At 46.6% G+C, this 72,089-nt stretch overlaps 1 protein-coding gene across 1 annotated transcript; it reads left to right on the plus strand.

The window, feature by feature from the left end:
• Positions 1-11,742: 11,742 nt before the first annotated feature.
• On the plus strand, positions 11,743-14,454 carry LOC120930340 (protein kinase C delta type-like). Its single transcript, XM_040341540.1, has 3 exons — positions 11,743-11,942; positions 13,083-13,214; positions 14,290-14,454. The coding sequence occupies exons 1-3, from the start codon at positions 11,760-11,762 to the stop codon at positions 14,452-14,454; spliced, it is 480 nt and encodes a 159-aa protein (XP_040197474.1). The 5' UTR covers positions 11,743-11,759.
• The last annotated feature ends 57,635 nt before the right edge of the window (positions 14,455-72,089 follow it).

Consider the following 72,089-nt stretch of genomic DNA (forward strand, 5'->3'; position numbering starts at 1 on the left):
CTGAGGTAGGTAGGGCCTTCCAGGGCTGCGTCCACCACTTCAGTGGTACCAGTAAGGAGTAAAGGATCTGTCGCTAGCCACAGGAGAAGAGTCAGCTGTCTGCGGACAGCACGGCCGTGCAGCACAGGAAGATATGGAAGTTATGTACTATAACTTGTATAGTAATTTCTATAATTCATTCAATTATTGTTATAATTTGTTTATTTATATATATATATATATATATGTATTTATTTATTCAATTATATATAAAGTATAGTTTAATAGTTTATATTTTAAAATTTGTTTATTATATATATTTATATATTTATTTATTTATTCAATCAAATAGATTGTATAAATTATTTATTTATAGGCATCTATGTTCATTGATTTATTTATATTTATTTAATAAGTCAATAATTTATTCATTCGTATAATTATTTAAATTTATTATTTATTTACATGTATTAATATATTCATTATATGTAGAATAGACTACAGGGGAATAAATTCCCAGAACAAGAACTGATGTTAATGTAACTGAAGGTGAAGGAGTGACAGAAGCAGGGGAGGGGAGGAATTCCCCACCAGATAGGTGTGAGTGACAGAAGTTAGATGAGGGGAGATATTCCCCACCACAAGGGGAGCTAGACGTGAGGCTTGGGGCCGTAGTCTCGCGAGACTACGGCCTAACGTGATTCGCATAGATCAGTGAGATCTACACAGAGTTCCAACCATACAGCCGCCCGCACCCTGGCGTGGCGGCGATGGGGAGAGACGGTCTAGCACACGGAGGATGGGGTCCCCAGGACAGGTCCGCAGCAATGGCGCCGTCGATTCGCGACAATAGCGTGATTGGTGCAGGGAGATCCTCACCGCCACGCCCCCCTCAGAGATGAGACGCTCTGAGGAGAAGGAGAAGAAGGGAGGTAGGAAAAAAGGCGCCGAGATGTTAAAATGGCGCCGTCCTACCTCCAGTCAGAAAACGAGCAGTGTGCAGAGCGCACCGGGGGGGGAACAAAAGAAGCAAAGCAGCGGTATTTTGTAAAATAAACAAATAAAGAAGCCCAATGACTGTAAGATGTACACATCAGAGGAAACCGCGTTCTCTACAAAACGGGTGGCACAGATAGCAAAGTGGGAAAAGCATACAGCAAAAACTAAACGTTTATCATTTTTAGAAATATCAGTTGTGCTTCATAAGACAGAAGGTTGATAGAACAACACACATATGAAGGTCTGAGGGGATCAGAGGGTATATACAGATACAGGTGGAAGTTGAAGGGAATAGCGGAGGAGGGAAAAACCTCCGTAGCTGTAATAAAAGCCGGGGTGGGAGGGGGGGGGATCCCCAGCACCCTGTGGAAAGACGATGTGACATTAGGATCTACACAAATTAAAAAGGCTGCTGATAACCAAATAACAAGCAAGCCTACATAAAAATTATAAACATAGAGTAATGTACTTATCTGAGTTCTGGCTATGAGCAGAAAGAAAGAGGGAAAAGGTTACCTCAGACAGTCCCTTATATAGGCTACGGTCTGGGAGGGGCTACACTGGCCCAGGGACTGCTGGGAAGGGTAGTTCTTTGAATTTTTTAAGTTACAATAAATGTTTACTGTATTTCTGCTATGGGCATTATTAAAGAAAGATAATGCATAAGATATGAGCCTCCTGTCTGATGTATAATTCTGATTGGTCACTCCGAGTTATGATACTTATGAATCAGCCTCCTGTAGTGAATAAGGCTGACAGAGTCTCTCTGTGTGTACAGAACACATATGGCAGTTGGTCATATTTCAGCAAATGGAAAAACCAGCAGGGCAGAAAAAAGATAGATAATTAAGCATAGAACATGAGGATTGTATAATAATGATATTACAGCTAGAGTGCATGGAAAAGATTATGTATTAACTGTCTCTCTCTTACAGGTGGTGCTGGCGACACACCGTGACAGCGGAAGACTTGTAGCTGTGAAAATAGTCCACAAGTCGTATCCAACTGGCAATGAACCAGCCGAGATCCTCAATGAGCGCATAGCCCTGGAGAAGGCTGGGGGCAGTCTTTTCTGCGACCATGCTTATGCCACATTCCAGACGGAGGTAAGTCTAATTTTGGAAAAGCTAAAAATGTTGAATTATCAAATGAACAGCATATATAAAATGTTACAGGAGCACAAGTATTGCTTGAATCCAGGATGAGATGACATTAATCAGCTGTAGGAGAAGACACCAGAAACGTTACCAAATAATGTACATTGCTTATAAAAGTTTAGTATACAGTATGTGTCATTTCTCCATGGAACACAACAGTGGCCCAGATTCAAGAAGCACTTGCGCCCGCGCAACCATAGGTTACGCAGCGCAAGTGCTTACTTGCTCCGGTGTAACGAGTGCTCCTGATTCAGGAACCTTGTTACACCGACTGCAGGCTAAAATCTGCGCGGCATAAGGCTCTTATGCCTCGCAGATTTTAGGCTGCATTCTTGCGGGGGCCGCTAGGGGGCGCTCTCATTGTGTATCAGCGTGTAGTATGCAAATTGCATACTAACACTGATTCACAAGCTTGCGCGGGCCCTGCGCAAGCCAGGTACGGAGTTTCCGTACGGCTACTTTTAGCGCAAGGCTGCCCCTTCTAATAGTAGGGGCAGCCAATGCTAAAGTATAGCCGGCCTTCCCACGCCGTGAAATTTGAATTTCACGGCATTTGCGTAAGTGAAACGTGAATGGCGCTGGACGCCATTCACGTTCACTTAGAAGCAAATGACGTCCTTGCGACGTCATTTGCCGCAATGCACGTCGGGAAAGTTTCCCGACGGAGCATGCGCTGTACACTCGGCGCGGGAGCGCGCCTAATTTAAATGATTCCCGCCCCCGGCGGGATCATTTAACTTGCGCGCGCTTACGCCGGGCAAATTTTGCCGGCGCGCCCTCGCAATTCACGGAGCTACTGCTCCGTGAATCGAGGGCAGCGCAAAATATTTGCGGGGGCGCAGGGCAAAATCGTTGCCCTGCTCCCCCGCAAATATCGCGCAATTCTACTTGAATCTGGGCCAGTATTTACAGCAACTGCTTGAAAGTGAGATGCTATAGCGAATTATACAATGGTGTCATTTACAGCTGTACATGGCATAGATAGATAGATAGATAGATAGATAGATAGATAGATAGATAGATAGATACAGTAGGTGAACCCGATTTTGTGTCAATCTCGCTCTCTTTCTCGGCGAGATTGAGCACCTACGAGCCCCATCGCGGGAGCCAGCGCCGAGCTGGCTTGCCGCGATGGAGACAGAGACGTCATAGAAGCGACGGGAGATCCGACTTGGATTCCCGCCAATTCTACACGTGTGCGGCGTTTGTTATGAATCCTGAGGGGGAAGTCCCCGCCGGATTTTAAATAAAAATCCGGCATGGGTTCCCCCCTCAGGAGCATACCGGGCCCTTAGGTCTGTTATGGGTTGTAAGGAGAGCCCCCCTACGCCGAAAAAAAACGACGTAGGGGGTCCCCCTACAATCCATACCAGACCCGTATCCAAAGCACGCTACCCGGCCAGCCAGGAAGGGAGTGGGGACGAGCGAGCGCCCCCCCCTCCTGAGCCGTACCAGGCTGCATGCCCTCAACATGGGGGGGTTGGGTGCTCTGGGGCAGGGGGGCGCACTGCGGCCCCCCCACCTCAGAGCACCCTGTCCCCATGTTGATGAGGACAGGGCCCCTTCCCGACAACCCTGGCCGTTGGTTGTCGGGGTATGCGGGCGGGAGGCTTATCGGAATCTGGGAGCCCCCTTTAATAAGGGGGCCCCCAGATACCGGCCCCCCACCCTAAGTGAATGAGTATGGGGTACATCGTACCCCTACCCATTCACCTGCAAGAAAAGTGGTAAAAACACAAATAAACCACACAGGGTATTAAAATATTTTATTAGTCTGCTCCGGAGGCCCCCCCTGTCTTCTTTATTAGCTCTTTTACCAGGGGGAGCTTCTTCTTTGACGTCTTCGGGTTGGTGGGGGCCGCCGTCTGGTTCTCTTCCACCGCCGGGGGGGGGTCGCTTTTAAAAAAGCCCCCACCCCCCGGCGGGTTTCCTCCGGCGTCTTCGGCGGGGGGGCTTCTTCTTCCGCTATCCCGACGGGTCTTCTCCGCTATCCGGGGGGTCTCCTTCTATGTTCGCCGCTCTCCGCTGTTGACTCGGCGCACCCCGGTTCTTCGTCTCGCTGTCCGGTCTCTTCTTCCGTGCTGTACGTCTTCTTCGCCTTCCGTGCTGTGAGTTCTTCTTCCGCGCTGTGACGTCATGTTCTTCACTTCTCTTCTTCTCCCGATGTTGACACGTCGCCTTTCCTCGCTGCAATGACGGGTGCGCGGCTTGCATCGGACCTATATAGGCCTCACAGTCCCATCATGCTCTGTACCTACCCATGTGATACCTACCCACGTGGGTAGGTATCACATGGGTAGGTACAGAGCATGATGGGACTGTGAGGCCTATATAGGTCCGATGCAAGGCGCGCATCCGTCATTTCAGCGAGAAGGACCGGCGTGTCAACATCGGGAGAAGAAGAGAAGTGAAGAACATGACGTCACAGCGTGGAAGAAGAACTCACAGCACGGAAGGCGAAGAAGACGTACAGCACGGAAGAAGAGACCGGACAGCGAGACGAAGAACCGGGGTGCGCCGAGTCAACAGCGGAGAGCGGCGAACATAGGAGACCCCCCGGATAGCGGAGAAGACCCGTCGGGATAGCGGAAGAAGAAGCCCCCCCGCCGAAGACGCCGGAGGAAACCCGCCGGGGGGGTGGGGGCTTTTTTAAAAGCGACCCCCCCCGGCGGTGGAAGAGAACCAGACGGCGGCCCCCACCAACCCGAAGACGTCAAAGAAGAAGCTCCCCCTGGTAAAAGAGCTAATAAAGAAGACAGGGGGGGCCTCCGGAGCAGACTAATAAAATATTTTAATACCCTGTGTTTTTTATTTGTGTTTTTACCACTTTTCTTGCAGGTGAATGGGTAGGGGTACGATGTACCCCATACTCATTCACTTAGGGTGGGGGGCCGGTATCTGGGGGCCCCCTTATTAAAGGGGGCTCCCAGATTCCGATAAGCCTCCCGCCCGCATACCCCGACAACCAACGGCCAGGGTTGTCGGGAAGGGGCCCTGTCCTCATCAACATGGGGACAGGGTGCTCTGAGGTGGGGGGGCCGCAGTGCGCCCCCCTGCCCCAGAGCACCCAACCCCCCCATGTTGAGGGCATGCAGCCTGGTACGGCTCAGGAGGGGGGGGGGGGCGCTCGCTCGTCCCCACTCCCTTCCTGGCTGGCCGGGTAGCGTGCTTTGGATACGGGTCTGGTATGGATTGTAGGGGGACCCCCTACGTCGTTTTTTTTCGGCGTAGGGGGGCTCTCCTTACAATCCATAACAGACCTAAGGGCCCGGTATGCTCCTGAGGGGGGAACCCATGCCGGATTTGTATTTAAAATCCGGCGGGGACTTCCCCCTCAGGATTCATAACAAACGCCGCACACGTGTAGAATTGGCGGGAATCCAAGTCGGATCTCCCGTCGCTTCTATGACGCGCTTGCTGGGATGTGCTGTCACTATTCCAGTGAGTGCGAGGTGTCGGCGAGATCTCGGCACCATGTCGCCGAGAATCAGCGCGATGCTGTCGTGCTAAAAACACAATATCACAAACACCTACTGTAGATAGATACAGTAGATAGATAGTTTGTTTTGGTAGAAAGTTGTAACACGTTGCTTTCATTTGGACCTTTTAACTGAAATTCATTCACTGACCTGTCTGTATTCTTTCCCCAGAATCACTTATTCTATGTTTTGAACTACATGAGAGGAGGAGATCTGATTAACATGTTGGAGACCATGGGCATGTTGGACTACTCGATCCCATTTGAGCTCCCCATGCTCAAACTCCTGGCAGCGGAGCTTGTTTGTGGTCTGCAGCACCTGCATTCCAGAGGCATCGTTCACAGGTAAATAGAACATTCTTCAATCATTTTACAATTCACCCACCCCCTAACCCCCCAAATGAATGAATGGTTCAGCTGCTGTAGATCCATCTATTCATGAGTTACTATAATTCTTCTCCTTCCTCTGTTGTAAGCGGAAGGGAAGCGATTAACAATGTGGTCATCACAGCGATCACAAGGTACTAAGCTGTTCAGATCAGCTCTGCGCCTTGGGCCGGATTCAGATAGAGATACGACGGCGTATCTCCTGATACGCCGTCGTATCTCTGAGTTCCGTCGGTCGGATCTATGCGACTGATTCATAGAATCAGTTACGCATAAATCTCCCTAAGATCCGCCAGGTGTAAGTGACTTACACCGTTGGATCTTAGGCTGCAATCTCCCGCTGGCCGCTAGGTGGCGTTTTGTTTTTTACACGCGACGAATATGCAAATGAGGATTTCCGCCGATTCAGAAATGAACGCCCGCCCGTCGCTTTTTTTTTACGTCGCTTGCGTTCGGCTTTTTCCGGCGTATAGTTACCCCTGCTATGTGAGGGGTATCCTATGTTAAGTATGGCCGTCGTTCCCGCGCAGTTTTGAATTTTTACGTCGTTTGCGTAAGTCGATTCAGAATACGGCCGGACGCAAGTTACGCTCACGCCGAAACCAATGACGTCCTAGCGACGTCATTTGGAGCAATGCACGCTGGGAAAAATCGTGGACGGCGCATGCGCTGTTGGATCGGCGAGGGGACGCGCCTGATTTAAATTGTAGACGCCCCCTAGCCGCGGAATTTGAATTCCGCCGGGGGATTTACGATACGCCGCCGCAAGTTTTGAGGCAAGTGCTTTCTGAGTTAAGCACTTGCCTCAAAAACTTGCGCCGGCGGATCGTAAATCAGATAGGTTAAGCGGATCTAAAGATCCGCTAACCTATCTGAATCTGGCCCACTGTGTCTGTGTACTGAGCTGTACAAGCATGGCTCGGTGCACCGTGGTTAGAGGGCACAACAGCTGCCCAAAGGTGTTGTATATAAACAGCCCAGTAGTGGTCTGTACGGTGGAAGGTAAGTGGTTAATGACAGCACAGCTCATTTAGTGCAATCAGTTCATGAAAGATATGTCTGTATCCTGAATCGTATCAAGCTGTGCATTGTTGATCCCTCTGTGGATCAGTTATGTTGTTGTATATGGGGGATAATTGTCTGAACTGCAGGCCTAACACTTTTTCTTCTCCACAGGGACATCAAGATTGATAATATTCTTATAGACAGAAACGGTCATGTGAAGATTGCGGATTACGGCAACGCAGTAACCAACGTGTATGGATTCAACATGGTGACAGAATACCTTGGATTTATGCTACATGGGGCTCCAGAAGTAAGTAAATGAACATTTATATGCTTTTATAATATGCACACAGCAATTATCTATCATAATAGTCCTGAAGAAACCTGTATAAATATGGCAATAAAAAAACAGTCTCAGCTGAGGGTCCCATTTGGCACTAAAGAAAGCCACGACTCCCAGCAGCAGTGCTAGTTCCAAAGCAAATAAGTCCCTAGTGTGGCCTTCCCTGGTCTACCTTTTGGAGGTAGAATAATCACAGCTCTCAGGACTAAGATTCATTTTCAGCTGGGACAAGTTTAATCCACAGGGATAGGTTCTCTTTAATGGACCAACAACTGGGAGACATAAAAGAAAGTAAATAACTGCTTTAACTGGACTGTAGAAATCTCCTATTTGATTGTGTTCTGCAATTGAAAGTTTAGCTCAGGAATCACATAGTTGCCAACATTTGAAAAAAAAATTCCAGGGACACTTTGCAGCACAGCTATTAATTAATTACCACCAGAGCTTTTTTTCTCAGAAAATAGGTGCAGGAACTCAACCACGACCCCGTTCAGATTGCACAAACAGTAGAAGGGTGTTAAAGGGGCATTAAACACCAGGATTGCATTACATACAGAGTGCAGAGCTCAGGGGGTTACACACAGAGTGCAGAGCTGTCACTTGTAAACACAGAAACCAGACTTCTGTGTTTACAAGTGATTGTGGTGAGCAGGCGCCAAAGGGTCTGAGCCAAAGGTGGTGGAACTGAGTTCCCCCAAGTTCCCCCTGAAAAAAAGCCCTGATTACCACACTCACTTCCCCGAAGCTCCACCCACTCCGCAGTATGTACAGGAGAGGAGGAGTGCAGAGGGTATGATGGGGGCAGTATGTACAGGAGAGGAGGAGGAGTGCAGAGGGTATGATGGGGGCAGTATGTACAGGAGAGGAGGAGGAGTGCAGAGGGTATGATGGGGGCAGTGTGTACAGGAGAGGAGGAGGAGTGCAGAGGGTATGATGGGGGCAGTGTGTACAGGAGAGGAGGAGGAGTGCAGAGGGTATGATGGGGGCAGTATGTACAGGAGAGGAGGAGGAGTGCAGAGGGTATGATGGGGGCAGTACCTACAGGAGAGGAGGAGGAGTGCAGAGGGTATGATGGGGGCAGTATGTACAGGAGAGGAGGAGGAGTGCAGAGGGTATGCTGGGGCAGTATGTACAGGAGAGGAGGAGGAGTGCAGAGGGTATGCTGGGGCAGTATGTACAAGAGAGGAGGAGGAGTGCAGAGGGTATGATGGGGGCAATATGTACAAGAGAGGAGGAGGAGTGCAGAGGGTATGATGGGGGCAGTATGTACAGGAGAGGAGGAGGAGTGCAGAGGGTATGATGGGGGCAGTATGTACAGGAGAGGAGGAGGAGTGCAGAGGGTATGATGGGGGCAGTATGTACAGGAGAGGAGGAGGAGTGCAGAGGGTATGATGGGGGCAGTATGTACAGGAGAGGAGGAGGAGTGCAGAGGGTATGATGGGGGCAGTATGTACAGGAGAGGAGGAGGAGTGCAGAGGGTATGCTGGGGCAGTATGTACAGGAGAGGAGGAGTGCAGAGGGTATGATGGGGCAGTATGTACAGGAGAGGAGGAGGAGGAGTGCAGAGGGTATGCTGGGGCAGTATGTACAGGAGAGGAGGAGGAGTGCAGAGGGTATGCTGGGGCAGTATGTACAGGAGAGGAGGAGTGCAGAGGGTATGATGGGGCAGTATGTACAGGAGAGGAGGAGGAGTGCAGAGGGTATGCTGGGGCAGTATGTACAGGAGAGGAGGAGGAGTGCAGAGGGTATGCTGGGGCAGTATGTACAGGAGAGGAGGAGGAGTGCAGAGGGTATGCTGGGGCAGTATGTACAGGAGAGGAGGAGGAGGAGTGCAGAGGGTATGCTGGGGCAGTATGTACAGGAGAGGAGGAGGAGTGCAGAGGGTATGCTGGGGCAGTATGTACAGGAGAGGAGGAGGAGGAGTGCAGAGGGTATGCTGGGGCAGTATGTACAGGAGAGGAGGAGGAGTGCAGAGGGTATGTTGGGGCAGTATGTACAGGAGAGGAGGAGTGCAGAGGGTATGATGGGCACAGTTAGTACAGGAGAGGAGGTTGGAGGGTATGGCGGTGGCAGTATGGGGAGGGATTTCTTGTTGTGTCTATGGCAGGGATCCTCAAACTACGACCCTCCAGCTGTTATAGAACTGCACATCCCATGAAGCATTGTAACACACTGACATTCACAGACATGACTAGGCATGATGGGAATTGTAGTTCTTGAACAACTGGAGGGCCGTAGTTTGAAGACCCATGGTCTATGGGGTAATCAGGAAGTGATTTTGGGAAGATAAGGGAAGGAAAGTGACCATGGAAGGATGTCCCTCAGCTGGGGGGGGGGGGTAGGAAGCAGCTTGGAGTGATGTCTGTATGATGTGATCTGGGGGTGATGCAACCTGGGGGCAGTATGTACAGGAGAGGGGGACTGAGAAGTGGTCAGATAGCGATAATGGTCAGATATAATTAAAAAAAAACTCATCCACTAAAAACATTTAAAACAATGAATCCTACAACAGTACTAGATGTAAGTACAGATCTATGTAATCCAGTTTATAGCACTCTGTATCCAATCCAATTGCTCAGACTAGATAATGTGGAGTCATTTATAGCCATTCATGTAACTTGTGTATATATATATATATATATATATATATATATATATATATATATATATATATATATGTGGTGAGTTCACACTTCTGATTGTACATGTATACAGGTTCTGAGTCTGTACAATGAGAAGTGTGAACTCACCACATACACACACAGGTTACATGAATGGCTATAAATGACCCCACATTATCTAGTCTGAGCAATTGGATTGGATGATGTTTGCACAGACTGTTCATGCTTAGAAGTGATTTGTCAAAATGTGTTTGGGCTGCAGACCTCACCCTGCCCCCCTCCCCCACACTCAAACTCACTATCTTCCCCGATTCTTCTCCTAAGAAAAAATCTCCTTGAAAGTGTGTACTACTACTATCCACCCTAGGAAACTTCTCCCAGAAAAGTTCAGCTCACTCACCTCCTCCCTTCCTCTGGCCAGCCGACAGGAGCTACAGTGAGCTCCGCCTCCCAGGTCTCACAGCACACCGCGCTGCTGATTGGAGGGGGAGGCTGAGATAACAAGAACCCCGCACAGCACGAGACTGGGAGGAGGGGAGGGGACAGAAAGGAGCTTTGCATCCCAAACACACACCGCAGGCTCAGGTCCCTGCTGAGACCCAGAAGCCCCACCTGCCTTCCCCAATAGCCGGGACAAGTCCCGGCAGGCTAAATTAGCCGGGACTAGGTCCTATTTGACGGGACTGTCCCTTTAAAAACGGGACAGTTGGCAAGTATGGAATCATCCAGCCCTGAGGGTCCTGTCCAGTTACCACCCAGTCCTGGGTGACCCATCTCTTTGTTTAGGATTATTTGAAATTCATATATTATGTATCCCTGATATCATTATTCTTAATATAAATCTGTCAGGATAAAAATCACTCTCGTCAGTTTGGCAAGGGTCATAGAATTGTACTTATAGCTCTGTGTGTACAGACAGTGTGTAATTAGGGTGACCACGTGTCCCGGATTGCCCGGGACAGTCCCGCATTCTGCAGGTCTGTCCCGGGCATCTTCACTCTGGGACAATACAGTGTCCCGGAATGAAACTGACATAGGTCCAAGCATAAACCCCTAAGAGCTTAAGATGTGACACCCCCCCCAACTAATGACGAACTACAGGTCCCAGCATGAACCCCTCAGAGCTGAAGATGTGACCCCCACCCTCAAATAGTGAAAAACTACAGGTCCCAGCATAGATCTGTGAAATCTATGGGATCACACTCTAGATCTCACGGGTTCATGCTGAGATCTAAGGTCACACCCTTAGATCACACCCTTAGATCTCAGGGATTCATGCTGGGACAGGTAGTGCTTTACTTTGGGGGGTGTGACCCCCTGTGAAATCTATGGGATCACACCCTTAGATCTCAGGGGTTCATGCTGGGTGTTGTAGGCTTTCAAATTTGGAGGGGGTCACATCTTTAGATATTATGTGACCCCCAAAAGTGAAGGACTACAGGTCCCACCATGAACCCCTCAGAGCTGAAGATGTAACCGCCCCCCCAACCAGTGAAGAACTACAGGTCCCAGGATGAACCAGTGAAATCTATGGGTCCACAAAAAAAGGTATAAAAAAATATATTTTTTTAGGAAGGGGGGTGTCCCTGAATGGCAGTTTGGAAATGTGGTCACCCTATGTGTAATGCCTCGTTCATGTCGGCTCCACATAGAGGTTGGATGATTCTAAATGACCTAAATTATACATTTAATTTAAAATTTCTGGGTGGAGCCTTTTTCTAAATGATGCTGCTGCTTTCCAGTCTGATTTATCACTCTAATCCTTCTCTCTCTCCCCGATTTTCCCACAGATGATGTTCGAACTTCCGTATGATGGAGCCGTGGATTACTTTGCATTGGGGGTCTTCCTATTTAGGCTAATCTTTCCTTTACCCCTCTATAATGGCCGTTACGGTAATCCAAAAAACATAATGTATGAAGTGCCATGCTACCCAGACGACGCTGACCCCGACCTCAAGGACCTTCTGGAAAAGGTACGTAGTGACAGTCCAAGTGGGACAGGTAAAGTAGATATATAGGCTCAGCCAAGGAGCCAGTGTGCTTTATAAATAGGATTGGAACTTCACTTGCTTTGGGACTGAAAAAAAGTGAAGCCCCATTCATTCTAATGATTGTAAAAAATAAAGGCCCGGATTCACGTCGAGCCGCGTAAAATTGTGCGGGCGTAACGTATCTGATTTACGTTACCCCTCCGCAACTTACACGGGCAAGTGCTGTATTCTCAAAGCACTTGCTCCGTAAGTTGCGGCGGCGTAGCGTAAATCGCCCGGCGTAAGCCCGCCTAATTCAAATCAGATCAGATCAGGGGGGCGTGTTTTATGCAAAACTACTGTGACCCGACGTGATTGACGTTTTTGCGGAACGGCGCATGCGCCGTCCGTGGAATTTCCCAGTGTGCATTGCTCCAAAGTACGCTGCAAGGACGTCATTGGTTTCGACGTGAACGTAAATGACGTCCAGCCCCATTCACGGACGACTTACGCAATCAACGTAACTTTTTCAAATTTCGATGGGGAACGACGGCCATACTTAACATTGGCTGCGCCTCATATAGCAGGGGCAACTTTACGCCGGGAAAAGCCTAACGTAAACGTCGTAACTTTACTGCGTCGGCCGCGCGTACGTACGGGAATTCGCGTATCTAGCTAATTTGCATACTCGACGCGGAATTCGACGGAAGCGCCACCTATCGGTCAAAAAAAATAATGCAGTTTAGATCCGACGGCTTAAGAGACTTACGCCTGTCGGATCTAATGGATATCTATGCGTAACTGATTCTAAGAATCAGTCGCATAGATACGACGGCGCAACGCAGAGATATGACGGCGTATCTGGAGATACACCGTCATATCTCGGTTGTGAATCTGGGCCATTGTGTCATGTGACAGCACTCATATCCTATGATTACGCATTATTTGCAGCATTATGCAGAGAAAATACTGCAGACTCCACATGGCGGTCAGCATTGTATTAATAGGATGTACATTACCTGCGCCGTGTGGAGTATTTCCTGCGATGTGCGGAGAGTGAAGGCCACAGGACTGTATAAATAGACTTCTTAGCAATGTTATGCCATAGCTGTCATCTCATGTTTTTCTATTTTCCCCCCACAGCTCCTGTGTAAAGATCCATGCAGGCGCAATGATTTCATTGCCGACATACAAGATCATCCATTTTTCAACGGAATAAACTGGAAGGAACTGGAAGCGGGGGAGGCACCCCCTCCTTTTTCCGTACAAAGGAAGGTAAGTAAAACAATCTGAGCAGTGTGTTTATGTGCGGTCCACCAACCTGTCATTGTACACAGATGTGACCAATCATGACACTTTTAGTGGGGGGTGTTTATAGAGGAAACAATATACTGTGTAGTGCAAGTGCAGTTGCTCTAGATCTGAGGGAAAGCTCTGCTGATTTCTATCATCCAATCATGTGCAAGCAAAAAATTCGTTTTTTTTTCCTCGCAAGCGATTGGGTATTCTTTGTTAAGTGAAGCTTTACCTCATTTACTAAGCTCTGAAGCAAGTGCACTTGCCGTACACAGAATACTTGCGTTACTAAATCAACCCCAATTTGTAAAGCTGTGAATGTAAGGCCCCGTACACACGACCAAACATGTATGCTGAAACTGGTCCGCGGGTTTCAGCATACATGTTCGGTCGTGTGTAGGCGCGAGCGGGCCGAATTCCAGCAAACATTTGCCCGCCGGGCCTTTTCCTAGCAAACAAATATTTCTGGACGTGTTTTAAAACCGTCCGCTGGAATCCTGCCCGCTCGGACATGTACGGTCGTCAGTACAGACCTACCGTACATGTCCGAGCGCCCGCCGTCCCTCGCATGCGTCGAATGACTTCGACGCATGCGTGGAAGCCTTTAAATGGCAGGCCCGCCCACGTCGCCGCATCATCGCCGCCGCGACGACGCGGACACGCCCCGCGTAGTGTTTACGCGCGGACTTCTGTACGATGGTTAGTACAACCATCGTACAGAAGCCCTCTGGCAGGCATGTCCAGTGAAAACGGTCCGACGGACCGCTTTCATCGTACATGTTTGCTCGTGTGTACCGGGCCTTAAGCTAGCAACTGGCAGATCTCTGTCTGACTCTCAATCTGAAGACTCAGGAGAAGTGAATAAAGTGAGATTAGGGGAGAAATATAAACTATTCAGAAGTGAGTTTGCACAATTCTAATAGTGAAAATCCTCATCTTTACTTATGCACAGTGCTGACTGCTATTTGACATCTCACAGAGGTCATAGGGGCATGTCTTCTAATAAAAATTAGTAGTGGATCTCATGGCTTTCTTTTTCTTTTCTTTTTTTTAGGGATTCAGAAACTTAACAAGAGAGACGATAAAACCGGAAGACCTGATGAACAACATAGATAAATGGGGAATACCTATAAAACCCATTTCAGCTGAGAAACAGAAGATGTTTGATGGCTTTTCCTTTGTCAGTGATGAATGGAAAGCCATGCAGAAGCTGAAGTGAAGCCAAACACACCAGGTTGTTGGGATCTGGGTAGAGGAGAGGGGGTTGTGCTAGGAGGAGGGATTAGGGGGGTTCTGCTAGGAGGGCTATTTTAGGGGGGGCGGTGCAAGGAGATAGGATTAGGGAGGGTTTGTGCTATGGAGGCGATTTGGAAAGATTTGTGCTAGGTGGGGGGCCTAGCGCTCTTTCTAAATCATCTATAACCACGTGCCAGAATGGGAATTTGAGTAAAGGCGGGTGGGTTGTGCTGGTAGGAGGTATTGAGGGGTTGTGCTAGGAGTTTTTTTTTTTGGGGGGTGTGTGAAAGAAGGAGCGATAGGGTGAGCTGTGCTAGGAGATTAGGGAGGGTTTGTGCTATGGAGGCGATTTGGAAAGGTTTGTGCTAGGTGGGGGGCCTAGCGCCCTTTGTAAATCATCTATAACCATGTGCCAGACTGGGAATTTTATTAGAGGTAGGTGGGTTGTGCTAGGAGGAGGTATTAGGGGGGTTGTGCTAGGAGGGTTATATTAAGCAGCCAAAACGAGTACTGCCTAGTTATTCGTTGTCAGCGGTTGGAAGATCTGATATCTATATTCAGTCTGGGAGGAGGCGGTTTATGACGAAAGCACTCAAGTGAAAAAGTGGGATGTTTTAAGGGGGACATTTGTGCTATAAGGGGGATTTGGGGGGTGAGTTACAACCTGTTTTTTAGGGCTTCTCCACACCAGTGCGGTAACAGGTGTGAAATTGCACATTTTTCTGTACCGTACAAAAATGTACTGCCTTTTGCAGACACACATGGGTGCCATTATTAAGTTTGTACAATCACTGAAGAAAAAACAGCAAGTGAGATAAAGCCAGAAAAACAAAAATGGAAACAGGATAGGGAAAAGGGGAGAGGGAAGGGAAAGAGAAGGAAAGAAAAGAAGACAGTGGGGGAGGAGAAAGCTGCTGGAGACAAGGTAGGGTAGCTTAGTGTAGTTAGTGTAGTTCCTGCCCTAGAAGAGTCTACCTTGCCGTGGTGGGCAGGCTTGGAATCTCTTGGTCAAAAGTGTGTCAGCGAATGGGTGAGAGGATCACTAGAGCTTCACTTCTGGCCAATTGATTTTACCAAAGGACTCTTGGTTTAATCAGCGTATATATAGTTGGAATAGGAAAAAATGTGTATAGGTCCATAATTATACTTTCATTAACACAATAAAAATTTGGTATATTTACATTTGAATTGCTTCCTCTTTTATTTAATCCTTTTATGACCGGGGGTCAATACCACTTGGATGCACAGGCCACATTTCCAAGGCTGGAAGGGGCTCTATGGCTACTTCTTCCACTTCTGGTGTGTGTAGGGATGTGTAATAGGTGTTTATGTATTAACATGTGTCCTAATCATGTATATATGTATGTACTCACAGGATATATGATTAAATCCTGTTATGAAACATTCCCCTTAACTAGGAAAAGATATCAAATTCTCAGGGAATTTTATATTAATTTTTAATAAATGTTATATTCCTTCACATTCCCCTCACAAAATATATAGGAAATTCTCTCCTATTATCCAGAGGATCTGCTCTATTCAGAAGTGTTTTTCTGCCAAAGACACCAGGTTGTTGAGATCTGGGTAGAGGTGGGTGGGTTGTGCTAGGGGGGTTATTTTAGGGGGGGGGGGGGTGAAAGAAGGAGCGATAGGGTGAGCTGTGCTAGGAGATAGGATAAGGGAGGGTTTGCGCTAGGGAGGAGATTTCGAAAGATTTTTGCCAGGAGGGGGACCTAGCGCTCTTTCCAAACCATCTACAACCATGTGCTAGAAGGGGAATTTGTGAAGAGGTGGGTGGGTGGTGCTAGGAGGAGCTATAGGGGGGGTTGTGCTAGGAAGGTTATTTGGGGGGGGGGGTGCTAGGAGGAGGGACAGGGTGGGCTGTGCTAAGAGATGGGATTTGGGAGGGTTTGTGCTAGGAAGGTGATTTGGGAGGGTTTGTGAGTGAGTCAGAACTTGTATAGTGCTGCAAATGCAAACTAAATCGCCTCAAGGCGCTTTGCATCCAGAGTCGTCCTGATCCTTTCAGAAGAAGTGGGTCTTAAGTTTTTTCCTGAAGACGCAACGGTTTTCTTCCATGCGGATGATCGTTGGTAGCGTGTTCCACAGCTGTGGCCCTTGAACTACAAACCTTTATTATCCTTTAGATTGGTAGCGGGTCTTGGGAATGCAGAGCAGGTTTTGATTTGTCGACCGAAGGGCGCGACCAGGGTTGTAGTTTTATTTTCTCGCATAGGTATTGCAGGACTTTTCCTTGTGTGCATTTGTGAGTGAAGCAGAGGGTCTTGAATGTGACCCGATCCTTTACGGTTAGTCAATGAAGAGACATTAGGGACGGGGTGATAGATTCCCATGTTTTTTTTCCCATTATCAGTCTGGCTGCTGTATTCTGGACGACTTGTAGACGCGAAATCTGGTATTTTGGTAGTCCGAGGTAGAGGGAGTTTGCGTAATCGAGTCGAGAATTAATGATTGTTCCAACTACTACTGCTGTGTCCTCTTCCGGGATGAAGGGGATGAGTCTACGTAGCAGGCGGAGAAGATGGTGGGATCCGCTGACTACTGATCCTATTTGTGCGTCCATGGTCATGCCGAATCAAAGATTACTCCGAGGCTTTTGACTTTAGCGCTTGGGGCGATGGTTTGTCCAAGGATGGTGGGTGGTGTGCCTGTTGTCCTAGAGTTTTTATTTCAGTTTGCGTGGAGAAAGAGAAATTCTGTTTTGGATCCATTAAGTTTGAGGGAACTCTCCGCCATCCAATTGTCGATCAGTAAGAGACAATTTTCTAGTGCGCGGTATTGGTCTTTTTTTCCGGTGATGTGAAGGTAGAGTTGGGTGTCATCAGCGTAGGAGTGATAGAGCAGGTCCTGTTTGCTGATGATATTGAGGAGTTGGCGGAGGTAGATGTTGAAGAGCATGGGCGACAAGGGTGATCCTTGAGGGACTCCGCATGTAATTGTACGTGCTAGGATTGGGGACCTTGTGCTTTTTCCAAACAATCTACAGTCATGTGTTAGAAAGAGGGGATTGGGATTGAAGGGTGTGTGCCAAGAGAGGGGATTGGAGGGTTGTTCTATTAGGGATTTGGGAGGGTTTGTGCTAGTACTCTTTCCCAACCATCTACAACCATGTGACAGCATGAGGAGAGGAGAGAGCCGGTAACTGGCTAGTGTGAAAGGAGACATCTGCACCGATGATCAACAGTGCTGACCCCAACAGTGCTGTCTCATTAGGGAAGGGGAAAAATTACCTGTTTGCAAAATGTTATAGCAGAAACTAATAAAAAACATTAAAGATTTTGAAAAGATAGTCTTTTTGTTTGTTTGTATAGCAAATTCCACCAAAAGAAAGCTCCATTTGTGTAATTTTTTTTTATAAAAATATCATATGGGTACAGTGCTGCATGACCGCGCAATTGTCATTCAAAGTGCGACAGCACTGAAAGCTGAAATTGGCCTGGGCAGGAAGGGGTAAAAGTGACCACCTCGCAGACCCACTGGTCGGAGAGCAGGGAGGTCCACCGAGCCATGAACCTGCAAAGCCGTCCCCCCACCCATGAGTCGGGCGTGGGCAAAACTTCATGCAGTGGCGGGTTTGGATGCCGTTTTGTTCGGCTTACGCACCCAGGGACGTTTCTGTCCCCCAGCTGAGCCTTTGTCAGCCTGGTAGGGTCTACCCGTGGGCCCTGACTGACGAAAATACCGCTTCTGCGTGGGAAAGGAAATACCTGCCTTATGGCATGGCTCCTTCCCCTTGGTGGACTGAGGGAGGAGAGTGCTCTTACCTCCAGTGACATCCTTAATAATGTCGTCCAGCGAGGTACCAAAAAGTCTCCCACCTTTGAAGGGTAAATCTGCCAAGGCTTTTTTCAGCAGACCAGCATTTCAGTGAAATCACAAAATGGCCGCCAGACGCCTCAGGGATAAAAGGGCGCGACCACAAGAAAATGACCGGCCGCAATAACCACCTGCACCATAGCGCGGCCACGACAAAATGGCCGCCAATGGGAACTTCAATTGTAATCAGCAGGCATGCTAAAAATGGCACCAGCGCCGCCAAAATGGTGGCGAAACGCCGCGATGTGGATGAGAAGTCTGAATAGGCAGAGCACACCCCCACAGAAAAAAACGGGCCCACACACCCCACAGTCCCCCATTGGGAAACAGGTCCATCCCGGTAGCAGCGACATCTGTAGAGCAGCAGAGGGAAATGTGACAGACAGCCGGTAAAGGGAGGATAGGAGAACACCCTAACCCCAGGAATGCCCAGCCGTTCCGACCCGCCGAGGCAGGAGGGTCTGTACTTATCCGTCCAATGCAAGGACTCGCTGGCGCATTTCTGACAGGCATACAACCGAGTTGGAACCCGGTCCACTGTGAGTGAGACAAAAAAACAGCCCAGTCATGTGTGGACCCTGGAGCAAAAAATCCCACCGGCCACCAGAGGAGTCATGGGGTAAGTCGTGGCCGACCCAGAGCTTAGCTAAGGTCTGCTCACGCTCGATGGCCAGACTGGGGAGACTACAAGGATCTATATATCCAGCCTGTCACCCAGCCGGCAGTTGATAGAACAATTTTAAATAAAATAAAACATTTCTTCAGGGCGCTGGCCCCAAAGGGAGCCACGTCCTTCTCCTCTGCTAGGCAGAAACAAACGGAGGCTGCATGCTGCAGGGAGGAGGGTTATGTCCGGAGAGACCGCCCCCTGAGTGGGACTGTTCAACTCTGTTAAAGTAACATGTATTTAAATATCTAACATGTTCTGCCTAGTCCTCTCCTATGAACAGGAACATAACCCATATGTCAAAACTTGTGAAGGCTGTGTCCGTCCATGGACGATAAGAGAAATGTGTTTTTGTCTCCGGTGTGTGAGAACCCCCCTGACACGACCAATAGATGAGACCCTCCCTCCAGCATGTTCACAGATCATTGTACATTGATAATGATGACCCCCGACACCTCAAAGAGTGGAGAGGAAGAATCCCTCACTTACACTGTATGTACAATCTATTGCTTCTATGGCTCATTCACAATTGTGGCATAATTTCCTTCCCTCTATAGAGATCTGTGATGATCACTTTTCAGAGGGTGGCTGGAAGGATGATCCCCCCTGCCAAATGAATGGGACCAATCCACAACTACATGGAACTCAGGCAGTAGTAGTGTGGTAGTGTGCGGGTCTCAGGGGGATACCAGCGGTGATGCTGATGAGTTGACAGATTCCTCCCAGCCTGGAAAAAAGAAGGTGCCGCCATCTAAGTGTATCAATTTGAATAATAAAAACATTCAGAAGTAAAAATAGGTTGCACTCACAAAGGTAAAGAAGAATGTGCCGGTTATCTGTCTCCTCAGGATGGTAATAACAAGCAATAGTTTCCTCCCAGCCGCCTGTCACCTGCCAGAGCCTTGAAAAGCCCCAACTATACCCACCTACATTAGACTTCATTGTGGCCCGCCCCATTCACCTACCTTGGCTTCTTCTGCAGGTTGGCGGTCGGTAATAATGCAGTTTCACCGCCATATGTGTGAATGAGGCCATGGAGACAGCTAATCACAGATCATCATCAGTCAGGCGGGGTCAGAAGTTGGGATTTGGGAAGATGGAAACACTGTCTGCCATACACAGCACCCCCATATCATACAATATGCCCCCATATCATATATTACACCCCCCCCCCATATCATGCAATACACCCCCCCCCCAATATCATGCAATACAGCCCCCCTAATTTCATACAAAACACTCGAGCTGCACAATTTTTGTTGCTTAGAAGATAGATCGCGATTCTCTCACGATTCTCGCGGCTTAACATCTTCTTTCACATTAAAACAAAAAAATGGGGCTAACTTTACTGTTTTTTTTCAAAGGGGTTGTAAAGGTAATTTCAAACTTTCAAACCCTTACAAAAGGCACTGAGGACCTTGAGGTCCAAGATTGGACGGACTCCGTCCTTCTTTGGGACCCCAAACAGATTAAAAAAAAATCCCTGAAACCTTTCGTTCAGTGGTACAGGTAAAATTACCCAGCACCTCAGCAAGTCTTGTACTGCCCCCAATAAGGCAGTCCGACGAGTCGGAAGGAGAGGAAGATTTGAGGGAAAGAATCTGTTTGGTGGACAGGAAAGAAACTCGATCTTGTACCCCGAAGTGACCACCTCGCAGACCCACTGGTCGGAGAGCAGGGAGGTCCACCGAGCTGCAAACCGCACCCCCTACCCATGAGTCGGGTGGGGGCAAAACTTCATGCAGTGGCAGGCTTGTTTGGCTTGCGCACCCATGGACACTTCTGTCCCCCAGCTGGACCTTTGTCAGCTTGGGAGGATCTACCCGTGGGCCCTGACTAACTAAAATATAGCTTCTGCATGGGAAAGGAAGGTCCCAGCTTACGGCGCGGCTCCTTCCCCTTGGTGGACTGAGGTAGAAGAGTGCTCTTACCTCCAGTGACATCCTTAATAATGTTGTCCAGCGAGGTACCAAAAAGCCGCAGGTTTGAAGTGGTTATTTTATTCAACCGAGCGACTGGGGGGGGGGTCAACAACCGGAGGAGAAGCCATTTTTTCAAGAGGCTCTCCTCAAAAGCATAATAGACCACCATGCGCTGAGAGGCCACAAAGGACTTCTGCGGCTTTTTCCATTCATTATCTATGAACTTATCAAAGAAAGACACATAGGGAAAAACTTTTACAGAGCGGTTCAATTTGTGCGACCCAAAGGAGACTGACCCCTCCGTGGATGTCTCAGCTGCACCTTCCAGCTTGAGAGAGTCCCTTACAGCATTGATAAGTGCATTACAAGTGCCCTGTCTTGCGCTAACCCGAACGAGTGTCCATGGGAACCGCAGGTGCAGGGGCACCGGTTGCTACCTCTGGCATGATTGGGGAGGAAGGGCCAGACACTGACTCCATGATACTTCCACTGACAGCCCTCAGGGACAAAGTAAAAAAACTCAATAAAGTCCACCCTCCTTGCTGCACTGACCATGGGGGGGGGTTGGGTTACCCAGGGGACTCACCACACAGCAGGACCGCCGCCCGCCTTCCGTCTGTACACAGCGTGTGTCTGAGGAAAACTGTGAGGCGAGTTGTGCTGCGCGCCATCCAGAAAGCCAGTGCTAGAGGCCAAAACCCACTCGCAAAATGGCTGCCAGATGCCTCAGAGAAAAGTGTGTGGACCACAAGAAAATGGCCGCCCGCAATACTGACCTGCACCACAGCACGGCCAGGGCAAAATGGAAAAATCAATAGAGAAAAGCAGACACACTAAAAATGGCGTTGGCGCTGCCAAAATGGCCCTGGATGAGAAGGCCGTGGCAGAGATTTCCCAGGAGACAGAGCACCCCCCCCCCACAGAAAGCGGGCCCTGACACCCCACAGCGAGCCCCGCGAGAGCAGGAGGGGAAAAGGTGACAGAGCAGGTGACAGAGCAGGGAAAGGGATGACAGGAGAACCCCCTAATCCCGGGAATGCCCAGCTGTTCCATCCTGCCGAGGCAGGAGGAACCATACTTACCGTCCTTGCGAGGACCTGCTGGTGCATCCCTGACAGGCCTACAACCGAGTAGTACAGAGTAGCTGTCGGCCCGGTCTACTGTGAGTGAGACAGCAGCAGCCCAGTCATATGTGGACCCCGGAGCATATGCTCAAAGGCCACCCCTGGAGCCATGGGGTAAGTCATGGCCGACCCAGCGCGTAGCTAAGGTCTGCTCACGCTCGATGGCCGGACAGGGGAGACTACAAGGATCTATAATTTCCAGCCTGTCACCCAGCCGGCAGTTGATAGAAGAATCACAAAAATAAAATAATAAAAAAATAAAAATGTCTTCAGGACTCTGGGCCTAAAGGGAGCCAGGTCCTACTCCTCTACTAGGCAGAAAAAACTGAGCTGCTAACTGCAGGGCGGAGGGTTATGTCCAGAGGGACCACCCCCTGGGCGGGGCTTTTTAACTCTGTTAAAGTAACATGTATTTAAATATCTAAGATGTTCTGCCTAGTTCTCTCCTATAGAACAGGAAAATATAATGCAGATGATGCAGCGCTAACAAAGTCCATATATATAAAACACCATCCGTGAGATAATGAAGTGCTGATACAATGAGGACACACAAGTGATTACGCGGGTGCGATGAACCTCCACCAGTAATAAGCAATGGCCGCTCACCTCACGTATAGGACCCTTTAATTATGGAGGGTCACATGCACATTCACCAGCAGACACTTAAAGCGGGGGTTCACCCTAAGAAATTTTTATTTTTTGTCTAACATGCCATCTAGCATACTAGCGTGAGCTACAGTATGCCTTTGTTTTATTTTTTTGCGCCGTACTCACTGTGATATCCCGGAGATAAGTTTCAGTCTAGTAGGCGTTCCTAGTCAGAGGGGAACATGATTGACGGCCGGCTATGGCGCGTCATGCCTCACGGAAATAGCCGAAATAGGACGTGGCTCTTCACGGCGCCTGCACAGTCAGCTCCGATGTCTGTGCGCAGGCGCCGTAAAGCGCCGTGAAGAGCCGAGTCCTACTCGGGAGGCGTGACGCACAATAGCTAGCCGTCAATCATTGTCCCCTCTGACTAGGAACGCCCATTCCCCTCGGGGAGCCTGAAACTTATCTCCGGGATTAAACAGTGAGTACGGCGCATTTAAAATAAATAAAGGAATACTGTAGCTCACGCTACTATGCTGTATTTCTTGCTAGAAACTTGCATCTAAGGGTGAACCACCGCTTTAAAAGAGGATCCAAATGCAATCAGGAACCAAAGGAGAAGCTAAATCAATGGCAGTATTGTTCCATGTACCATGCGATCATGTAAAAATAAAAAGGCAGAAAATAGCTGTAGCTGTGTCCGTCCATGGACGAAAAGAGACATACATTTTTCAAATCTTTCTTCTGCAGTTTAAGTTACAAAACAAGATTAGCTAGAATGTAGATTACCCTTTAGGTTGTACTGTACAACGATTGCAAACAGAAGGTATTCACTTTACTGCAAATGGGAAGCCTAAGGAAACAACAAATTAGAACTGAAGTATGCATTGTGACAGGTGAGTGTTTCGGTCTTCGGGGAGACCATCAGCCCTAATGCCAAAACACTGCGCTGGGAGTCTCATCTGCATTCCACAAACATGGATTTAAAAAAGGATGTAAACAGCAAAACAAACAAAAAAACAAAAACCTGCAAGACAAAAAGACATAATGAGCTAGTATGCATCGCATACTAGCTCATTATGAAATACTCACCTTGGAACGAAGCTGAGCGCTAGGACAGCTGACATTTTCTTCTGGGTTCGCAGGCTTCGGCGCTGTGACTGGCCGTAGCCACGATGACGTCACTCCCACTGGTCATGGCACAGGGCCCCTAAAAAACGGCACGATCAGTCGTTCCTTCAGTGCACATGTGCCGATGACGTCGGTGGCGGAGTATATAGTAAATATCTCCTAAACAGTGCAAGGAGATATTTACAGTAGCTACAGGCAAGCCTTATTATAGGATTACCTGTAGCTACAATTAAACAGGAAGGCCAATATTCTCTCTAAAAATCCGCGGGCTGCGCTTAAGGCACTTACACTCCGCTGTCCCAACTTACAGGAGCAAGTGTTGTATTCCCCAAACACTTGCTCCATAAGTTGGGACGGCGGAGTGTAAATGCCCCGGCGTAGCCTGGGGGATTTCCTAGGGGGCGGCTTGTATTCAAATTAAGCGCGCCCCCGATTCTAATGAACTGCGCATGCGCCGGGCTTCAAAAAGCCCAGTGCGCATGCTCCAGTTCTCGGCGGAAAACGTCAATGACGCCGACGTGTGCGTCATTGACGTAAAGTCGTATTCAAGAACGACTTACGGAAACGACGTACCCGACGAAAAAACACGACGCGGACCCGACGCCATCCGTAACATGGCCTACGTGGGACTTGCGGAAATTTAGTCCTCATAATAGCAGGACAAAATTTCAGCTTACGCAAACGACGTTAGCGACGGTTACGCGACGCAAACTCGTTCGGGAATCGGCGTAGAAGGATCATTTGCATACGCAAATGAGTCCTTCACGTAAATGCCATCTAGCGGCGGCCGGCGTCATTACATTTAAGATCCGCTAGTGTAAGTGACTTACAGATGGCGGATCTTAAGTGTATCTATGCGAAAATGATTCTAAGAATCAGTCGCATAGATACAGGGGCCAAAAAAGGGAGATACGATGGAGTATCCTGAGATACTCCATCGTAACTTCTATGAGAATATGGCCCGAAGACTTTACTTCCTCTTTAATCATGTTTTTTTTTCCAAGAATATACTCCATAGTTGCAGTTAGGGGCCCATATTCTCTCTAAAAATCCGCGGGCTGCGCTTAAGGCACTTACACTCCGCTGTCCCAACTTACAGGAGCAGGTGTTGTATTCCCCAAACACTTGCTCCGTAAGTTGGGACGGCGGAGTGTAAATGCCCCGGCGTAGCCTGGCGGATCTCCAAGGGGGCGGCTTGTATTCAAATTAAGCGCGCCCCCGATTCTAATGAACTGCGCATGCGCCGGGCTTCAAAAAGCCCAGTGCGCATGCTCCAGTTCTCGGCGGAAAACGTCAATGACGCCGACGTGTGCATCATTGACGTAAAGTCGTATTCAAGAACGACTTACGGAAACGACGTACCCGACGAAAAAACACGACGCGGACCCGACGCCATCCGTAACATGGCCTACGTGGGACTTGCGGAAATTTACTCCTCATATAGCAGGACTAAATTTCCGCTTACGCAAACGACGTTAGCGACGGTTACGCGACGCAAACTCGTTCGGGAATCGGCGTAGAAGGCTCATTTGCATACGCAAATGAGTCCTTCACGTAAATGCCATCTAGCGGCGGCCGGCGTCATTACATTTAAGATCCGCCAGTGTAAGTGACTTACAGATGGCGGATCTTAAGTGTATCTATGCGAAAATGATTCTGAGAATCAGGAGCATAGATACACGGGTCAAAAAAGGGAGATACGATGGAGTATCCTGAGATACTCCATCGTAACTTCTATGAGAATATGGCCCAGGGTCCTTTATCATATGTCACATTTTTTAGCACGCTTTCAATACAGTTTTGGTGCACTGTCTGGTTTCCCAACTTCCAGCATGCGCCTGTAAAAAATAAAAATAAAAATTGTGACTCAAAAAATGCACCAAAAATGTTTGATGCGCTTCCATTGACTTCCATTTATGCTGGCCATACACGTTTTTCAGCCAGTTAATGTACACAAAATCGATAATCGTTGGGATGTTGTCTGAGCCGAAAAAGTTTGGAAATTTTCTGCCAAACGAACAATAAACTGATTCATTTATGTCCACTGAACGATTTATCGGTCATTACATGATGGCACTTATCATTTTCGAAAATGGGTTTGGCCGATTTTTCATATAGTTCACACTGCAGTACAGAGCTGCTCACAGCAGGGGTTCGGTACGTCCTTGTAGAGCTGCACGATTAATCGCGGAGAGAATCGCGATTTCGATTCTCCCCGCCCGCGATCTCCCTGCGGGATGACCCGCGATTCTTCTGTTGTCACCGCTGGTTCCTCGTAAGGGGAAGAAAGGAGAACAGAGAGCAAACAGTAGGGTAAAAAATATTTGTAAAATGTTATTGGGGGTGGGGGGGTGGGGGTGACACCATATTTTACCGCACCAGGTGACACCAACCCTAGTGACGCCACTGGCTCTAATTCATTCCAAAGGTGTTCTATTAGCTCAGGACTCTGTGCAGGCCAGTCATGTTCCTCCACCCCAAACTCGCTAATCCATGTCTTTTGCTTTGTGCACTGGTTTTCAGTCATGTTGGTACAGGAAGGAGCCGCCCCTAAACTGTTCCCACAAAGTTGGGAGCATGAATTTGTCCAACATGTCTTGGCATGCTGACGCCTTTAGGCCTCGTACACACAATAGGTTCAACAGAGGACAACGGTCTGAAGGACCGTTTTCATTGGTCAAAACTGATCGTTTGTAGGCCCCATAGGTTATTTAACCTTCGGTTAAAAAAAAGACAACTTGCTTTGAAATTTAACCGATGGATTGGTAACCGATAGGTCAAAACCGATCGTTAGTACGCACAACCATCGGTTAAAAATCCACGCATGCTCAGAATCAAGTCGACGCATGCTTGGAAGCATTGAACTTCATTTTTTTGAGCACGTCGTTGTGTTTTACGTCACCGCGTTCTGACACGAACGTTTTTTTAACTGATGGTGTGAAGGCATGACGGACCATCAGTCAGCTTCATAGGTTTACCTATGACAACGGTCCTTCAGACCGTTGTCCTCTGGTTAACCTATCGTGTGTACGAGGCTTAAGAGTTCCCTTCACTGGAACTAAGGGGCCAAGCCCAACCCCTGAAAAACAACCCCACACCATAATCCCCCCTCCCCAAAGTGATTTGGACCAGTGCACAAAGCAAGGTCAATAAAGACATGGATGAGCGAGTTTGGGGTGGAGGAACTTGACTGGCCTGCACAGAGTCCTGAACTCAACCTGATAGCATACCTTTGGGATGAATTATAGCAGAGACTGCAAGCCAGTCCTTCTCATTCAACATCAGTGCCTGACCTCACAAATGCGTTTTTGGAAGAATGATCAAACATTCCCATAGACACACTCCTAAACCTTGTGGACAGCCTTCCCAGAAGAGTTGAAGCTGTTATAACGGCAGAGGTTGGGCCAACTCAATATTGAACGCTACAGACTAAAAGCTAGATTCAGGATGGCGAGCGCATACTTGCGGCGGCGTAGCTTATGGCATTTAGGCTACGCCGCCATAAGTTAGCGAGGCAAGTACATGATTCACAATGTACTTGCCTGCTAAGTTATGGCGGCGTGGCCTAAAGCGTGCGGGCATAAGGGCGCCTAATTTAAATTAGGCTGAGTGGGCATGTTTTATGATAATTAGGCTTGACCCGATGTGATTGACGTTTTTTAGAACTGCGCATGCGCCATGCGCCTACATTTCCCAGTGTGCATTGCAGCTAAGTCCGCCGCACGGGCCTATTGATTTCGACGTGGACGTAAACGGACGACTTACGCAAACGACGTAAAATTTTCGAATTTCGACGCGGGAACGGTGGCCATACTTAACATTACTATTCTAGCTATTTGATGGAATAACTTTAGGCCTGCTAATACGTTACATTAACGGCGTATCTGTACTGCGTCGGCCGGGCGTACGTTCGTGAATAGGCGTATCTACTGATTTACATATTCTACGCCGACCGCAATGGAAGCGCCACCTAGCGGTCAGCCTAAAAATTACACTTTAGGATACGAGGGTGTAAGACACTTACGCCGCTCGTATCTGAGCCTAATTTAAGCGTATCTGGTTACCAGAATACGCTTAAATTAGCGCCAACGCAAATTCTGACTTTGGCTGGCGTATCTACTGATACGTCAGCCTAAGTCTCTCTGAATCTAGCTATAAGATTGGAATCCCATTAAAGTTTATGTGGATGGTGTAAAAGCAGGCGTCCCAATACTATATATATATATATATATATATATATATATATATATATATATATATATTTATTTATTTATTTATTTATATTAATGTAATTTTTTTCACCCTGGCTATAATAAATAAATAAAATACATACAAAGTCACTATAAAATCCCCCATAACTAGTGCTTTCAAGGGGCATCTGTGTCATTGTGTACATAGACAGAATAATAATCAAAGTGACTATAAAGCAGGATAAACAGTTACACAATGAAAATCTATATCCTGTACCCAAGCTACTCCAAAAACGTTGCCTGACTTCTCAGTGCACAAGATAATCAGCCGCTGGGGTGGGGAGGTGTCAGTCACGAGAGTAGAAAAAAATAAGTCCCACTGAGCATTATTAACAAATGTGTTTTCCCATCGTGGTGATATGGGAATAACCAGAATTAAACAGAACTGTAATTACATAAACTGGAATGACTTTGTTGTTAAATGATAATTAAAAGTTGCTACAACTTATTTAGTGAGACTGAAGTGCTAAATTACTTTAATAGACACTTGAAGAAAGTTCTTGAAAATTGTTGAACATAAGCAGTCATCAACCTTCTTATTATAGTTGGCCTCACGTGTGGCCCTTGACGCGAATGGCCACACATATAATTTAACCTCTTTCCCACCAAGGACGTCCTCCACTTTGTGCGGTGATATCTCTCTGATGCCTGCAGCTACAGGCATCATTCAGATATCCCCGTCTTCAGCCGCCGATTCTCTGCACCATAAGAACGATCAAAGCGGCGGTTCCGCTGCTTGATCGTTCTTATAGGCAGCGGGAGGGGACGCCGCAATCCGGTGCTTCTCCGGGCTCTCCCGTGCCATCGGGGGCCCGCAGAGCGAATCGGCCGGCGTCCGCTGCAGAACCATAGAGATGACTGGTGACCAGACGGTCACAGTCATCTCTATTACCGTTGGAGGACCGGGCGCGACATTATGACGTCACGCCCGGTACCCGGAAGTAAACAAAGCCGCAATCGCGGCTGTCGGCATGTGATCGGTGATTCTTTTTTCACCGATTTCATGCTTGTAAGCCTGGAGGAGAGATGTGGCGTCTTATTGATCCCACATCTCTCCATAAAGAGGACCTGTCACAGTGATTCCTATTACAAGGGATGTTTACATTCCTTGTAATAGGAATAAAAAGGATCCAATTTTTTTTTGAGTGTAAAAATAAAAAGAATTAAGTAAAATAAAAAATAAAACATTTCAAAACGCCCCCGTCCTCGATATTTCACGCGCAGAAGCGAACACGCATGCAGGTCCCGCCCACATATGTAAACACCGTTCAAACACCACATGTGAGGTATCGTTGCGTGCGTTAGAGCGTGTGCAACAATTCTAGCCCTAGACCTATCTGAAACTCGAAAATAGTAACCTGTAAAAAATGTTAAAGCGTCACCTATGGAGATTTTTAGGTACCGAAGTTTGGCGCCATTCCATGAATGTGCGCAATTTTAAAGCGTGACATGTTAGGTATCTATTTACTCGGCGTAACATATTCTTTCACGTTATACAAAAAAATTGGACTAACTTTACTGTTTTGTTATTTTTTAATTCATGAAACCGTTATTTTTCCCAAAAACAGGCGTTTGAAAAATTATTGCGCAAATACTGTGCGAGGAAAAAAGTTGCAATGACCGCCATTTTATTCCCTAGGGTGTCTGCTTAAAAAAAATATATAATGTTTGGGGGTTCTAATTAATTTTCTAGCAAAAAAATTGTGATGTTTGTGCCAGAATTAACCCGGTGGGCAAGTGGTTAATAACGGTAATGCTCTAACTTCAGCTTGTTCAATTAAGCTTTGACAATGAGGCCGGGTTCACACTGGTCCGACAAACGCCCCGACATTGGGAGCTCATGCCGCATGACGTGTGAAAATCAATGTTTCCCTATGAGAGCCGCCTTAACTGGTCCGACACAAGTCGGTCCGACTTTGAAAACGCTCCCTGTACTACTTTGGTCCGACTTTGGTCCTACGTCAGCCTATTGAATATCATTAAAGCCGGATCAAAGTAGGATCCTTGTCCTAACCATCCAACTTGTGACATCCAACATGGTAATTACAGCAGCAGTAAAAGGAATTTATCTCACACTGGCATTGTTTTGATTGGTCAAAGGACAAGTCAGGCCTCGTACACAGGCCCATAGGTTATTTAACCATAGGTTAAAAAAAAGCAATCTTGTTTTAAATTTAACGTATGGATTCCTAACCGATGGGAAAAAAACGATCATTAGTAGGCACAACCATCGGTTAAAAATCCACGCATGCTCAGAATCAAGTCGACGCATGCTTGGAAGCATTGAACTTCGTTTTTTTCAGCACGTCGTTGTGTTTCACGTCACCGCGTTCTGACCGATGGTGTGTGGGTGCGACGGACCATTAGTCAGCTTCATCGGTTAACCTATGACAACGGTCCACCAGACCGTTCTCATCGGATGGACTGATCGTGTGTACGAGGCTTCAGACTATCACAAAGTTGGATCAAAGTAGTATCCTGTTTATGGGAAAATAGACCGGAAATAAAACCTATAACCTTAAATAAAATTGTTTTATACTCTAAAATATAGAAAAAAACGCAGAGACTTGTTGGATAATAATGGCCGCGGATGTTTATTATTGTTTTTTTGTTAACAATAAATAATTATACGATGCAATAAATAAATAAATAATAACTGATGGGTAATAATAAATTAACGAATAAATTAAATATATATACATAACTTTTTTAGCAAACCTAGCCAACACAGCTCAGGCTGCAACAACAATTACCCATACCAAAGTAACCAAAGCACTGAGCAAAAATTTGGTATTCACACTTCGTCCCCCTCTGTATAAGACAAAGGTGACCCAACCACATAATAACACACCGCGACATAAGTAAAAGAAGAATAAGGGGGGGGAGGGTGGGGGAGAACACCACAGTTCTTCCGTCTCTGAGGCGAACTGATCTCCGGACCGCCGGAACCCTTCTTTTATAGCCCTGAGATCAGCTGGTTCAAACTAGCTTTGAACATTTTGCGCGGGCTTCTCTGCCTGTTGCTAGACAGAACATTCCTAAAACTGGATTTTACTAGAACTTTTAGGCGGGCTTTCTAGTTGCTAAGGGAAAAATTTTTTCTGCCTGACTCCTCAGCCTGTAAGCCCGCCAATTAACCCCTTGACTCCTACCCTACCTAACTTGCCTACTCCCTGCCATTTTCCCATGAGGAAAATGGGGCAGAGGCTGCCATATCCCTTTTCCCTTCATGGGAAAATAGACCGGAAATAAAACCTATAACCTTAAATAAAATTGTTTTATACTCTAAAATATAGAAAAAAACGCAGAGACTTGTTGGATAATAATGGCCGCGGATGTTTATTATTGTTTTTTTGTTAACAATAAATAATTATACGATGCAATAAATAAATAAATAATAACTGATGGGTAATAATAAATTAACGAATAAATTAAATATATATACATAACTTTTTTAGCAAACCTAGCCAACACAGCTCAGGCTGCAACAACAATTACCCACAAGGCAGGTGGAGAAACCACCTGGCACCACACCCCACTACGCGGCCATACCCACGCAAGAACCCAAGTTTGCGTTAAAAATGTCTAACCCAATGTCGGACAGATGAACACCGTCCGACCGAAATAATCCGGCGTAACCCCCTTCCAACTCAGTGTGCCGAAAAGAAAACATACCTAAGTTAGATAATGACTTGGAAACCGCCCTATAAATTCGTTTCCTAATCTTTTCCAACGGACGCCTACAAAGGGGGGAAAGCCAAACCCGCCTTTGTATAATTTCTGAAAAGACTATCTTTACTTTTGGAAAAAGGAGTTGAAACCTGAGGAGATCATCCCTAATACTGAAAATTAGATCTAGCGTCTTTTGTCGACCGACGTCATTTCCCCCCAGATGAACGATAAGCACATCTGGAGGGGGGAAATGACGCAAGAACCTGGATAGTTCAAAATTAAGGTTTGCCCATAACATACCCCGACTACCTCCCCAGTACACTTTAAACTTAGACACATCTAAGCCTAGATTAGCCGTATATATTCTGTCTTGTGCTCTCAGATGGGCCCAGTGAACAAAAGAATGCCCGACGATCCATATAATTTGCAAATTTCCTGAAAGGATCAAAGAAAGACATTAGGGCGTACATAAAGCAAATAACTATTAGACTTCCATCTACCAATATTTTTAACTTTATCAACGGATAACCCTAACCTGGAAGCTTCAGTAGCCGCACCTATCCGAAAGGAATGCGACGTGATTCGGTCCTGAGACAAACCCAATGATGATAAACATTTCTTGAGCACGCTAGAAACCTGATATGCGGTTAACGGTCGACCATTTTCGTGTATGAACAGTTGTGAATACCCTCCGGGCCTTAAAGCCAGGAACTTGTTGAGCAAGAAAACGGGGCAAAAAAGGGAACCGTCCCATGCTTCCAGCTGTACCCATGAACCTTTCCCAAACTGGTCCGTTTTAATTTTTTTTATCAAAATCCGAACAACCTTGCCATGCAAAACAACCTCTTTTGTTGTTAAGGCAATAAGCTCAGACATCCGCAACGCTGCGAAAAACATTGTGGAAAAAACCGTTTGAAAAAGAACCGCCTCAAAGTGCGAAAAACATACTTTTTCCGCGGACATACACAGGTCACCTAAAAGCTGTGGAGTGATAGGTTTCCTAGTATCTACCGAAAAATGCTCTTTTTTGTACCCTTTTAACGCTTGTTTCACTGAGAAATAAGACATAAAAGAAGCGAGACCATTGAGCTTCAGAAAAAACGAAGGGCCAAATTCTCAAAAGAGATACGCAGACTTAACTGCTGTTCAGCCTGCGTATCCCTGTGCCTAACTTTGGAAACGATTCTCAAAAGGCTTTTTCCAAAGTTAGGCAGAAAATCTGACATGTGTAAGACACTTACACGGTCAGATTTTAGGATGCAGTACCGCATCCGCCACTGGGGGCATTTCTCATTGAAATCCAGCTTTGCGTATGCAAATGAGGACTTAAGTAGATTTTCAAAGCATTTCAGCACTTTGATTTCTGCCTAAGTTCCGAATTTGCCTGCGCAAAATTAGGGCTGGTTTTACAATGTGGAAAGTTAGCCAAACCTTGTAAAGGCCCATTCCAGCGACGGCATTTGGTATACATTCCTGAGGGAGAACTCCACGGCAATTTTGAATTTCAAAACCGGCATGGGTTCCCCCCCAGGAGCATACCAGGCCCTTAGGTCTGGTATGGGTTGTAAGGAGACCCCCCCACGCCGAAAAATTGACGTAGGGGGTCCCCCTACAATCCATACCAGACCCGTATCCAAAGCACGCTACCCGGCCGGCCAGGAAGGGAGTGGGGACGAGCGAGCGTCCCCCCCCCCTCCTGAGCCGTGCCAGGCCGCATGCCCTCAACATGGGGGGGTTGGGTGCTCTGGGGCAGGGGGGCGCACTGCGGGCCCCCCCACCCCAGAGCACCCTGTCCCCATGTTGATGAGGACAGGACCTCTTCCCGACAACCCTTGCCATTGGTTGTCGGGGTCTGCGGGCGGAGGCTTATCGGAATCTGGGAGTCCCCTCAAATAAGGGGGCCCCCAGATACCGGCCCCCCACCCTAAGTGAATGGATATGGGGTACATCGTACCCCTATCCATTCACCTGTAGGCAAAAAGTAAAATGTAGTAAACACACAACACAAGGCTTTTTAAAATATTTTATTATTCTGCTCCGGATGCCCCCCCTGTCTTCGTTATTAGCTCAATTACCAGGGGGGGCTTCTTCTTCCACTCTCCGGGGGTCTTCTTCCACTCTCCGGGGGTCTTCCGCTCTCCGGGGGGGGCTTCTCCGGACTCCGGGGGGGCTTCTCCGGACTCCGGGGGGCTTCTTCCATCTTCTCCCCTCTTCCGCTCTTGACTCGGCGAACCCCGGTTCTTCTGCAGCTCTCCGGTGCCTTCTTCTTCAGCGCTGGCTGCCTGCTATGTTTGTGTGTTAGCTCGATTTCAAACAGGCAGCCGGCGCGGTCTTCTGTGACGCCAGGGTCTTCTGGTCTTCCGATGTTGCCTCGTCGCCTGTTGTCGCTGTAATGATGGAAGCGCGCCTTGCATCACATTTATATAGGCATCACCGTCCCATCATGCTCCGGTAGGTACCCACGTGGTGGGTGCCTACCCACGTGCACCCACCACGTGGGTACCTACCGGAGCATGATGGGACGGTGATGCCTATATAAATGTGATGCAAGGCGCGCTTCCATCATTACAGCGACAACAGGCGACGAGGCAACATCGGAAGACCCTGGCGTCACAGAAGACCGCGCCGGCTGCCTGTTTGAAATCGAGCTAACACACAAACATAGCAGGCAGCCAGCGCTGAAGAAGAAGGCACCGGAGAGCTGCAGAAGAACCGGGGTTCGCCGAGTCAAGAGCGGAAGAGGGGAGAAGATGGAAGAAGCCCCCCGGAGTCCGGAGAAGCCCCCCCGGAGTCCGGAGAAGCCCCCCCCGGAGAGCGGAAGACCCCCGGAGAGTGGAAGAAGACCCCCGGAGAGTGGAAGAAGAAGCCCCCCCTGGTAATTGAGCTAATAACGAAGACAGGGGGGGCATCCGGAGCAGAATAATAAAATATTTTAAAAAGCCTTGTGTTGTGTGTTTACTACATTTTACTTTTTGCCTACAGGTGAATGGATAGGGGTACGATGTACCCCATATCCATTCACTTAGGGTGGGGGGCCGGTATCTGGGGGCCCCCTTATTTGAGGGGACTCCCAGATTCCGATAAGCCTCCGCCCGCAGACCCCGACAACCAATGGCAAGGGTTGTCGGGAAGAGGTCCTGTCCTCATCAACATGGGGACAGGGTGCTCTGGGGTGGGGGGGCCCGCAGTGCGCCCCCCTGCCCCAGAGCACCCAACCCCCCCATGTTGAGGGCATGCGGCCTGGCACGGCTCAGGAGGGGGGGGGGACGCTCGCTCGTCCCCACTCCCTTCCTGGCCGGCCGGGTAGCGTGCTTTGGATACGGGTCTGGTATGGATTGTAGGGGGACCCCCTACGTCAATTTTTCGGCGTGGGGGGGTCTCCTTACAACCCATACCAGACCTAAGGGCCTGGTATGCTCCTGGGGGGGGAACCCATGCCGGTTTTTTCTTTGAAAATTGGCATGGAGTTCACCCTCTCAGGAATGCATGCTGAGCGACGCTGTCATTTTTTTTTAAAATTAATTGTTTTCCCGGCGCGTCTTTTTTTTTCACCCGTCGCAACTTTAGTGTCCCGTCGAAATTCTCAAAGCCGACCGGCGTTCATTACGTTCGCGCGCTGCACGTCGGGAAAATGACGTCACACGCATGCGCAGTACGGCCGGCGCGGGAGCGCGCCTCATTTAAATTTTAAACGCCCCCAGGAGAGGAGGACCGCCTTACGACGGCGGCACTTAAGTTACACAGCGTGTAATTTCTACCTAAGTGCTTTGACGATCAGGTACTTAGGTAGAAATTTTAAGTCAGTGTAACTTAACTGCTGAAATTTAAGTTACGCACAGTTTTTGAGAATTTGGCCCGAAATTCCTGCTAATGTTTTTTGCACATATGACCAAGAGTAACGCTTGGAGAAAAGAAAATGCAAAAATTCTAACGCTTTTTCTTCTGAAAAAGAATGGAAAGGCTCATGGGTAACGTTAAAAAATTGCAAATATAACAACCAAGCGGATTGATATCCCACCCAGGTTGCCGGAGCCACCGAATTAATGATATATTTAGAAATATGCTTTACACCAGGTCCCATAGGAACGGTGGACATGACTGTCCCACCGCATCTGCCTCCGGGAGCAACTGGAAGAACCGTTCCATCTGTGAACGAGATAAAGCATCCGCCAGATCATTGTCCTTTCCCGCAACGTGTACAGCCTTAATCCAAATATTTAAACTTAGACATTTGAAGACCAAATATCGTAAAAGGACAATGACCGGCGGAGACTTGGAAGACAAGCAATTGATAGCGAACAGCACTCCTTTATTGTCTGTACGCACCAATAACCGTTTGTTCTTAAAGAAGGAGCCCCAAATTTCCACAGCAACAATAATAGGAAACAATTCTAATAGGACTATATTTTTCAAGTAACCTTTTGCCTGCCAGGAAGAACACCAACGCCCGGAACACCATTGGTTTTGCCAAACAGCTGCAAAACCGACAGAACCCGCTGCGTCGGTGCAAAGACAAAAATCTTTATCTAAAATAAATTTCTCCTGCCACACTGTTCTACCATTAAAATGGGACAAAAACTGTATCCAGACCAATAAATCCTCCCGAATGTCATGAGATAGTCGCACGTGTGAAAAGGGGGATTTCAAACCAGAAATAGATAGATAGAGTTTTCTTGAGAAAACTCTGCCTACCGGCATTATCCTAGTCGCGAATGCGAGGAGACCCAAAAGAGATTGAACCTCCTTTAACATCACCTTTTTCTTACGGATCAAAGATAAAATTAAATATTTCATCTTTTCCACTTTCAAATCAGGAAGCCTAAATTCCATTAGGTTAGTATCAATGATGATACCGAGAAATTCTAAACATGTTGTAGGAAAAATCGTTTTATCTAAAGCTAAGGGGACACCGAAATGTTGGCAAACTCTAAAAAACGTGTTCAACAACTGAGCACACACAGGGGAATCGGGAGGGCCAAAAAACAGAAAGTCATCTAAGTAGTGAATTAAAAGATTTGAACCGAACTCAAAGGAAACTACCCATTCTAAAAATGAAGAAAACGCTTCAAAATAAAAACATGACAACGAACAGCCCATAGGCAAGCACTTGTCAAAATAAAAACTGTTGTCGAAGAAAAAACCAAGAGAACTAAAACTTAAAGGGCTAATAGGGAGAAGGCGAAATGCTGACTTGATGTCCGCTTTAGACAACAGAGAACCCTTACCAAGAATTCTAAGTTTGTCAAGGGCGTCATCAAAGGAGGCATACGAAACTGAGGACAAGCTGTCCTCTATTTCGTCATTTAGAGACTCGCCCTTGGGGAAGGACAGGTGATGAATTAACCTAAAGGAATTTTTTTCTTTTTTGGGTACAATACCTAGGGGGGAAATCCGGAAATTATCAAAAGGAGGAAAGGAAAACGGACCTTCCACCCGGCCTTCCAAAACTTCAAGATTGATTTTTTCCAATACCATATCAGGGTATTCAGAAACTGACTTGAGATTATTCACTACGGTACAACCCAAGCCAGAAAAAATCGGCAGTAGAAATCCTTTATCAAAACCCTCAGTGAGAAGGCGTGCCTTCTGCTGGTTTGGATAAAGATTGAGAAAAGGAAGCATGTTTTGTAGCATCACTGGAGTGACTGCTTTTTGAAAAATTATTTGACTGGTTCGCTGCTGACAACTTTTTAAAGCATTTGGACACTGGGTGAGAGCCAGAGCAGAATGCGCATTCATGCCGGTATTTGCATGAATTAGGCCACCTGCACTGACTATCATTGAAGCTGAAGCACAAACCCTTCCTGTAACCAGAGGTACCGGCCGGTTGTGCATTAGCGGAAGGTCTGGAAAATGTTGGCCTTTGGGGCAGAAAAAGGTTTAGCCAAAGGCCAACATCCTTCACCCCCCATTTTAAGGAAGGGTGCACCGACAGCTTCTGACGAAAAGCTTCGTCATAGCTATACCACGCCAAACCTCCGAAGTTCCTAAATGCTTCTATCACAATGTCAAGATGTTGAAATAAGCCTGCGCTACGCTCAGGAAATTTTTCACACATAATACCTGAAAAGATGCAGAACGCCTGCAACCAATTATTAAATGATTTTTGAACCGGCCTGCGCCGGTCGTCTTCATCTTTCTTCTCAGTCCTGACCACAAAATCCCTAGAAGACGGGAGCAATGATAAAATATCGATGAACTCCCCCTTCCAGATCCTATCTTTTATTGTTGTAGACAAATGAAAAACGGATTGACCTCGCACGGCATCGGTACCTTAAGACATGTTTCCGGGAGATTTTGTGAAAGTGCAACAGAATAACCCGGGTAAACATCCAATTGTGAAACATTTTGTGTGTCAGAAACATTCTGCATATTGTGAGTGCAATCATCTAAAGCGCCACTAGATGGCGACCACACATTAGCAGCAGTAGCAGGAACAGCATTGACATGTGAGTTAGTATTTAAATCTTTCACTAACTTAGATAGTAACTCGGCAACTGTAGATAACAATACACCAGGAGCAAGATCACTCATACCTTGCTGCTGTAAGCTGGCAGCAGATGTAGGTGTCACGACATCCCTAGTGCCTAGCAGATGCCCCGACGCTGGTGTAGTGCTGGGTCCAGTGGTTGCTGAATTCCGCTGCTGTGAAGCCGGCTGTGCCTGTTGGAGGGAAGCCCTGCTTACCGCCCGACCATCCTGGGGAGATGCGCTGCGCGAACCACCTCTTGCCGCCCCCGCAGCGCTGCGTCCGGAAGCTCCAGGGTACCTGTCAGGGGAAAAAACACAGCGGCCTGCGGATGCATCACGGGTACCGCCTCTGGTACCTCCCCGTGCACCGCCTCTGATACCCCCCCGTGCCCCGCCTCTGGCTCTGCCCCCCGTTTGTGTTACACGGTCCTGAGAAGGACCCGCTCTGATCAGCCGTGGAGCGCGGGGAGGAGAGGGGGAGTACCCCTGGCGCGGAGTGCGCCTCCTCTTCGGCGCTTCAGTGACGCGGGTCTGGGGGGAGCCTCCTCTTCGACGATGACCCGGAACTGGCGACCTTCCTGGACCGGCCTCCTCTTCCTGCGGATCGGGCTCCCGGACGTCGACATCAGGATGATCCTCTTCAACGGACGTCCGCACCGGAGCTTCCCCGACCGACGCGGCTCCCACCGGAGCCTCTTGACTCGTAGGACGCGGTAAGTCGAGGCAGTGTCGGATCCAGGCATCCCCGCCGTCTTCTCCCGCTCGCTCCAGTAGTTGCCGCACCAGACTCATCTTCTGGCCTCAGAGACACTGTTTGTTCAAAAGGGGTAACCCAGGAGAACACCACAGTTCTTCCGTCTCTGAGGCGAACTGATCTCCGGACCGCCGGAACCCTTCTTTTATAGCCCTGAGATCAGCTGGTTCAAACTAGCTTTGAACATTTTGCGCGGGCTTCTCTCCCTGTTGCTAGACAGAACATTCCTAAAACTGGATTTTACTAGAACTTTTAGGCGGGCTTTCTAGTTGCTAAGGGAAAAAAATTTTCTGCCTGACTCCTCAGCCTGTAAGCCCGCCAATTAACCCCTTGACTCCTACCCTACCTAACTTGCCTACTCCCTGCCATTTTCCCATGAGGAAAATGGGGCAGAGGCTGCCATATCCCTTTTCCCTTCATTCAAGTCAGATGGATGTAGAACCAATGTAGGACGGATGAAGGAGGGAGGTCTGTACTAATGGAGGGGGGAGGTTTGTGGAGGGAGGTCTGTACTAATGGAGGGGGGGTGGTTGTGGGGGGTGGTCTGTACTAATGGAGGGGGTGGTTTGTGGGGGTTCTGTACTAATGGAGGGGGTGTTTGTCCTGGGGGTGTCTGTACTAATGGAGGGGGGAGGTTTGTGGGGGGGGGTCTGTACTAATGGTGGGGGGGTCTGTACTAATGGAGGGGGTGGTTTGTGGGGGGTTTGTCCTAATGGAGGGGGGTGGCTTGTCCTGGGGGGTCTGTACTAATGGAGGGGGGTCTGTACTGAGGAAGGTTTGTACTGAGGGAGGAATTTATACTTAGTGGGGAGTCTGCACTGATGGAGGGGGGTCTATACTTAGTGGAGGGGGGTCTGTACTGAGGGGCGACTATAGATGGTGGAGGGGGGTGACACCAACCCTAGTAATGCCACTGCAACCGCAGGCTTTTTCCCCCCTCCCTCTCCCTCTCCTCCAGGGGCGGACTGGCCTGGGTGACAGGCATGCATCTTCCCCCCGGGCCGCTCTAATGTTCTGTACAAGGGCCGCTGAGCTGGCTGAGAGCGGCAGCTCGGGGGGAAGACACGGCCGGATTTAGTACTGCAGCAGCGATGGGCTCTGTTCTGGGCTGACAGCCTGACACAGTCTCTGTGTGTCTGAGTTCAGCCCAGCCCCTCCCCTCCCTCCTCCACACGAAGCTCTATCAGGGGGTGGGTGGAGCTGCTTGCTGTGGGAGGGAAAGTTAAAACAGAGCAGTCTGCTGCTCTGCTCGACATACACAGGCTTAAAAAAAAGAAAAGAAGTGAGCCTCCTGGGACTGTCCATTGCCACCAAGTAAGTGACAAGTGACTGAGCCCCTCCTCCCTCCCTTCCTGCTCTCTCTCCCCCCCCCCCTCTGCATATTACCAGCAGCCTGTCATTACTAGCACTGCAGCCTGTGCACAGTTTCTTGCCCTCCTATGTTTTTTGATGTGGGTTCACACACACGTACGCTGCAGTTTGGTCGCAATGCTGGTGCACTGGCACTGTCTTGCTGCATGTTACCCCCGGTCCCGTTAGACTTCTATTAGGTTGTACCTTTTTGCTACATGTTCTGAAAGTGCACATAAAGTCCTGCATGCTTCATCTTTGGTGCAATTCCAGAAAATGCAGCAAAAACGCACAACTTAAAAGAAGTCTGAGGTACTGCGGCTATGGAAAACCGCCAGCACATCAGTGCAGTGGTGGCCTGTCTATTAAGGGTGCACAGGCGCTGCCCCCTCTATCATGCCACCCCCTATATGTAAAATTGATAGATTCCTGCCTTGCATGAATCTATCCATGGCCGCCGTGCCCAGCCCCTATTTAGGTGTCCGTGTCCGGAGGGGGTGTCATTTGATGGGGCACAGTGGCTGCGTTTGATGGGCACAGTGGCTGCGTTTGATGGGTACAGTGGCTGCATTTGATGGGGCACAGGGAACAGTGGCTGCATTTGATGGGGCATAGTGGCTGCATTTGATGGGGTACAGTGGCTGCGTTTGATGGGTACAGTGGCTGCATTTGATGGGGCACAGTGGCTGCATTTGATGGGGCACAGGGAACAGTGGCTGCATTTGATGGGGCACAGTGGCTGCGTTTGATGGGGAACAGTGGCTGCATTTGATGGGGCACAGTGGCTGCTTCTGATGGGGCACAGTGGCTGCATATGATGGGGCACATTGCCTGCTTTTGATGGGCACAGTGGCTGCATTTGATGGGGCACAGTGGCTGCATTTGATGGGGCACAGGGTACAGTGGCTGCGTTTGATGGGGCACAGGGGCTGCGTTTGATGGGGCACAGGGGCTGCGTTTGATGGGGCACAGGGGCTGCGTTTGATGGGGCACAGGGGCTGCGTTTGATAGGGCACAGGGGCTGCGTTTGATGGGGCACAGGGGCTGCGTTTGATGGGGCACAGGGGCTGTGTTTGATGGGGCACAGGGGCTGCGTTTGATGGGGCACAGGGGCTGCGTTTGATGGGGCACAGTGGCTGCGTTTTCTGGGCAACAGTGGCTGCGTTTAATGGGGTACCGTGGCTGCGTTTGATGGGCAACAGTGGCTGCATTTGATGTTTTTTTCTGAATTTTTTCAGTTTGCTTGCTGACTGCAGTACAGCCAGCCTGTCCTTTTTTCTTTTTGTCGATCACTGCTGGCTGCTATACCTGCCGGAAGTGATCACTGTATTCTGATGGCTGGGAAACGTTCACCTCAGAGCACAGCACACACTGACACATTTCTCTTACGAAAGCTTGGTAAATCAAATGCCAGGCCTAGCATTACACCTGTGTGGCTGCAACCAAGTCTGGGCACAAGCCAGCACAGGCTCCTGGAAACGCAGGAGAGTGGCCAGTAAGAGGAAAGCTGGGATAGAACATTACTTGCATCATATCCATGCCGCTCCTAAATCTGCTCCACTGCCGCACCAGGCCCACAATGCCTTTAATCTGGTCCTGGGGGCCAGTGCATAGGCCTGTGCCTGCACATGCACTGCACTACCCACACAGAGAGAGGGACCACTTCACATTGACCGCACAGAGAGAGAGACCGCACAGAGAGAGAATTTTAGGCAAATTCCGGAAATGTGGGCAATGTGGAGAAGTCTCTCTCTCTCTGCGGGCAATGTGGAGCAGATGGATGGTGAGCTGGTTCAGTGGGCCACTTGACTAGACTTGCCCCCCAGGCCTAAGGCTGCCAGCCCTCCCCTGCTCTCCTCCCAATGCTGTACTAGTGAGCAGCGCTTTCCAGCACAGCTGCCCACTATGTTTCTTCCGCGCCTTCATATCGGATCTTGGGTGGGAGTTCCCACACTTTTTTCCCCAGGACCCCTGATATCGTCACTTTCGTTGACAGTATAAAATGGATAGATACATAAATAAAAAGCAGAATTGAAATAAAATAAAAAATACACCAGCATATACATACACAGCACATTACAACACAATATGTACAGTTTTGCAATTTTCATTGCTCTACAAAATGTACATTTAAAATGTACAAATGTTTTTATTTATTAACGCAGTAATAATTTCGACTAGAAACTGTGTGAGTTATGTTGTGTTTATGTGTGCTTTGCTAATAATTATTTTAATTTATTTTATTAAAAAATATTGTTCTGAGTTTTTTTTTTACAGAATCTGAAAGAAACAAAATGATAAATGACCACCTGAGATGAAAAATGAAGAGCAGTCCTAAAGGCTAGGTTAACTTTTGTAACATGTAACATTTTAAAACTTTTATCTTTTCTTCCTTCAATACTGACCACCTGTTTATGGTAAAAAAAAAAATATAGTCATTTATACGTTTTTTTTAACAAGAGATTCAATGAAAGAATTATTGGGAATGCTAAAGGGAGTTGGCAAATACATTTAACCAATGATTACATTTAACCACTTCAATACCAGGCACTTTTGCCCCTTCCTGCCCAGGACAATTTTCAGCTTTCAGCGCTGTCACACTTTGAATGACATGCTACACTGTACCCAAACTAATTTTTTATCATTTTCTTGGTGGTATTTGATCACCACTGGGGGTTTTTCTTTTTTGCTAAACAAACTAAAAAAGACCAAAATGTTTGGGGAAAAAAAAGTTTTTCTTAGTTTCTGTCATAAAATGTTGTTTTCCCCCTCACTGAAGGGCACTGATGAGGCGGCACTAATGAGTTGGCACTGATATGCAGCACTGATGGGCACCAATAGGCGGCACTGATAGGCAGCACTGATGGGCACTGATAGGTGGCACTGATGGGCATTGATAGGTGGCACTGATGGGCTCTGACAGGTGGCTGTAATGGGCACTGACAGGCAGTTGTGATGGTCACTGGCAGGTGGCTGTGATGGGCACTGACAGGTGGCACTGATTGTCACTGATAGGCAGTACTGATTGGCACTGACAGGTGGCACTGATGGACAGCACTGATGATGAGGTACTGACAGCTGTTACTGCTGGGCACTGATTGGCACTGTGGTGGACTCTGATTGGCACTGTGGTGGGCACTGATTGACACTGTGGTGGGCACTGGAAAACTTTATTATTGGGGCACTGCTGAGCACTGATTGGCAGCTGATTGGCACATCTGATGGGGCTGTGCTGATAATCAATGTGCTGGTTATCAGCACAGACCCCCCTCTGAAAGTGAGAGCCGCAGATCGTCTCTCCCTGTCAGCGCGAACCAAGGAATGCCGTGTACCGGCACTTCCTGGTTCACACGATGATCAGCTGTGATTGGTCACAGCTGATCACGTGGTAATAAGCCTCTGACAAAGGCTCCTTACTGACACGGCACACTCGCAATCACCGCGATGCGTGCCCCTGTGGGTGTGCGCCTGCATGTTATCCTGGTGGATGTCATATGACGCCCTGTCAGGATAACAGAACCACCTCCCGGCCATCATTCTGCTATAGGCCAGGCGGAAAGTGGTTAATTTCTAGTTCCCTCTAGTGTTCTTTAGAATTGTTACACTGTATCTTATGTTAAGAAGACATATGGGCCCAAGGTCATTATTGATCTGTTTACAGTATACAGTATGCCACGCAGAACCTTTGTTGGAAACCCAAGTACCTTCTGCAAGTTCCTGTACAACAATCTGTTTAGGAGTAGGGATGAGCTTTGAGTTCGACTCGAACATTGCCTGTTCGCATATTCAAAGTCGAACAATTTGGGGTGTTCGCGGCAAATTCGAAAAGCCGCAGAACGGCGAAATCTAAAGTGCTAATTTTAAAGGCTTATATGCAAGTTATTGTCCTAAAAAGTGTTTGGGGTCCTGTCCCAGGGGACATGTACAGTATCAATGCAAAAAAAAGTTTTAAAAACTGCATTTTTTTCGGGAGCAGTGATTTTAATAATGCTTAAAGTGAAACAATAAAAGTGAAATTTTCCTTTAAATTTCCTACCTGGGGGGGTGTATAGTATTTTAGAACACAGAAAACAAACTCTCCTGTGCACGAGTGGATTGTCAAGCAATCAATGATCCATGTAAAAAATACCAAGAACGGTGCCACGGGCCTTGCTGCCCTTAATGAATGGGGATATCTTAGTAGCAAACAAGAAAAGAAAAAGGCGCACCAGCCTAGTGTGTTACCGTTATACCAGGTTTAATAAAATAAAATATATAAAAAACCTACTCACAATGGTGGTAGAAAGAATCACAGTATAGGCTTAAACACTCCAACAGGTCATGGAGGAAATGAAAAAGGGTCACCGCCGGCTGGCGCGTTTCGAAGCCCAAACCCTCTTCATCAGAGCCCAGCAGTCACTGCTGGGCTCTGATGAAGAGGCTTTGGGCTTCGAAACACGTTTTTAAAACTTTTTTTCCATTGATACATGTCCCCACTTTTTAGGACAATAACTTGCATATTAGCCTTTAAAATTAGCACTTTAGATTTCAAACGTTCGAGTCCCATAGACTTTAATGGGGTTCTAAAGTTCACACAAACTTTTGGTCCATTCGCAGGCTCTGGTGCGAACCGGACGGGTGGGGGGGGGGGGGGGGTGTTTGGGGTACGGGCGTTGTTCGGCTCATTCCTATTTTGGAGACTAGTTAAATAAGAGCTCAACATCTGCTAGCACATAGAACAAACAACAAGACTTGAAAAGGACAACTTGTGTATAATCAGATCTGGAAGAGTGTGTGTGTTTATGTGTGCTTTGCTAATAGTGAGTTTCATTTATTTTATTAAAAAATATTATTCTGAGTTTTTTTTTTTTTTTACAGAATCTGAAAGAAACAAAATGAAAAATGACCACCTGAGATGAAAAATTAAGAGAAGTCCTTAGAGTCGGTTCACACTAGGGCGACACGACTTCCAGCGCGACTTTCAGAGGCGACGCCGACACGACTTGAGCATGAACCACAGGGCGATCTGGGGCGATTTACAACACGACTTGAAGTCGTCTCCAGGACAGGAGACTTTCCAGTGGCCAATCAAACAACAATCAGCTCTGGGGGGGGAAGGGAGAGGTTTGCCTGAGAAATGTTATCTTCCTGGAAAGTCGCTTCAGTTAAGACAGTGATCAGACTTGGATCAGACTTGGAGGCGACTTCCATTGAAATTAATGGGTACAAATCGCCTACAAGTCGGATTGAAGTAGTACAGGAACTTCTTTTGAAGTCGGAGCGACTCGAGTCGTATGTATTAACACCACTCCCATTCACTTACATTGTTTTTCTCGACAGTGCTACTTGGGACGACTTGAGGCAACTTCAAGTCGGATCCCAAGTCGCCCCAGTGTGAACCGACTCTAAAGGCTAGGTTCACCTTTGTAACATGTAACATTTTAAAACTTTTATCCTTCAATTCTGACAACCCTTTTATGGTAAAACAAATATATAGTCATTCATACGATTTTTTAACAAGAGATTTTTAAAGAATTATTAGGAATGCTAGAGGGAGTTGGCAAATACATTTAACCAATGGTTACATTTAATTTATTTATTTTTTAACAAGAGAATTACATTTCATTTCTAGTTCCCTCTAATGTTCTTTAGAATTGTTACACTGTATCTTATGTTACAAAGACATATGGGCCCAAGGCAGTGGTGTATTTATGTTTTGTGCTGCCCTAGGCCTGACTAAACTTGTGCACCCCCTAATTTAAATATGACCCACCCCTTCCTGTCAAGGCCACACCCCTTGCTGTTTAAGACCCACCCTTCCCTAAAAAAAAAGTAGGGTTGTCCAGATACCGATACCAGTATCGGTATCGGGACCAATACCGAGTATTTGCGGGAGTACTCGTACTCGCGCAAATACCCCCGATACCTAAATAGAATACTTTCCCCCCCCTTTCCCCCCCCCGCCGCATCGCGCCGCCGCATCGAGGGACATGGCTAGAGAGACATTGCTGCATATGTGAGGGAGATGGCTAGAGGGACATGGCTGCATATGTGAGGGACATGGCTGCATATGTGAGGGACATGGCTAGAGGGACATGGCTGCATATGTGAGGGACATGGCTAGAGGGACATGGCTGCATATGTGAGGGACATGGCTGCATATGTGAGGGACATGGCTGCATATGTGAGGGACATGGCTAGAGGGACATGGCTGCATATGTGGGGGACATGGCTGCATATGGGGGGGACATGGCTGCATTTGGGGACACATTTAAAAAAAGTATCGGTATTCGGTATCGGCGACTACTTGAAAAAAAGTATCGGTACTTGTACTCGGTCCTAAAAAAGTGGTATCGGGACAACCCTAAAAAAAAGTGTTGCCTATAGTTCTACTTTAGGCACAAAATTCAGCAAATTTTATGGAGAGGACTAAATAGATATAACCATGCCAATGGTGCAGCAGAAAATATATAGCACAGTGAGGAAGGTTTGTGGTTCAGGATAATAGGACAGTCAAAATTAGAAGCTCCGCCCCCCACAGTTGCGGAATGCTGTCCGGAAGCAGTGCGGCTGCTTTATGGGGGCACTAGACTACGCCCCATAAGACTGGCGCTACTCTAACAGTGTAGCGCAAGCCGGCGGCGGGGACTCTTTCCATGCTGCCGCCCTGCAATGTGCTGCCCTAGGCCTGGGCCTTGTTGGCCTAGGCCAGGATACAGCCCTGGCCCAAGGTCATTATTGATCTGTTTACAGTATATCAGGTATATGCAATTGGTGGACCTCCAACTGTTGCAAAACTACAAGTCACATCATGCCTCTGCCTCTGGGTGTCATGCTTGTGGCTGTCAGAGTCTTGCTATGCCACATGGCACTTGTAGTTCTGCAACAGCTGGAAGTCTGCTAATTGCATATCCCTGCAGTATACAGCATCCCACGCAGAACCGTTGTTGGAATCACAAGTACCTTCTGCAAGTTCCTGTACAACAATCAGTTTAGGAGACTAGCTAAAATAAAAGTTCAACATCTGCAGCACAGTACTAGAACATAGAACAAACAACAAGACTTGAAAAGGACAACTTGTGTGTAATCAGATCTGGAAGAGTTCTCCATAAACCACTTCATGTACAAATGTTAACTCTCAGTCATGCTTAGTCACTCCAGGACATTATATACAATTATATCTGCAATTGCTATTTTGTATTGAGTTTTATCTCCAAGTTCAAGTTCTGGTTTGGACCAGGGTAATAACATATTGAATTTCAGGGAATTTTATTATTAGCTTTTTAATGTTTTCTCATTTTTTTTTCCAGAAAAAAATTAAATCCCTACTACAAGAAATACAAGACTGGTACCAGGTATATTGTATTTTCATTGTGAGTATGTTTTTTAATGTGGGTTTTAATAAAGTCTGGCAGTGAGCATTAGTTCCTGTCTGCCTTTGTATTTTTGAGAAATCACAGATGTGAGGGCTGCGTTTATTGATAAGTTGCAATATAATCAGTGGGGTAGATTCAGAGAGCAATTACGCCGGCGTATCCATAGATACGCCGCGTAATTGCTAAGTTGTGCCGGCGTATCTACTTTCTGTATTCAGAAAGCTAGATACGCCGACTTTAGCCTAAGATACGACCGGCATAAGTCTCTTACGCCGTCGTATCTTAGGGTGCATTCTGACGCTGGCCGCTAGGTGGCGCTCCCGTAGTTGTCAGCGTAGAGTATGCAAAATACATACTTACGCCGATTCACGAACGTACGTGTGCCCGGCGGTAGTTTTTTACGTCGTTTGCGTAAGTCGTTTTCGTCGTAACGTTGCTCCTGCTATTAGGAGGCGCAGGCAATGTTAAGTATGGACGTCGTTCCCGCGTCGCGATTTGAAAATATTACGTCGTTTGCGTAAGTCGTCCGTGAATGGCGCTGGACGCCATTTACGTTCACGTCGAAACCAATGACGTCCTTGCGACGTCATTTACCGCAATGCACGTCGGGAAATTTTAGGGACGGCGCATGCGCAGTACGTTCGGCGCGGGAACGCTCCTAATTTAAATGATTCACGCCCCCTACGGGATCATTTGAATTACGCACGCTTACGCCGGCCCCTTTTACGCTACGCCGCCGCGACTTTAAGAGCAAGTGCTTTGTGAATACAGCACTTGCTCCTGTAAGTTGCGGAGGCGTAGCGTAAATACACTACGCTGCGCCGCCGTAACTTTAGGCGGAGATACCTGAATCTACCCCAGTGTTCGCTATTGGGTTTAACACTGCTTTATCTTCCTCACCAAGCTGCTAATCTTCAACAGGGGTATACCAGTGGGAGCGCAGCCCCCCTTCATCTCTGTTGTCTCAAGTTTTACATTTGATCAAAATTTAGAAAAATGAAACTCCATTTTACCTATTCAAGGGGGTAATTTTTTTAATGATTTTTAAACACCATGCACGATCATAAACATGCTGTTATGTATAAAAGAACACATTCACAAAATGACACACACAAAAAACAGAAATTCTTGCTATACTTTCTACATTATAGGTTATATTTTATTTACCTATCTAATCCTTTGCTATTTATTATTAACACATTTTAATGCATATGCAGAAGTACATTTAATATTTAGTGCTTCACACCCATAAAAGTATTTATTTTGCAGTTTAACCACTTAAGGACCGCCTCCTGCAGATATACGTTGGCAGAATAGCACGGCTGGGCACAAGCACGTACCTGTACGTCCTCTTTAAGTGCCCAGCCGTGGGGCCCACGCCCGCAACCAGGGCCGAAGCCCTATGACCGCGGCCGCGGGACCCGCGGACCCGATCGCCGCTGGAGTCCCTCGATCGGTCCCCGGAGCTGAAGAACGGGGAGAGCTGTGTGTAAACACAGCTTCCCTGTTCTTCACCCTGGCGCTGTCATTGATCGTGTGATCCCTGATATAGGGAAACACAATCAATGACGTCACGCGTCCAGCCCCGCCCCCCTACAGATAGTAACACAGATGAGGTCACACTTAACCCCTTGAGCGCCCCCTAGTGGTTAACTCGCAAACTGCAATTGTCATTTTCACAGTAAACAATGCATTTTAAATGCATTTTTTGCTGTGAAAATGACAATGGTCCCAAAAATGTGTCAAAATTGTCCCATGTGTCCGCCATAATGTCGCAGTCACGAAAAAAAACGCTGATCGCCGCCATTAGTAGTAAAAAAATTAAAAAAATTATAAAAATGCAATAAAACTATCCCCTATTTTGTAAACACTATAAATTTTGCGCAAACCAATTGATAAACGCTTATTGAGATTTTTTTTACCAAAAATAGTTAGAAGAATACGTATCGGCCTAAACTGAGGAAATTTTTTTTATATATATTTTTGGGGGATATTTATTATAGCAAAAAGTAAAAAATATTGCATTGTTTTAGAAATTGTCGCTCTATTTTTGTTTATAGCGCAAAAAATAAAAACCGCTGAGGTGATCAAATACCACCAAAAGACATCTCTATTTGTGGGAAAAAAAGGACGCCAATTTTGTTTTGGGAGCCACTTCGCATGACCGCGCAATTGTCAGTTGAAGCGACACAGTGCCGAATCGCAAAAACTGGCCAGGTCCTTTACCTGCCTAAAGGTCCGGGTCTTAAGTGGTCAATAGCTTGCCAACAGTTGCACGATGATATACTTCGTCAGAATGGCACGGCTGCGCAAAGGGACATACCTGTACGTCCCCTTTAAATCGCAGCATTGTGGGCATGCGCACGCTGCGCCGGTGAAGTGCGCGTGCCCACCCGCTGCATGCTCTGTGAGTGTGACCGTGGGTCCTGCGGACTCGGAATCGATGTCTGCCGGGTGCCCACGGTCATGTCACGGAGCTTCAGAGCGGAAAGATGCCTATGTAAACATTTCCCTGTTCTGCCTTGTGACAGGACAGTGATCTACTGCTCCCTCTCATCGGGAGCAGTGATCACTGTCGTGTCACTGGTAGCCCACCCCCCCACAGTTAGAATCACTCCCTAGGACACACTTAACCCCTTCATTGCCCCCTAGTGGTTAACGCCTTCCCTGCCAGTGTCATTTACACAGTAATCAGTGCAGTTTTATAAAACTGACCGATGTATAAATGACAATGGTCCCAAAATAGCGTCAAAAGTGTCCGATGTGTCCGCCATAATGTCGCAGTCACGATGAAAATCGCAGATCGCCGCCATTACTAATAAAAAAAATGTATAAACAAATTGCATAACTCTATCCCCTATTACACTATGGGGCAGATTCACGTACCTCCGCGCCTCTTTCCGCCGGGCGCAGTGTATCTAAGATACACTACGCTGCCGTAACTTATTTTTTTTTTCGAATCCTCAAAGAATTTGCATACTCAACGCGGAATTCGACGGAAACGCCACCTAGCGGCCGGCGGAAAAAATTCACCTAAGATCCGACGGCGTACTAAGACGTACGCCTGTCGGATCGATCCCAGATGCCGTCGTATCTTGTTTTGTAGACACAAAACAAAGATACGACGCGGGAACTTTAAAATTACGCGGCGTATCAATAGATACGCCGGTGTACCGTATTTATCGGCGTATACCGCACACTTTTTTGCCCTGAAAATCAGGGCAAAATCATGGGTGCGCGGTATACGCCGATACCCGCTTTCCCGCGCCGAGTTTTGAATACTGCGCCAACATATACCGAGCGCAGTACACTCGGGTATAGTCGGGCAGTCTCGGCTCCTTCCGCGCTCACATCCTGGACGTACAGGATGTCAGCGCGGGTAGCCGAGCATTGCCGACAATACACGAGTGTACTGCGCTCTGTATATGTCGGCGCAGTATTCAAACTCGGTGCGGGAAACGAGCGGGGAGGACGCGAGGACGCCGTGAGGACGCCGGACCCGCCGAAGAGGACACTGGACCCGCCGAAGAGGACACCGGACCCGCCGCAGAAGGACACCCGAAGCCGCAGAAGGACGCCGGACCCGCCGAAGAGGACACCCGAAGCCGCAGACGAACGCCGGACCCGACGAGGCCGCCGATGGACGCCGCGCAAGACACCAAAACTGTAAGTACAAAAAAAACTTTTTTTCCACAGGATTTGGGTCAACTTTGGAGGTGCGCGGTATACGCGGGAGCGCGTTATACCGCGATAAATACGGTAATTCTTTTGTGGATCTGCCCCTATAACTTTTGCGCAAACCAATCAATATACGCTTACTTTGATTTTTTTTTTTTTTACCAAAAATATGTAGAAGAATATATATCAGCCTAAACTGAGGAAAAAATGTTTGTTTTTATATATTTTTGGGGGATATTTATTATAGCAAAAAGTCAAAAATATAGCTTTTTTTCAAAATTGACATTTTTTTTTGTTTATAGCGCAAAAAATAAAAGAGATGATCAAATACCCCCAAAAGAAAGTTCTATTTATGGGGAAAAAAAGGATGTCAATTTTGTTTGGGTGCAATGTCGCACGACCGTGCAATTGTCAGTAAAAGCGATGCAGTGCCGAATCACAAAAAATGGCCCAGTCATTGGGCATCCAAATCTTCTGGGGCTGAAGAGGTTAAGAAGTCCAAAATAATGTAAAAAGTGCCATGCTACCCAAAACAATTGCACTATATACACAGTACAGTATTCATACGAACCTTACAATAAAGTGAATTTTTCCAGAAAACAATTGTAACAATTAATTTTTGTGAAAATAAACAAATGAACAAAAGTTTGTATCTCTTTAAGAGTTCAAAAGTCACAATAGTATTATTCCTCTTCCTTATACTCATCCACTGTGCTCTGTGTTAAAGTGTTACTAAACCCACACCAGTAATATCTGTCTGTATATGCGGAATAGCATGCTTGTTATACTCACTGTGGAACCTAAGGGGTTAATCCTCTGCATTGTGTAAAAAGGCAGTTTGATCGTGTAGGCACAGATCCTCCCCTTCCTGCATTGTCCCCATAACATGTCCGGAATAAGACAGTGTTTGGAGTCAGGCTGCACATGCTCAGTTTGGTGTTTATTGCTAAGGATTTTTTTATTTTTATTTTTTTAAATCTTTTTTTTGTTTTTATTAAGACAAATTCCAACATAGAAAACTACATTGCACAAAATATCTGTATAAATACTTTCATTAACATACACCAAACTAAACCGCTAAAGTGGGCTAAAGTGTATCATTTTGAATTACAAATTTGGGGTCCTATTATTATGTTTAGTATTTTAATTCAATGTAATCAAGAGTTTTTTATGTTATTTAATTGGGAGAGTGCATGTGATCAGCACAGGACCAATCAGCACTGTCCATACAGAGGGTCAGGGGTCCTGCAGTCTGATAGGACAATCGTGGGGGAAATGAAGACTCCTCCTACAAGCTTTACTAGGAACGGATAGAAGTCACAAGACTGCTATATACTGCAGATGAGAAAAGGTATTTATCAGTTTTTATTTACTAAAAACAATTGTGTTTCCATGTTCTGTGTACTGTGGGAGACCAGATATAGTGAATACAGGCTCCTGGGTGAAGTTAATCATGTACTATAATACACCTCCATGCTCCAGCATCTTGTCAACACTCAAATGTAGATGCTCACCAGAATAAATTGACTCTGTAATTTAATAAGAAGACCTACACAGTGGAGGAGTATAAGGAGGAGAAATAATTTTGAACTCTTAAAGAGACACCAACTTTAGTTTCTTTTGTTTATTTTATTTATTTTCACATAAGGACGGTTTTACACACTTTTTATAAAAAAATTCACGTTATCATACAATTCATACGAATACTGCACTGTGTGTACAGTATAATTGTTTTGGGTAGCATGGCACTTTTTAAGTTATTTTGGAGCTCACGGATACCTAGCAGCTGAGATTGTTTTGAAATATAGCCATTTTTTTACTTTTCACTACTCCATGATACAGGAAAACAACCATTTATTAGCAGCTTAAGAAGTGCCAAAATAAGATTGTTGGAACAATTAATCCAACAGGACATTTTGGTTTTGATGTGTAAGTGCATAGGATATTGCTACCAGTAGCAAACCTGTTGGCTGGTGGTGCTGAGTTGCTATGATTGAGGAACTGGGGTAGTGGTGGTTCAGAAATTGGAGGAGGCATGGAAAAAAAGACTGCAGAGGATATGGCTGTAGGCAGCAGACTTGAGCTTTGGAGTGGCAGCAACTGATGGTTTGGACCAAAGTGAATTTACAAGAAAAACAGAGACAGGTATGGATTTTTAGGTACAAACTAATAGAATTTTTTTTTTAGGTACTGACTAGGTTTAGTGTTAGGGCTTTTTTGACCCCTGCCAAGTATTCCCTCCAAACTACGGAGGGAATACAGCGAGCTATCCTGGCTGGAGTATAATACCATCTGTAGAAAACTTTGTATGCATTCTCCAAGATAAGAACATTCCTGGAGCTTTTCATAAGAGATACTGTCATGGTCTGCCAATCCTCTGGATCCAATTTTTTACCTAGGATCTTCTCCCATTGAAGGTGATATGCCCTCACTGGGGGTTTCCTAGAGGAAATGATAGAGGAGTAAATTAAGGATATTAATCCCGATGAGTGGGGTCTAGGGTGTGCATCTCAAATCTTCAACAAATATGCGTGTGTGACATATTTACAGGCCTCTTCCCCACTATCCATCCTAAAACAATGTGGGGGGGGGGGAGCAAGGGAACCCGGGCAGCAGAAAGAAGATGAACACGATCCCCTGTATTTTGCTCCTGTGGCAGCTGAATGTTGGGGAGAGGGAGAGGAGGAGAAGCCTACTTTCAGCTGCTGCAGGAGAAAAATACAGATCAGTTCCACTAAATTCCACCCCCACTGCCCCTCCTGTCCAGATTCTGGGGGTCGGCAAGGAAGGATCATGTTTTACCTGTCACCTGCCCACGATCGGCAGGTAGATTGCGAATTACGGATTGCCAACCTCAGGATTAGGGTGTGCCCAGGCACACCTGGCACACCCCTTGCACACGCCTATGCTTGCTGCACATTTTCACTGGCATGTTGTACAAGTTGTACACTTGAAGCACAAGTTCTAGTTGACACTTTTCCAATTTGTAGCATATTTGCGCGGCAAGTCTCTAGCAAGAGCAAAGTTGCAGTGGTGAGTCTACAGCAAGAGCTCTGCAAGTCTACAGCATGACAAATTCAGCCACAGTGACCCCTGTGGTGGGATGACTATTGCACAACATAACTGAACCAAAACTTGCAGCAGACTTGCAAAATATTTGCAAAGAAAGATGATCTGGAGTCATGCAATACGGACTTTCTGCAATTGTGCAACAAACATGTGAAGCCTGGCAAGTCTAGGAATAGCTTAGCAAGTCATTTTCAAACTTGCAGCACAGTTATTTGCTATTTGAGATGTTGGCGTAAAACACCCAAGCCATGGCTATTACCTTTATTGATTTATCTAGTGCAACTCTAGAAAAACGTGTGCTGCATGCTGTTTATCAGTCTTACAGAGCCAAGAGCCAAAATGACCATTTGTACCTAAAACTCTATTGACATAGCCTAGCCTAGCTTCCTGTTTGGGAAAAGCAATACTGTGTACCCATCAGGTCTCTATTGCATGATTGTGATTGCTAACCTAGCATAAAACAGATATATAGCTGGATTCAGGTAGATGGGCGCATCTTTCAGGCGGCGTAGCGTATCGTATTTACGCTGCGCCGCCTTAAAGGGGAGTTCCACCCACAATTTCACTTTTTAAATATAAATACCCCTGTAATACACAAGCTTAATGTATTCTAGTAAAGTTAGTCTGTAAACTAAGGTCCGTTTTGTTAAGTTGTTACAGCATTTAGATAGTTTATCATCTAGAAATAGACCGTGGCCATCTTAAGTGTGGGCATCATGAAGCCAGACTGTATGACTTCCTGGATTTCAGCTTTGCATATCTCGCACATGCTCAGTGCACAAGCAATGTAATAGGTTTCAGTCAGGTTTGCAAGGACTACTGGGAAACATGATGCCTATCCCAGAAACCCTTGCAAATAGCCTAGGCAAATAAGGAGGAGGAAGTAATGAAGGACTACAAAATAAAGGTATTTACAAGCAACAAATTAAATAAAAATTGTCCATTCTGAACACTATGAGATTGGAGCATGCAGCACAGACAAACATAAAAAAATGGGTGGAACTCCACTTTAAGTCAGAGAGGCAAGTGCTGTATTCACAAAGCACTTGCCTAATAAGTTACGGCGGTGTAGCGTAAATGGGGCCGGCGTAAGCGCGCCTAATTCAAATGAGGATGAGGGGGGCGTGTTTTATGTAAATGATTGGTGACCCGACGTGATTGACGTTTTTTTACGAACGGCGCATGCGCTGTCCATGTACATACCCCAATGTGCATTGCTCCAAAGTACGCCGCAAGGACGTATTGGTTTTGACGTGAACGTAAATTAGGTCCAGCCCCATTCACGGACGACTTACGCAAACAACGTCAAAATTTCAAATTTCGACGCGGGAACGACGGCCATACTTAACATTGACTAGGGCAGCTACTTTACGCCGGAAAAAGCCGTACGTAAACAACGTAAAAAAATTCGCTGGTCGCACGTACGTTTCTGAATCGGCTTATCTAGTCATTTACATATTCTACGCCGAACTCAACGGAAGCTCCACCTAGCGGCCAGCGTAAATATGCACCCTAAGATACGACGGCGTAGGAGACTTACGCCGCTTGTATCTTAGCCTTTACGACGGCGTAGATTCCGAGTTACGCCGGCGTATCTACTGATACGCCAGCGTAACCCTACGTGAATCTAGCTCTAGCTCTAGCTCTATCTCCTTCACTTGTTCAAACAATAGGCTGAGGAAGAGACCTGATTAAGGAATTGTGACTTCAGCAGACACTTTTTCCTGTAGTCATACATCATATGGGCAGGTATCATTACCAAGATTTTAGTATGAAAAGGGTGTAAAGATGTGCACATAAAGCAGCCATTCCCAACCAGCGTTCCTTGTGAGGTTGCTTCCACTGTGGCTGATTGACCTCCCATTTGACTATGTCACATCGTTCCAGGCCCAATGCCATTTGGCAAAAGCCAGCTGCATGACACCAATGATCTTTTTAGCACTTTGTAAGGGTGTCATTCTGACCACTACTGTAAGGGTTAACTTGTCACCACTGACCATCAATGTAAGGAGCATTTTTCCCTCTGACTCCCCAATAAATTGTTTTTTATCAGAGGATCCAAAAGATATGAAAATTATTTCAAGGACTCCTCTGAGGGAAAATGGGTACAGAAGGCTAACATAGAGCTAACTTACAGTTGTACGAGTAAAGTGGGGCATATGTGAGAGGTATATGTGAGAGATTTTAAAATGATCGTTATGAAGGTTTTCATTTATCCAAGTCATGTTCAACTGGAATGTTCTCCAATGATGAGAACTTGGGTTTGTAAGGGTTCATAAACATGAACATTTAATTGGCATTTTATATACCTAGGGCAAATTTTCAAGCTCCCAAGGTGCCTCAAGTGCCACAAACAGCATGCCATACAAGTGAGGGTCTCTACACGCACACCACCGATGATTCCTTGCATTGGCATCTATCCATGCATGTATGTGCAATGTATTTCCTGAACAAAAAATACATTGGACATGAATGTGTGTGTAAATGTCGATGCAAAGAATTATGGACATATAAAAGAGTATAAGCATGTAGAGCCACGTTCACGAAATGGCAACAAACTTTGTCTATAAGCAATCCTTTAAAAGCCATTACAGTTATGGTCTTAGATGGTTCAATGATTATTGCTTTCACTCCCGGGAGCCCAGTGTTTTCTAATGTAAAGCATTATGTTTTCATATGTAGGAGCACCCGGCAATCATATTTACATTCATATGTTCACAGAGGTGGTGGAAGGGAGATTTTTTTTTTTTTTTATGTGTATTATTTAGTGATTGTGTTATTTTTTGTTTAACTTTTTAAAAATTATTTATTTATTTATTACTTTATTTAATCACCCCCCCAATAAATAACTAAGGTAACTAGTTACACAAAATCCTTTAAAATGTTTTTTAATCTTTAAGTGATAGTGTGATTTACTAAATAGTCACTAGATGGCAGCACAGCTTAGTGTTATTCAATAGCATGCGTTAGATTAAAAAATGACTATTTATACAAGGAATCAGTATGATGAAGTTCTTATTCTTCTAAGACAAATATTTACTAATGAGCCCCCCCCTCTAATAAGTAATTAGATTGCATGTGATCTGAATAATGGTTCGATATGTAAAAACGGCTCCATCCTGTCTCTGTCTTTTTTTGACAATAGACAAACCTCTTTTGACTTGCAACATGCAATCACAGGCCTGATGTGTAAACTAGACTTATCATTTAATCTAATTCAACTGATTGAGTAATGTTTGAGACCCTTCCTTGAATTACAGGTTACAGGTTCGAAATCCGGCCTGTATACGTTAGACTCATACAATATAATATGACACCAACCCATACATATATATATATATATATATATATATATATATATATATATATATATATATATATATATATATATATATATATATACATATACATATATATATATATATAATCTACACCTATATATCAATATTAATATTACAACACCAACCAGAAGAGCAAATGTCATTCATCCTTCTTCAGCCTTGAAAAGGAAAGCGAGTCGGATGATAACAAGATGGCCAGGCTTTACTTGCTTTCCCATTCAAAATCTGAAACCAACCCTAATAGTAATACAATGTACTGTACTTTGAGCAAGTATGTATAGGTGGGTCGTGTGTGATGTCATCATATTAAAGCAGAACTCCAAACAAAGAGCTAAGAATGTAGGTTAAATGTTGATTTTAATAAATATGGATCTTTTTCTTTAACCACTTGCCGACCGCGCACCGTCGTTATACGTCCACAAGGTGGCTCGGCTGGGCGAGAGCACGTAATATGACGTCCTCTCTCCCAGCCGCCACTAGGGGCGCGCGCGCCCCCCCGCTCGCCCCCGACTCCCGTGCGTGTGCCCGGCGGGCGCGATTGCCGGCGGGCACACGCGATCGCTCGGTACAGAGCGGGGACCGGGAGCTGTGTGTGTAAACACACAGCTCCCGGTCCTGTCAGCAGGGGAAATGCTGATCTTCGGTTCATACAATGTATGAACCGAGGATCAGTGTTTCCCCTAGTGAGGCCACCCCCCCCCCCCACAGTAAGAACACACCCAGGCATACTTAACCCCTTCCCCGCCCCCTAGTGTTAACCCCTTCACTGCCAGTGGCATTTTTATAGTAATCCAATGCATTTTTATAGCACTGATCGCTATAAAAATGACAATGGTCCCAAAAATGTGTCAAAAGTGTCCGAAGTGTCCGCCATAATGTCGCAGTACCGAAAAAAAAATCGCTGATCGCCGCCATTACTAGTAAAAAAAATATAATAAAAATGACATAAAAATACCCCCTATTTTGTAAACGCTATAACTTTTGCGCAAACCAATCAATAAACGCTTATTGCGATTTTTTTTTTTACGAAAAATATGTAGAAGAAAACGTATCGGCCTAAACTGAGGAAAAAAAAAGGTTTTTTATATATTTTTGGGGGATATTTATTATAGCAAAATGTAAAAAATATTCATTTTTTTCAAAATTGTCGCTCTATTTTTGTTTATAGCGCAAAAACTAAAAACCGCAGAGGTGATCAAATACCACCAAAAGAAAGCTCTATTTGTGGGAAAAAAAGGACGCCAATTTTGTTTGGGAGCCACGTCGCACGACCGCGCAATTGTCTGTTAAAGCGACGCAGTCCCGAATCGCAAAAAGTACTCTGGTCTTTGGGCAGCAATATGGTTCGGGGGGTAAGTGGTTAATATGTCATATCTCCATAGCAATAGATCAACCTGTATATTTTGTACCACAAGAAATTGTTATAAAACTCTTATCTGATATATTATAATTGTTATTGTGATGTTTCAATAAAAATGAGAAGAAGAAAAGAAAAGAAAAAAAAAAAAGAATATAGGTTAAAGGGGTTGTAAAGGTTTGTTTTTTATTTTCTAAATAGGTTCCTTTAAGCTAGTGCATTGTTGGTTCCCTTACCTTTTCCTTCCATTTCCCTTCTAAATGTTTTTCTTTTCTTTGTCTGGATTTCTCACTTCCTGTTCCTCCTCAGTAAGCTGTTCTGGCTGACTAACCCCCAGCCAGAACCGCTCGAATGATGGTGGAAAGCTTACTGAGGAGAAACAGGAAGTGAGAAATTCAGACAAAGAAAAAAAACATTTAGAAGGGAAATTGAAGGAAAAGGTAAGTGAACCAACAATGCACTAGCTCAAAGGAACCTATTTAGAAAATAAAAAAATAACCTTTACAACCCATTTAAATATATGTACGCTATGTAACTCTTTTACCTGACAAATATTTGTAGTTCTGTTCTGACAGTCTTTTGATTTACTACTGTAGCAATCTGCCTATTTTTTTTAAATTGTATTCTTTATTTACTACCAGAGCATACAATGTGAAAAATTATACAGATTCATACTGTATATTACAAATTCTGACTTGTTAGAATTAGATTGGGTTCTGGAGAATTTGGAGAGCACTGCTATCAGGGAAAACTGTTTCTATGAAGGAGTGTACTTGGTCACCAACAATGTTTACATGCAGTGGCGGTGCGTCCATAGAGGGTGCAGGAGCGCCACCCCCTCTCTCTCCTGCACCGCCACTGAATACAATACACAGATTCATGCATTGCATGAATCTATGTATTGTCGCCGCTGCCCACTACAGATGGCCGGCCCCCTGGTGAGCATCGGCCATCTGAATAACGGAAGCTGGTTGGCTTTGGAAGTGTCTATCAGAGCCAGCGGCTCTGATAGAATTTCCGATTACAGCCTGAGGGCTGTAATCAGCTTCCAAATAGTTAACCAGGGGACACAGGGGGTGTGCGTTCCCTGTTTAACACTGACAGACGTTTTAGCCAATCAGATTCACCCGTTCTGGTTACCGGTAACCTGATTTGCTGAAGCGACATCGAGAGCGGGACTACTTCGATAAATCGTGAAGGATGATCCGAGGATGGCCGACCGAGGAAGGTAAGTGCCAGGCGGGGGGGACAATCTGGCGGTATTTTAGGGGAAAACTGGCGGAAATTGATGGGCACAGTGGCGACAATGGCATGGCACAGTGGCGACAATGGATGGGCACAGTAATTGATGGCACAGTGGCGACAATGGCATGGCACAGTGGCGTCAATTGATGGGCACAGTGGTGACAATTGATGGGCACAGTGGCGACAATTGATGGGCACAGTGGCGACAATGGCATGGCACAGTGGCTGCGTTTGGCATGGCACAGTGGCGACAATTGATGGCATGGCACAGTGGCAACAATTGATGGCATGGCACAGTGATGACAATTGATGGGCACAGTGGCAACAATTGATGGCACAGTGGCTGCGTTTGATGGCATGGCACAGTGGCGACGATTGATGGGCACAGTGGCTGCGTTTGATGGCATGGCACAGTGGCTGGGTTTGATGGCATGGCACAGTGGTGACAATTTTATGGCACAGTGGCGACAATTTTATGGCACAGTGGCGACAATTTTATGGCACAGTGGCTGCGTTTTATGGGCACAATGGCGGCAATTGATGAGCAAAGTGAGGCTGCAATTGATGTTTTTTTTCCGTTTGATTGCGCCCCCTTAAAAATTTTGAGCACCAGCCACCACTGGTGGTGACAAAGGGCACAGTGGAGACAAAGGGCACAGTGGCATCAAATAAAGGGCACAGTGACATGCACAGTGGCAACAATGGGCACAGTGGTGACAAAGGGCACAGTGGTGACAATGGGCACAGTGGCAACAATTAAGGGGCACAGTGACATGCACAGTGGCAAAAATGGGCACAGTGGTGACAATTAAAGGGCACAGTGGTGACAATTGGCACAGTGGCGACAATTGAGGGGCACAGTGGCTGCGTTTGATGGCATGGCACATTGGTGACAATTTATGGCACAGTGGCTGTGTTTGATGGCATGGCACAGTGACTGCGTTTGATGGCATGGCACAGTAGCTGCGTTTGATGGCATGGCACAGTGACTGCGTTTGATGGCATGGCACAGTGGTGCGAATTGATGGCATAGTGACTGCATTTGATGGCATGGCACAGTGGTGATAATTCATGGCACAGTGGCTGCGTTAGATGGCATGGCACAGTGGTGACAATTGATGGCACAGTGGCTGCATTTGATGGGCACAGTGAGGCTGCAATTTTTTTATTTTTTTTTGTTTTCGCCTCCCAAAAAAATTTAAACACCAGCCGCCACTGCTTGTCGTCCCAAACCTGAGGAATGATTTAATCGCTGCACAGAGAATGCCCTTAGTTTCTCTGCACACCACTCAGGAAACTCCCCATTTGGGTCCACTTTACTATTGCAGACAATTTAGTACTCCCAGTATATTGTCTTAAGTGGCTTAATTGTCTAATATGACCCCAGACAGAATTGCTGAATTTTCCCCAATTGCAACCACCACCTGCTTTCGTGGCTGTAGGGAGCATGGCACTTTTCTTCATATCTGGTGTGGTGGCACTGTCCTAAGGCCAGACATTTTTGGATATGGGTTAACAATATGATATGATCCTAAATACTAACCTTTGCTGGAACCCAAGGGAAGCCATTCTACATAGACCAGTCTCTGACCTCTCTAAATGAGAAGGAAAGTTAGCAAACTTCATATTTTTGGCTGCCAGGCAGACGTTAACAAAAGCATGTAGAGAACCCACTATTAATTTCCTTGAGGTAAAACAAAGGGTGATGGGAGTCATGGTCCACAAGAAGCTTGACACTGTTCTACACTCATGTCAGATTTCTTAAAGTTTGGACTCCATGGCAAGATTGGAATGACAATCTTGGCCTTGACTATTCCCTCCTCTCCCTATAGCCCTTCATTAATGGGACAGCATATAGCGGTAGCTTGACCGAGCCCTGGGGACTTCCCAACTTCTCTTTCCTTTCCCCCCACTCCCCCTGTCTCCTTCTCCTACCTCCTCTTACCCTTCTCCTTTGCACTCTCTTTACTCCTATTCCCCTCCTCCCTCTTGTCATGCCATAAGCACAATGATCAAAGGAGCTGCTAGGCCTTTCTCTCCCTTTCCTAATTGTAATTGGTACCATGTCGGCGTGTGCAAGAACTGCTCTTACGCAACACTGACCCAATGTCCTCCATTGTTACTAGTGGCATTTTGTGTTGCTCTTACTCTTTTTGCACAGCCAGCAATGTATGTGCCTAAAGTAATATTAGAGGTAAATTTAGAAATAAATAAATAACATACATGTTATACTTACCTGTTCTGTGCAATGGTTTGCACAGAGCTGCTCCAATCCTTTTCTTCTGGGGTCCCCTGCCAGTTCTCCTGGCTCCTCCTCTTCTTCATAGCAAGCCAGAGCCCCACTGTGTGTGTCCAAAAAACACACAGAATAGGGCTCAGCCCGGCCCCTTCTCACTGGTTGTGATTGACAGCAGCGGGAGCCAATGGCAAGTTGACATTTTTCAGATTGAGCCTGAGATGGTCAGGCTGCATTCTGCCACTTTGAACCACATACTGTCAGTCCGGTTGGAACCCGCCCTGTTTATGTTGCTAGAAACCGTGAACCCACCGGGTTTGTTGTGAACTGTCGCTGCATTATTTCAATACAAGTTTTCTATAGCACCTAAGGACCCTTTTACACTGAGGAGCTTCTAAACTGCCAGTAAAACACTGAGCGCTTTTGAAGAGCTTTTCAGGCGCTTTTGAAGAGCTTTCCATTAATTTCAATGGAGAGAAGCGTTCTTTCACTGCCCTGCCAGTGCACTGCCCCAGTGTGAAAGCATTCATTTATTTTAACCCCCCTGGCGGTATTCCCGACTCTGGCTCGGGGTAAGATTTCTTTACCAAAAGCGGTATCCCCGAACCAGACTCGGGCTCGCCTCGCAGCAGCCACAGACAAAGGGCCAAATCCTCAGCCAGGCGGCGTAACTTAACTTTCAGCAGTTAAGTTACACTGACTTAAAGTTTTTACCTAAGTGCCTGATCCTCAAAGCACTTACGTAAAAATTTCAAGCCGTGTAAGTTAAGTGCCGCCGTCGTAAGGCGTTCCTCCTCTCCGGGGGGCGTTTACAATTTAAATGAGGCGCGCTCCCGCGCCGGCCGTACTGCGCATGCGTGTGACGTCATTTTCCCGACGTGCATCGCGCCAACGTAATTGACGCCGGGCGGCTTTGTGGATTGCGACGGGACACTAAAGTTGCGACGGGTGAAAAAAAGACGCGCCGGGAAAACAAATAATTATAAAAAAAAATGACAGCGTCGCTCGGCATGCATTCCTGAGGGAGAACTCCATGCCAATTTTCAATGAAAAAAACGGCATGGGTTCCCCCCCCAGGAGCATACCAGGCCCTTAGGTCTGTTATGGGTTGTAAGGAGACCCCCCTCCGCCGCAAAATCGACGTAGGGGGTCCCCCTACAATCCATACCAGACCCGTATCCAAAGCACGCTACCCGGCCAGCCAGGAAGGGAGTGGGGACGAGCGAGCGCCCCCCCCCTCCTGAGCCGTGCCAGGCCGCATGCCCTCAACATGGGGGGGTTGGGTGCTCTGGGGCAGGGGGGCGCACTGCGGGCCCCCCCACCCCAGAGCACCCTGTCCCCATGTTGATGAGGACAGGACCTCTTCCCGACAACCCTTGCCATTGGTTGTCGGGGTCTGCGGGCGGAGGCTTATCGGAATCTGGGAGTCCCCTTTAATAAGGGGGCCCCCAGATACCGGCCCCCCACCCTAAGTGAATGGATATGGGGTACATCGTACCCCTATCCATTCACCTGTAGGCAAAAAGTAAAAGTTAATAAACACACAACACAAGGCTTTTTAAAATATTTTATTATTCTGCTCCGGATGCCCCCCCTGTCTTCGTTATTAGCTCAATTACCAGGGGGGGCTTCTTCTTCCACTCTCCGGGGGTCTTCTCCGCTCTCCGGGGGGGGTTTCTGCTTCCGCTCTCCGGGGGGGGCTTCTCCGGACTCCGGGGGGCTTCTTCCATCTTCTCCCCTCTTCCGCTCTTGACTCGGCGAACCCCGGTTCTTCTGCAGCTCTCCGGTGCCTTCTTCTTCAGCGCTGGCTGCCTGCTATGTTTGTGTGTTAGCTCGATTTCTAACAGGCAGCCGGCGCGGTCTTCTGTGACGTCATCTTCTCTTCTGTTCTTCTCCCCTCTTCCGATGTTGCCTCGTCGCCTGTTGTCGCTGTAATGATGGAAGCGCGCCTTGCATCACATTTATATAGGCATCACCGTCCCATCATGCTCCGGTAGGTACCCACGTGGGTAGGCACCCACCGCGTGGGTACCTGCCGGAGCATGATGGGACGGTGATGCCTATATAAATGTGATGCAAGGCGCGCTTCCATCATTACAGCGACAACAGGCGACGAGGCAACATCGGAAGAGGGGAGAAGAACAGAAGAGAAGATGACGTCACAGAAGACCGCGCCGGCTGCCTGTTAGAAATCGAGCTAACACACAAACATAGCAGGCAGCCAGCGCTGAAGAAGAAGGCACCGGAGAGCTGCAGAAGAACCGGGGTTCGCCGAGTCAAGAGCGGAAGAGGGGAGAAGATGGAAGAAGCCCCCCGGAGTCCGGAGAAGCCCCCCCCGGAGAGCGGAAGCAGAAACCCCCCCCGGAGAGTGGAGAAGACCCCCGGAGAGTGGAAGAAGAAGCCCCCCCTGGTAATTGAGCTAATAACGAAGACAGGGGGGGCATCCGGAGCAGAATAATAAAATATTTTAAAAAGCCTTGTGTTGTGTGTTTATTAACTTTTACTTTTTGCCTACAGGTGAATGGATAGGGGTACGATGTACCCCATATCCATTCACTTAGGGTGGGGGGCCGGTATCTGGGGGCCCCCTTATTAAAGGGGACTCCCAGATTCCGATAAGCCTCCGCCCGCAGACCCCGACAACCAATGGCAAGGGTTGTCGGGAAGAGGTCCTGTCCTCATCAACATGGGGACAGGGTGCTCTGGGGTGGGGGGGCCCGCAGTGCGCCCCCCTGCCCCAGAGCAGCCAACCCCCCCATGTTGAGGGCATGCGGCCTGGCACGGCTCAGGAGGGGGGGGGGGGCGCTCGCTCGTCCCCACTCCCTTCCTGGCTGGCCGGGTAGCGTGCTTTGGATACGGGTCTGGTATGGATTGTAGGGGGACCCCCTACGTCAATTTTTCGGCGGAGGGGGGGTCTCCTTACAACCCATAACAGACCTACGGGCCTGGTATGCTCCTGGGGGGGAACCCATGCCGGTTTGGAATTTACAAATTGCCGTGGAGTTCTCCCTCGGGAATGCATACCAAATGCCGTCGCTTGAATGGGCCTTTACAAGGTGTGACTAACTTTACACTTTGTAAAAGCAGCCCTAGTTTTACACCAGGCAAACTAACACTTACGGCGAAAAAACTAGGCACAAAAGCTTTGAGCATCGCCCTAAGTGCTAATTTGCATACTAACAGAGGCATTTCGACTCGAAATGCCCCCAGTGGCGGATGCGGTACTGCATCCTAAGATCCGGCAGTGTAAGTCCCTTACAGATGTCGGATCTTCTGCCTAACTTAGGAAAACTGCTTCTGAGGATCAGTTCCAAAGTTAGAACCAGAGATACGACGGCTTACGCCGGAGTATCTCTTTTGTGGATTTGGCCCAAAGTTACTTACCTTGTCCCTGGATCCTGCGATGCCACCGCGCTGTGTGAGCGAGCGGCCTCCTCCTCGCTCAATTCACACAGTGCCTCTGTGTACCGCCGATCTCCGTTCCCTGCGACGTTACGACGCACGGGGGCGGAGAACAGCGCCAAATTAAAAAAAGTAAATAAACACATTACATACAGTATACTGTAATCTTATAGATTACAGTACTGTATGTAAAAAATACACACCCCCCCCCCCCCTTGTCCCTAGTGGTCTGCCCAGTGTCCTACATGTTATTTTATATAATAAAAACTGTTCTTTCTGCCTGCAAACTGTAGATTGTCCATAGCAACCAAAAGTGTCCCTTTATGTCAAAAATAGTTTTAGAGCAGCTAGAAAACAGCGATAATAAATTATAATCACTTGCAGAATTGTGCGATAGCGATTTGTGGGGAAATTCGTCATAAAAAAAATAAAAGTAATGACAGCGACAATTCTGCAACTGTGCAAATTTCAGTGATTTTGATTTGATTACATTATTGAATAATTTTTATTATAATTACATTATTATTTGTTATTATTTATAGTTATTTATTATATTATAATTTATGATTTTGTTTTTCAAAATTTATCATACCCGGGATGTCTACTAGACTCTTGTTTGTACAGATTTAAGTGAGTTATTCCTAAGAATTGCAGGCCTACAATGTAAAACGCCAAATTTCCATACAAAATAATGGTACCGCTTTCAGCACCTAAAATCTGAAATAATCATACCTACCGCCAGGGAGGATAATGGAAATAGGTTTTCATGAGCTCTTCAGGTACTTTTTTTAGCGTGAAAGCGCCTGAAAAGCGCCTCAGTGTGAAAGGGGATTTAAGGCCCCTTTCACACTGAGGCACTTCTAAACTGCCAGTAAAACACTGAGCGCTTTTGAAGAGCTTTTCAGGTGCTTTTGAAGAGCTTTTCAGGTGCTTTTGAAGAGCTTCCCATACATTTCAATGAAGAGGGGCGCTTTTTCACCACCCTGCCAGCTCACTGTGAAAGCATTCGTTGATATTAATAGAAATAGGTTTTTACAAGCTTTTCAGGTACTTTTTTTTACTGTGTGGATTATTATCGCCGCACCACGCTGCACCTCACCTACATGATGCTCACAGACTCTCCTAATATTTCAGATTTTACCAATGTTGCTGCACCTAGCAGTTAAAAACAGGAAATAAGCCCAATATTTTTACTACGTATGCAGCCTGAATGCATTACAGTAATGAAAAGAAAGGGACCAATTAGCCTTAACATAAAATGGACATGAGGCAGCTGATAAACAAAGGATAAAATTAGGGCTGTTACTGATCAAAATGTTTCTGTTCGATTAATCGTTTTTTTTTTTTAATCGATTAATCGACTAATTTCGATTAATTATAACGCACATACAGATCCAACTACTTTCAGCTGATCTCCTTGCAGGCTGATTCCCAGTGCAGCTACCAACCACTGGAAAAATGGATAGCAGGATACAAAAAACACACAAAGGCAGCGCTCAATGGGAATAGCATTAAAACTTTTACAGTCTTCAAGTAGGTAACCAAATAAATATTGCACTGGAGATAAAATCGATGTAGCTACATAAACTGTAAAAATGGTGCGAGTAATACCAAACGGTACCACAAGCAGTCATAAAAACATGTAGCTAAGTATGATACTGGTATAAAAATGTGTACAACGATACCACTGCTGAATCCAGATGAGGAGAGGTTAACATCAGTCCGTCGGCATGTAGATGTCCCATGAAGGGAACTATCACAACTCCCAGTGGATGGTTGTAGAATCCCAGGTTGATAGAGGGAAGTGATAGAGGGAAGTGTAACAGCCCTTGCATGTGGCAGATATTAAGGTCCCGCCAGCATGCAGATATGAAGGCACAGCAAAGGAGCCCTTCAGATGGACAAGGCAAGCCCCGCCGGTGTCGTTACTTGATCTCTGACGGGACTCACTGAAGGTCCAGAAGCCGTCGGAGAGGTGAGTAGCAAACAAAAGAATTTTAATCGATCAAAAAGATTTTGATCGATCAAAAAAATCAAAGATTAATCGATTAACCACTTAACCCCCGGACCATATTGCTTCCCAAAGACCAGAGCACTTTTTGCGATTCGGGACTGCGCCGCTTTAACTGACAATTGCGCGGTCGTGCGACGTGGCTCCCAAACAAAATTGGCGTCCTTTTTTTCCCACAAATAGAGATTTCTTTTGGTGGTATTTGATCACCTCTGCGGTTTTTATTTTTTGCGCTATAAACAAAAATAGAGCGACAATTTTGAAAAAAATTAATATTTTTTACTTTTTGCTGTAATAAATATCCCCCAAAAATATAGGGGGATACATATTCTTCTACATATTTTTCGTAAAAAAAAATAGCAATAAGCGTTTATTGATTGGTTTGCGCAAAAGTTATAGCGTTTACAAAATAGGGGGTATTTTTATGGCATTTTTATTAATATATATTTTTTACTAGTAATGGCGGCGATCAGCGATTTTTTTCGGTACTGCGACATTATGGCGGACACTTCGGACACTTTTGACACATTTTTGTGACCATTGTCATTTTTATAGCGATCAGTGCTATACAAATGCATTGGATTACTATAAAAATGCCACTGGCAGTGAAGGGGTTAACACTAGGGGGCGGGGAAGGGGTTAAGTATGTCCCTGGGTGTGTTCTTACTGTGGGGGGGGGGGGTGGCCTCACTAGGGCAAACACTGATCCTCTGTTCATACATTGTATGAACAGAAGATCAGCATTTCCCCTGCTGACAGGACCAGGACAGCTCCCGGTCCCCGCTCTGTAACGAGCAATGGCGGGTGCCCGGCGGCGATCGAGCCCGCCGGGCACACGCACGGGAGTCGGGGGCGAGCGGGGGGCGTGCGCGCGCGCCCCTAGTGGCCGCTCGAAGAGCGGACGTATAGCTACGGGCTCTCGCCCAGGAGAGCCGACCTGCCGCCGTATAATGACGGTGGCTGGTCGGCTAGTAGTTAATTAAAAGTTAATTTCCACAGCCCTAGATAAAATACGTTTTTATCGTCCCCTGACCTCATGGGTTTATCCACAGTCATAATAGTTTATATATTCTGTAAAAAAAAAAAAAAAATAGAAAAAGGTTCAATCAAATTTTTTGCCTCTTTCTTTATTCAATATGGTAAGAACAGACAATACTGTCAGGCGGTGACAGAAGCTGACATGTTGTTATTATTTTCTTTCCCACAATGTGGTTTGGATTACAGTGACATCACAGTGTTTTCTATTTCCTCATTAATAAAATAGGAGCTATATCGTGAATCACCATGGAAAGATGCGCTCACAAAACAAGCGTTACTTTCTCTGGTTGTAAAGTCAGGCAGCAATGGAAATGTTCAGCTGAGTTACTGATGTTCCAGTTGTAATACTTTCTGAGCCATAGATAATATTAAGTGGATTTCCTCTTTTTGCAACTCACCATCACATGTTTTCTGAACTTGGCTGCATTGCAGGCTGGGGGCTAGATTCAGGTAGGTTAGCGGCAATTACGATACGCCGCTGCAAGTTTTTGAGGCAAGCGCTTTATTCAGAAAGCACTTGCCTGTAAATTTGCGGCGGCGTATCGTAAATCCCCCGGCGGAATTCAAATTCCGCGGGTAGGGGGCGTGTAAAATTTAAATCAGGCGCGTCCCCGTGCTGAACGAACTTGCGCATGCGCCGTCCGTAAAATTTTCCAGCGTGCATTGCTCTAAATGACGTCGCTAGGACGTCATTGGTTTCGACGTGAACGTAAATTACGTCCATCTGTATTCGCGAACGACTTACGCAAACGACGTAAAAAATTCAGAATTCGTCTCGGGAACGACGGCCATACTTAACATAGGATACGCCGCATATAGCAGGGGTAACTATACGCCGGAATAAGACGAACGCAAACGACGTAAAAAAAAAGCGCCGGGCGGTCGTTCGTTTGTTTCTGAATCGGCGTAACTCCTCATTTGCATATTCTTTGCGTATACAAACGGAAGCGCCACCTAGAGGCCAGCATGAGATTGCAGCCTAAGATCCGACGGTGTAAGTCACTTACACCTGTCGGATCTTAGGGAGATCTATGCGGAACCTGATTCTATGAATCAGGCGCATAGATCCGACCGACGGAACTCAGAGATACGACGGCGTATCAGGAGATACGCCGTCGTATCTTCTTTCTGAATCCGGGCCAGGGGGTCCAATTCATGAGTTCAGTAAAAATCCATATTAACTGCGCGGTGGTGCATAAAGAATCCTGTGGGCTAACCAATTGTAGTAAAGTGCCCGCAAGGACTCATCACCATGCAAGCTCTCTCGCATGAATGTGATGAGTTCTTGTGGGGAGGACCAGAGACAGCTGCCGAGGGACCCCAGAAGACTTCAGGTGGTTCAGAACCACACTGCTCGCTTTGTACTCGGTCTAGCGAGAAGAGACCATATTAGCCTGGCCAGGAGATCACTTCATTGGCTCCCTATCGAGCAGAGAGTGATCTTTAAAACGCTCTGCATCCTCTTCCATGCATACTGGGGACAGGGTCCCAAGTACTTACACAGCTTGGTGGTGCACTATGAACCCTCGCGCCCATTAAGATCCAAGACCCAACATTTAGCCACAGTCATTCCATCTAAACTTTCTTCCATGGGAGGCAAACGACTCCAGAGTAGGGGTGCCATGCTGTGGAATGCCCTCTCCTTGGAACTTAAGATGACATCTAACCTGCTCCTCTTCAGAAAAAAACTAAAGACGGAACTGTTCATCCAGGCCTATGGTTAAATTTATATTCTTTTCCCTCTTACAGTCCGCCCCCTCACTGAAGGGGCCACTTGCCTCTCTAATAACTATGATGTCTTCTACCCCTCCTCTAGTATCCCCACTGTTCCTTTTTTCTTTTATATTTTTTCTCATACACGTCACGGCTCTTTCCTCTTGCTCCCCTAAGGGCTGGATACCCTTTCCTTTTACCACCCTCTCTTCTCTTTTCTCTCTCTTCTTCACCACGGATTGATTCAAAGTTACATCTCACCAGCGGCGCTTAGACGCTCACTTCACAGTGGGCATTTGGCGCCTAATTAAGCTCAAATATCAATCAATCAATCAATCAAGACGTGGATCGGGGCCACTCTGTGCAAAACAAACTGCACAGTGGAGGTAAGTATAACATGTTTGTTATTTTAAAGAAAAAAAATTCCTTTATTGACCCTTTAATACAGTATATGGTGCATACTAGCACAATATGGTATTTACCTGCCCCTACAGGTATATACCATATTGTACATATTGTATAATACCATCATTTTATAGAATTTTTTAAGCAGAGTTTACTACCGCTTTAACATAAAATAAATGTGCCTTTATATAATAGAGATACCCAATAAGTATGTACGTTTCCACACACTGTACCTGTTAGTAAAACCTTGAAAGGTCCCCTTGCAGGGAAAAAAAAATTGTGAGTATTGTGGAATGGGATCAGAGATTTTCAGTGTAACTGTGATGTCCTGGTAACCTTCCTGAAAATTGGTACAAGCTCACAGCAATCCTTATCACAAAGATAATTTTCAGACCGCTGCTGGAAAAAAAAGTGATAGGGGCAGCCTGGGAGTTCTCACCAGTTTGGATGATTGCTGCTTTTTATGTTTCTTCTCTTCTGCTAAAGGAATTAAACAGAGGATGTGTTAGAATGAGTGGAAATGAAGACGATACATATTATGGGTTACCCATAAAGTGGAGGTAAATTGTTTTTACTTTGCCATATTTAACCACTTCAATACAGGGCATTTTCACCCCCTTCCTGCCCAGACCAATTTTATAGTTTTCAGCGCTGTTGCACTTTGAATGACAATTGTGCGGTCATGCAGCACTGTACCCAAATTAAATCACGTGTTTCCCCCACAAATAGAGCTTTCTTTTGGTGGTATTTGATCATCTCTGCGGTTTTTATTTTTTGCACTATAAACAAAAGAAGAGCGACAATTTCGAAAAAAAATACAATATTTTTTACTTTTTAAGTGTATTTTTTTTGTGTGCATGTGCTCGAGAGAGGAGCCGGACTGCAGGAGTTGGGAGTAGGCAGGCCTCCCCCAGAGGCAATCTGACACCTTTCTCCATGCCCCGGGTGGCAATGGCGGGTGTGTGAGGGGGTCCTCCCACACAGCCCACCCTACCTGCT

Source organism: Rana temporaria, chromosome 3, assembly GCF_905171775.1.
Source record: "Rana temporaria chromosome 3, aRanTem1.1, whole genome shotgun sequence".
In the NCBI taxonomy this organism is placed as follows: Eukaryota; Metazoa; Chordata; class Amphibia; order Anura; family Ranidae; genus Rana; species Rana temporaria.

Coding starts and splice junctions, on each gene's coding strand:
- LOC120930340 (XM_040341540.1), top strand. CDS start 11,760: ATGATGTTCGAACTTCCGTATGATGGAGCCGTGGATTACTTTGCATTG. Junction 11,943..13,082: donor TCAAGGACCTTCTGGAAAAG/GTACGTAGTGAC, acceptor TTCCCCCCACAG/CTCCTGTGTAAAGATCCATG. Junction 13,215..14,289: donor CTTTTTCCGTACAAAGGAAG/GTAAGTAAAACA, acceptor TCTTTTTTTTAG/GGATTCAGAAACTTAACAAG.